General features: G+C 44.0%; 1 protein-coding gene across 1 annotated transcript; it reads left to right on the forward strand.

The window, feature by feature from the left end:
• The first annotated feature begins 22,030 nt into the window (after positions 1-22,030).
• On the forward strand, positions 22,031-54,992 carry Snx6 (sorting nexin 6). Its single transcript, XM_038336849.1, has 14 exons — positions 22,031-22,098; positions 22,245-22,292; positions 34,017-34,121; positions 34,653-34,763; positions 36,242-36,363; positions 38,627-38,750; positions 42,403-42,498; positions 44,209-44,314; positions 46,904-46,979; positions 48,509-48,548; positions 49,456-49,542; positions 50,869-51,028; positions 51,104-51,189; positions 53,323-54,992. The coding sequence occupies exons 1-14, from the start codon at positions 22,093-22,095 to the stop codon at positions 53,374-53,376; spliced, it is 1,221 nt and encodes a 406-aa protein (XP_038192777.1). The 5' UTR covers positions 22,031-22,092; the 3' UTR covers positions 53,377-54,992.
• The last annotated feature ends 660 nt before the right edge of the window (positions 54,993-55,652 follow it).

Raw genomic sequence — 55,652 nt, forward strand, 5'->3', positions numbered from 1 at the left:
CCTACCGCTCGGCGTAAAGTTCTCTGTGGAACTGGACTGAACGATGCCTGGCTTCTCTCTGCAGTTGCTTTTAGGTTGCTGCAGAGTACTAGACTCTGTCAGGTTTCAGGCACTATGCTGTGTTCTTCATCATTCTTCCTACATTTCGTCATCATCACCAGTAAAATAAGGGATGAGACCTTATTTTACCCAAAGCACAGAGGAGTAAACTGAGGCTTGGGCTGAGAGTTGACTCAGCAGTGTTGAGTGCTCACCACTCTGGCAGGGTAAATGAGTCCAGTTCCTGGCACCTACACTACGTGGTTCACGTCCACCTCGAACTCTAGCTATAGGGAGCTTGACACCGTGTTCTGATCTCCCCAGGCACTGAATTCACATGCATAAACCCACACAGACACAGACTAGCGAGAAAAAAAAAAAAAGCTTTCTTAAAATAAAAGAGAGTCCAGCATGTGGCGCACGCCTTTAATCCCAACACTTGGGAGGCAAAGGCAGAAAGAAAGAAAGAAAGACCAAAATCTACCATGAGTTCATTAAATTAAATTTAATCCCAATATAGCTGAATATATATACACACACACACACACACACACACACATACACACACACACAAATACACACACACACACATGTATATACACCCATGAGAATGCATGTAGAGTATGGAAGCAGCAACTCCTACTGCACTGTCCGATTCCCAGACTCCATTCCCTCCATCTTGTTCCAGTCTGAAGTCAGAATGCGGCTGTGGTTGGTGCGGACGCTGACACGCCTCCGTCCGTCTTCCTGGGGCACTGTCAGCATTTATTCAAACTGCAGACGAATCTGTGTCAAACGGCGCCTGTGTCCTTTTCCTTCTTGGCCACAGGGGGATATGATGACTCCAGCAATACACATGCTCCGTAAAGCGAGGCTCACATCCTGCTGCCTTCCAGGAACTTGCTGCCATTCTGCCCTGCGCGCACATTTACAGAAGCCATCTGCTGAGTTAAGCATTTTTTTTATTTTAAAAGCTAAAGTGTTTAGAGACACTAGCTTACATTTCACAGTGAGCAGCAATATCTCTGATGTGTCGAATCAAAGGCCATGTGTTTTCTTGGGGGGCGGGGGGAAAGTCACTTTTTCTTCATATAAAAACATATTCACTTGAGAGCGGTTGTCTCTGCCTTTGTACATGAAGCAGGGCAAGGCAATCCCAACTAATCCCAGTATTAGAATTCTAGACATTGAGGAGTACATTTTAGAATTAATTACCAAGATGAGATCTGCTGAAGATAAGCTGAATAGCTTGCGGTTCAGTAAAGACAAAGTTAAACTGCTCTATGAAAAGTGAACATGGGCCAGCAATATGGCTCAGCAGGCCCACACGCCACTAACCCTGAAGACCAGAGTTCAGTCCCTGGGACCCACGGGGTGGAAGAAGAGAAATGATACCTCACAAGATGTCCTCTAACCTCCACATGTATCTCGTGGCACACACATGCCCCCACACACACAAATGAATACATACATACATACATACATACATACATACATACAGTAAGAAAGTAGTAAAATATCTTTTATCATGGCTGTGGGGGCACACACCTTTAATCCCAGCACTCGGGAGGCAGAGGCGGGCGGATCTCTGTGAGTTTGAGGCCAGCCTGGTCTACAGAGCGAGTTTCAGGACAGGCTCCAAAGCTACAGAGAAACCCCGTCTCGAAAAACAAAAAAAAACAACAAAAAAAAAAAAAAACAAAGAAAAAAGAGACAACAATAAAACCCCCAATTAAGAATTAGGTAGTTCAGGCTGGCCTTTCATGATCCTCCTGCCTCCACCTCTTTCAGCAAATCCAACCCGCATGCGCCCCCACAATGGGTGAATTTGAGGGTTTAAAGACAAGAGGAGGTGGGGAACTTGCCTACTTTCTGTTCTCAAGCCTCCAGGTATGCAACCCCCTAACATTGTGGTGTCTTTTGTGCAGCAGGGACCCTTGAGAAGGACCCAGCACAACATCTAGAGGTTACAGCCTGAAAGGGGAGACAATACAACCTGTCTCCTCCTTAAGAGAGAATAGACCAATGTAGGCAGAGTTTTCCTGACCCAGAAGTGCTCCCAAATAACCGCTCAGACACATAATCTTTTTTAAAATATTTATTTATTTATTATGTATACAATATTCTGTCTGTGTGTATGTCTGCAGGCCAGAAGAGGGCACCAGACCTCATTATAGATGGTTGTGAGCCACCATGTGGTTGCCGGGAATTGAACTCAGGACCTTTGGAAAAGCAAGCAATGCTCTTACCCACTGAGCCATCTCTCCAGCCCCAGAAACATAATCTTAAGGGGGATGGAGCGATGACTCTGAAGTTAAGAGTACTGGCTGCTCTTCCAGAGGACCTGAGTTCAATTCCCAGCAACCATATGGTGGCTCACAGTCATCTGTAATGAAATCTGGTGCCCTCTTCTAGCATGCAGGCATACATGCAGGCAGAACACTGAATATATAATAAATCTGGTTTGTTTGTTTAAAATAATTTAATTTTACTTTATGTACATTGGTGTTTTGCCTGCATATAACTCCATGTGAGGGTGTTGGGTCCCCTGGAACTGGAGTTACAGACGGTTGTGAGCTGCCATGTGGATGCTGGGAATTGAATCTGGGTCCTCCAGAAGAGTAGTCAGCTCTCTTAATTGATGATCCCTCTCTCTAGCCCATAATAATTCTTTTAAAAAATGTAATATTAGTTGTAAATGCTGACCTATAGCTCAGGCTTATTACTAGCTAACTCTTACATTTAAATTAACCCATTTCTTATCTACCTTCTGCTACGTGGCTGGTGGCTTGTTACCTCATTTTCTACACATCCTGCTTCCTCTGTGTCTGCTTGCATATTCTCTGACTCTGCCCCTCTTTCTTCCCAGTTCTTAGTTTGATTGTCCCACCTATATTTCTTGCCTGGCCAATCAGGTTTTTTGGGTTTTTTATTTTTATTTTTTTTTATTTTGGGGGGTATTTTTGAGACAGGGTTTCTCTGTAGCTTTGGATCCTGTCCTGGAACTAGCTCTTGTAGATCAGGCTGGCCTTGAACTCACAGAGATCCATCTGCCTCTACCTCCCAGTGCTGGGATTACTACCAGCTTGTTTTTATTTTTGTTTTTTGTTTGTTTGTTTTTCAAGATAGGTTTTCTCTGTGTAACAGTCCTAACTGTCCTGGAACTAGTTCTGTAGACCAGGCTGGCCTTAAACTCACACAGATCCACCTGCCTCTGCCTCCCGAATGCTGAAATTAAAGGTATGCACCACCACTGCCTGGCTTCAATCAGTTTTTATTAATAATGAGAACAACATCTTTTTACCGAGTACAGGATTAGTCCACATAATTTCCCCCCTTTTCATCTAATTAAAAAGGAAGGCTTAACTCTAACATAGTAAAACTATATATAACAAAAACAGTTATCAAGTAAGAATTACAATTACAATATCCAGTTCATTTATTTGTATTTGACAAAATTAGAGAAAATATTCTATTATCTATTTTATCTTTGTGACTCTAAAGTTTTATACCTAATTTGTCTTTTATCATAGCTAAGGAAAAGTTTTACTATGACTATCTAGTCTTCAACTTCATCAAAGATCTCAAAAGAGTGAAACATTGCCTGAAATGGGGACACCTGGCTGCCTGGACAGTCATCCTAGATTCCTCTGTAACGCTGAGGGACACCTGGCTGCCTGGACAGTCACCCTAGATTCTTCTGTAACGTTGGGGCATCCAACTTTGGCCTACAGGCCTGATATATCTGACAGACTTTTCTGAGAAGCAGGGAATTTGACATACTGTCCTATCTTGTCTTGGCAAAGTTCAGCAATCACCTTTCTTGCATTTTGCTGGTCCAGTTTGGACAGTATACTGTCAGCGACTGAGGCAAGGGCAGTTTCTTTGTACAAATGGCCATTTTTTTTTTTGCCATAAAGAAAACCAATTCCATGAGGAGTTTCTTCAATGCCCATCATCTTCTCTGAAGTTGGTTAGTGCTGCCAGGAGCAGATGTCTCACTGTCATGAAAGGCCTTAGACTATTAAACATATTAAATGCCATATTCTGTAGGTTTTGAGGTGTTGGAAGACCATCAATCTACCTAAATATATCTACTTATGACCTTGAAAAGATACCTAATGTGACTATAGATAACAATTCTTTTCGAGACAGTGTTTCTCTGTAGCTTTGGAGCCTGTCCTGGAACTCACTTCATAGACCACCAAGTGCTGGGATTAAAGGTATGTGCCAGCACTGCCCAGCTTTATAGATGACTTTTAATTTATATTTCTTAATTATATATTACATTTTAGGCCAGGCGGTGGTGGCGCACGCCTTTAATCCCAGCACTTGGGAGGCAGATGCAGGCGGATCTCTGTGAGTTTGAAACCAGCCTGGTCTACAAGAGCTAGCTCCAGGACAGGCACCAAAAGCTACAGAGAAACCCTGTCTCAAAAATCCAAAAAAAAATATATACATTTTTAAATGAATTGCATAAACATAATAACCCAAACAAAAGTAGAAATAACAGAGGCAGAGGCAGGCAGGTATCTGTGAGTTCGAGGTCAGGCTGATCTATAGAGTGAGTTCCAGGACAACCAGGGCTACACAGAGAAACCCTGTCTCGAAACACACACACACACACACACACACACACACACACACACGTAGAAATATATATATACAATATAACAAAATTAACTAAATTTTTATCAATAAACCAAAATCAATACCAATGTAAAATATTTTGAAATTAGTTTTAAAGTATATTCAATGACCTACCCTTTTATCTTATCATTTCTTTTTTTTTTTTTTTTTGGTTTTTTGAGACAGGGTTTCCCTGTAGTTTCTAGAGCCTGTCCTGGAACTAGCTCTTGTAGACCAGGCTGGCCTCGAACTCAGAGATCCACCTGCCTCTGCCTCCCAAATGCTGGGATTAAAGGCGTGCGCCACCACTGCCCGGCATCATTTCTTTTTTTTAAATTTATTTATTATGTATATAGTGTTCCTGGCACCAGATCTCATTATAGATGGCTGTGAGCCATCATGTGGTGCTGGGAATTGAACTCAGGACCTCCAGAACAGCAGTCAGTGCTCTTAACCTCTGAGTCATCTCTCCAGACCTATCTTTTTTTTTATTTTATTGATATTTATTGAGCTCTACATTTTTCTCTGCTCCCCTCCCTGCCTCTTCCCTCCCCCAACCCCCATAATCCTCCCCCAAGGTCCCCATGCTCCCAATTTACTCAGGAGATCTTGTCTTTTTCTCCTTTCTACTTCCCATGTAGATTATATCCATGTATGTCTCTCTTAGTGTACTCATTGTTGTCTAAGTTCTCTGGGATTGTGGTTTGTAGGCTGGTTTTCTTTGCTTTATGTTTAAAAACCACCTATGAGTGAGTACATGTGATAATTGTCTTTCTGCATCTGGATTATCTCACTCAAAATAATGTTTTCTAGTTCCATCCATTTTCCTGCAAATTTCAAGCTGTCATTATTTTTTTCTGCTGTGTAGTACTCCGTTGTGTAAATGTACCACATCTTTCTTATCCATTCTTTGGTCGAGGGGCATTTAGGTTGTTTCCAGGTTCTGGCTATGACAAACAAAGCTGCTATGAACAAAGCTGCTATGAACATAGTTGAGCACATGACCTAGCTTATCACTTCCATATTTCCCCTTATCTTTTCAGAAAGAGATCCTTGAATCTAATCTCCTTTGTTTGGCTTTTTTTCCTGGCCACGACCATTACCAATCCTTAGTCTGGTCACCTGCCTGTACTTCCTGCCTGGCTACTGGCCAATCAGCTTTTCATTAACAATGAGAGCAACATACTTTCCAAGTGCACAAGAGTATTCCATGGCAGACCATGGGTTTGAAGTTCAGACTCATTACATTCTCATCTGGGTTCTCTGACCCCAGCTTTCTGTGATTCCCCGAATTTCTGCCTTCAATTGTATCTGCTCGTGTCTACTAGTGAAGAGTGGGTCTTCAGAGAGGACACAGGCTGTGTTACAGGGGTTTAGTCTGCTTTTCTCTGCTGCAATAACACCATGACCAGAAGCAACTTAGGAGGAAAGAGTTTGTTTTGAGAAAAAAAAAAAAACTCATCATGACCCCAGTTCCAGCGGATCCAACAGGCACATAAGTGGTAGACATATACACATGTAAGCAAACATTTGTATGCATAAAATAAAATAAATAAATGTTACTTTATATTGTAAGTATTTTCCTGCTTGTTTGTGTGTAACACATGTGTGCCTGGTTCCTTCAGAGGCCAAAAAGGGTGACATCAGGAACTGCAGTCACAGATGGTTGTGAGCCACCATTGAGGATACTGAGAGCCAAATCCAGATCCTCTCCAAGAACAGCACATGCTCTTAACTGCTGGGCCATCTGTCCTGGCTGGTTTATGTCAGCTTGACACACGCTAGAGCCGCCATCAGAGAGGAGGGAGCCTCGGTTGAGACACCGCCTCCATGAGATACAGCTGTGAAGCATCTTCTAAACTAGTGCTTGATAGAGGAGGGCCTGGCACATGTGGGTGGGTCTATCCTGGGCTGGTGGTCCTGGGTTTGTGGGTGGGTCCATCCTGGGCTGGTGGTCCTGGGTTTGTGGGTGGGTCCATCCTGGGCTGGTGGTCCTGGGTTTTATAAAAGAGATGAGCCGGGCAGTGGCACACCTTTAACCCCAGCACTCGGGAGGCAGAGACAGGCGAGTCTCTGTGGTTCGAGGCCAGCCTGGTCTATGAGAGCTAGTTCCAGAACAGCTAGAACTGTTATACAGAAAAACCTTGTCTCAATAGATAGATAGATAGATAGATAGATAGATAGATAGATAGATAGATAGATAGATAGATAGATAGAGCAAATCAGCAGTAAGATCAGCCCTCCATGGCCTCTGCATCAGTTCCTGCCTTCAGGTTCTGGCTCTGTTTGAGTTTCTGTCCTGACTTCCTTTAGTGATGAACTATGATGTGGAGGTGCAAGCCAAATAAACTCTTTCCTCCCCGGGTTGCTTTGTTCATTCATGGTGTTTCATCATAGCAGTAGAAACCCTAACTAAGTAAAGTAGGGCCGTTGGTGGCACATGACTTTAATCTCAGCACTCAGGGGGCAGAAGCAGGTGGATCTCTGAGTTTGAAGCCAGCCTGGTCTACAGAGTGAGTTCCAGGACAACCAGGGAGGGCTACATAGAGTAACCCTGCCTCCAAGAAACCAAACAAAAGAAACCCTAACTAAGACACCATCCCACTAGCCCCCAAAACTGAGCAAGGTTTTAAACTACTGTTTGAACTTCAAAGGATTTGGGAAGATCTATGAAGCTGCTTTGTGCCCTATACATTTGTAGATATGCTCTGAGATCATTGAGGAAGTTATATCTAGGAGGGAAACTAACTTGTTCAGGGAAAAAGTCCTGCCCTTGCTATTGGAATGTTGCTCTGACTTCTGCTTTCTGCAGGTTGAGTAACAGGAAGTAAATTTGCTACAGAGCTTTCATTTTTTTTTTAAAGGAAGAAAAAAGTTTTGAAGGAAGAGTTTAGATGTGACCTGCCAGTTGTCTTTGAAAGGTGGTAAAAGCTGGGGCCTCAGCCTCCAGAGGGCTGGAGTTAAAAATGTCGCCGCCACACCCAGCTGGCTTCAACTGTGAGAGGGAACACTGAGAAGAAGTAGGTAGAGTTCAGCAGATTTATTTTATTTCTCAAGATCTGAACATTTTTCTCTAATGAGGAGTACTGTTTAATGACAGGAATCTTGGCAAACTGAGTTGCGCAAGAGCGAAACCCAATTCAAAGTTGCTTCAGTGAAAAAGGGCAGCAGGGGGAATTTGAGCTCCACACAGTTTGGAGAAGCAGGCACATTACTTTCCTGCTGGGGTTGTGCCAAATCTCTCTAAACTTGGAACTGGGGGTGTTGCTCAGTCTGCCTTCCTAACAAGCCTGGCAGAGCCCTGGGGTGCTCTCTGGCTCTGCGTAGAGTGGAACTAGCCTGGAATCCCGGTACTGGAGATGCAGAAGCTGGAGGATCAAAAAGTCAAGGTCGTGCTCACCTATGTAGTGAGTCCCCAGGACGGCCTGGACCAACAGGACCCGGTTTTAAAACAAAACCAAGCATGGTGCGGTAGCACACACTTTTAATCCCAGCATAGGGAGAAAGAGGCAGATGGATCTCTGTGAGTTCAAGGCCAGCCTGCAGAGAAACGCTGTCTCAAAAAAAAAAAAAAATCAAAAAACAAAACAAAACTTCGAACAACACAAAAATAACTTGAGGTTGTAGATTGTCAGAGTACAATAGAAATGTCACTAAAATCAAGGTCTACAATCTGCAGACTTAATTGTCCTTTGGAGATTAGCACATGGGGAAAGGATCTATGCATTATCTTGCCTATTGTACCACACAAACTGTGGGCATAGACGTGTGCCTGCCACCTCTAGGGGACAGCAAGATGGCTCAGTGGGTAAAAGGTGATTGCCACCAGCCCTGAGTATGATCCTGGAACCTACGGACAGGATAGAGAGAAACAACTCCCAGCAGTTTGTCTTCCAACCTCCACACTCATGTGCCCCCCCAAACAAATAAGTAATGCACAAAGACGCAAGTGTGAGAAGTGCGTTGCTCTAACCGTATCTGGAAGAACCACAAGATGTGTTGGTCTCAGAGGCAGGCTCTAGGCCGCTTTACTGTAAAACAGCCCATCAGGGCCTTTGGATTGGCAGAAGACAGAAAGACAAGGCTTCATGGGAGCTTCCAGGCTTTTTCTTTTCTTTTCTTTTCTTTCTTTCTTTCTTTTTTTTTTTTTTTTTTTTTTTTCGAGACAGGGTTTCTTTGTATAGCATCCCTAGCTGTCCTGGAACTAGCTCTTGTAGACCAGGCTGGCCTTGAACTCAGAGAGCCTCCTGCCTCTGCCTCCCGGGTGCTGAGATTAAGAGCGTGCGCCACCCCTGCCAGGCATAGCCTTTTTCTTAGCAGCACGCAGAGTTTAGCTTTTTTGTTTGTTTTTGCTTTTTCCTCTATTTTTCTTTTATTAAAAATAGATTTTTTTTTTCAGCTGGGTGTGGTGGCACACACTTTTAATCCTAGCACTCAGGAGGCAGAAGCAGGGGGATCTCTGTGAGTTCAAGGCCAGCCTGATGTGAGTTCCAGGACAGCCAGAGCTACGCAGAGACACCTCGTGCTAAGAAAAAGTCGTAAAAGACTCCTAAAAACATCCTGCTGCAACTCCTACACCAGTGTCTGTCTCGGTCATCATCAGAGACGCTGCAGTAGAGGAAAAGGAAGACAGAGACCCAGTGCTGGACTGCGTGCAACATTCAGGTCTAAGCAGGATGGGGTCTCTACCAAATCCCTCCCCACAGAGCACAGGGAACTTTTTGGAAGAAAGGGAAGAAAGACTGTAAGAGCCAGAGGGATGGTGGGCACCAAGGAAACAAGGCCTTCTAAACGCAGCAGCTGCATCAGTCCTAGAAATCTTTTATGACTTTAGCAGAACATGAATTAATGGTATTTTGCTTTCCCCCTAGGTCCCTGGCCTATCTAGTCTCAGGTACTTGGTCACCCTGTTTGTTTTGGTTTGAGAAAGGGTCTTACTCCACGACGCTGTTCTAGAACTCACTATGTATACCAGGCTGGCCTTGAACTCATAGAGATACACCTGCTTCTACCTCCCAAGTGCTGGAACAATCACACTTGGCAGCAACACTCAAATTTTTGACCTGCTAAGATTGTATTCTGTTGTAAGGAAGGCCGCTTATTGGTTCCCGGCTGCTCAGCCCTGAAATAACCACACAGAAATTGTATTATTTAAATCACTGCTTCTCCCATTAGCTCTAGCTTTTTTTTTTTTTTCGAGACAGGGTTTCTCTGCATCTTTTTTAGAGCCTGTCCTGGAACTAGCTCTTGTAGACCAGGCTGGCCTTGAACTCACAGAGATCCGCCTGCCTCTGCCTCCCGAGTGCTGGGATTAAAGGCGTGCGCCACCACCGCCCGGCTTAGCTCTAGCTTTTTGTTGATGAACTCTTACATTTTTTTTTTTTTTTGGTTTTTTCGAGACAGGGTTTCTCTGTAGCTTTGGAGCCTGTCCTGGAACTAGCTCTTGTAGACCAGGCTGGTCTCGAACTCACAGAGATCCGCCTGCCTCTGCCTCCCGAGTGCTGGGATTAAAGGCGTGCGCCACCACCGCCCGGCGAACTCTTACATCTTAATTTAACCCATTTCTGTTCATCTGTGTATTGCCACGTGGCTGTGGCTTACCGGGTAAAGTTCTGTCCGGCGTCTGTCTCTAACAGGGCTACATGGCTTCTTCCTCACTCCGCCTCCTTCCTCCCAGCATTCAGTTTAATTTTCCCCACCTAGCTCTGTTTCTACCCTATCAGGACCAGCCAGGTTTCTTTCTTCATTAATGGTGATCACAGCATACAGAGGGGAGGGAATCCCACATCAGTTTTTTTTGTTTTGTTTTTGTTGTTTTGTTTTGTTTTGTTTTGTTTTTTTGAGAGAAGGTCTCTAGCCCAAGCTGTTGTCAAACTTCCTATGTAACTAAGTATGGCTTTGAATTCCTGGTCCTCAGTTCTCTACTTCCCAAGTGCTGGCCTTGGAAGCATGTTCCTCTGTGCCTAGGTTATTTACATGACCTCACTATAGTAACAGAAAAAAGAATACCCTGTGAATTTACCAAATACACCAGTGGGGGCATGAAGTATATGGGTTACAACGACGAGGACAGAATTCTGTAGGCTTCAGGGGCCACCAGATGACACTTTTAGCTTTAAGATTGGTGGAAACTACAGGTCAGCTAAGTTAATACAATCCAAAGATTTTACTTGAGAGTCGAGAGCAGCATTTCTCAACCTGTGGGTCTCAACCCCTTCGGGGTTCAAATGACTCTTTCACAGAGGGTTACATATCAGATATCCTGCATATCAGATATTTACATACTATCATAACAGTAGCAAAATTACAGGTATGAAGTAGCAATGAAATTATTTTATGGCTGGGGGTTACCACAACATGAGGAACCTTATTGAAGGGTCTCAGCGTTAGGAAGGTCGAGAGCTGCTGGTCTAAAGGATGCTAAGCAGACACGGGGATGGCAGTAACCCACTTCTAAGGAGAGGAGGATGCCCCAACCGGCTCTGGGTCTGTTGAGTCCAGCATCTACAACTGTCACATTCCATTAGTGTGTGGAATCGTCACACAGGTGATGCTTTTACAGGGAACTTCAGTTCGAAGGGCAGTCTGACAGCTGGAAACTCTCTCCGAAGTTATCTGATGTTTAACTTTCCAGTCTCAAGACCAGTCTACCCGGTCAGCACTGGCTCAGGTGCTTGTCATGTGGCAGGTCTTGCATTCCATCTCAAGCTCTGTCGTTACCTTTGGTTTGCTTATGTCTGGTGCGCTTGGCCTCCACTTCCTTCCACACAGGCACCTTCAATCTGTCAACTGAGGTCAACGGAGGACCAGCTGCTCCGTTAGATTCCCAGTCTCCACTCTGGCTACAATGTTCCTTTTCCCAGCATCCTTGCTCACTGACCTAACTCCTGTTTTTGTTTGTTTGTTTGGTTGGTTGGTTGGTTGGTTTTTCAAGACAGTGTTTCTCTGTTAGCTTTGGAACCTGTCCTGGTATTCACTCTGCAGACCAGGCCTTGAACTCACAGAGATTCGCCTGCCTCTGCCTCCCAAGTGCTGGAATTAAAGGTGTGTGCCAGCACCACCTGGCTCTAATCCTGTTTTATGGGACTCATATTTGTCAGTGTTAATCCCACTGGGTGAGAACAAGACTACTACCACAATTTTTGTTTTTTGTTTTTGTTTTGTTCTTTTTCTTTTTCTTTTTTTTTTTTTTGAGACAGGGATTTCTCTGTACCTTTGGCGCCAGTCCTGGGAATTCGCTCTCTAGACCAGCCTGGTCTTGAACTCACAGAGATCCCCCTGTTTTTGCTTCCCAAGTGCTAGGCTTAAAGGAGTACACCACCACTGCCTGGCCCACCACCACAATTTTAAGCCAAATCGGAAGCAAGCTTTAATTAAACACTGGCCAGGCTGACGGACTCTGGCCAAGTCCACTCCAGGGTTCCTAGGAAATGGCTATGGGTCTCGTTTTACTGAAGCTAATAAAGGCTGTGTATTTCTGATTAAGTCCAGTCAGGGACATATTTCCTGCCCATGTACCTCCCATTCACGCATGATCAAGCACATCCGGTGCAGAAGGACCAAACACAAATATAGGACAAAAAGGAACTTATTCTTAACTGACTTAACTGCAAACAGAGCCCTTAGCCTGCAAGGGATATTTTCCCTGCTTTGGGCTCATATCAGGCCTGTGGGAGCCCACAGAAGCAGGTCACCAAAGGTCAGAGAGTTCAAGTCTATTCCTGCTCCTTCAAGGATGTGACAGGAGGTTTGACCCAGGGAGTGGCTGCCTACAGGAGGCTTGGCCTAAGGTGTGGTCACTGCACCTCCTGCCTAAACAAGAGAATGTTTAATTCAGTATATAGTTGCTTTTGCTTCTGGTATTGAAGAAGTTAATTGCTCTGCTCTTTTATGTTAAAGCAGTCTTTTGCCTTCTCCCCCACCCCCACTTTCTCGACTGGGGTATATAAGCATATGGAAAATAAACATGGGTGAATTCAGAATCCACTGGTTTGCCGTCCTGGATCTATTCCATGTCTCTGTCTATTTCTTTTGTCAATGTGTTCTGTCTGCCTGGCCTTTCTAATCCTCATGCCCCTATCCTGGAACGTGTGGACCCTGTTGAGGCTGGACCCTGACACAGGTCCCGAAGAAACTCAGGACAAATGGCTGACTGTGGTGTCTGTTTAACATACCAGTGTGCATGCTGGTGCCTGGCTCTTTCAGTACCACAAGCACCTGTAATAGAGTCCTGGCTCCTCTCAGCACTTTTCATCCCTGCCCTCTCCCTTCTGAGGAACCTGCCAGACGCCTTTAGGTACGAGTCATTATGCTGTATTTTTAAAAATAAGTTTCTATTTACTGTGAGAGTCACGTAGCTGTTTCCTAGAACCTGACCTTCCCAAACCTGACTTCGATTTGTTTTTGAGAATACCCTGGCCCTCCCTTCCCTTCCCTGACCCTTCCCTGACTCCTCTTAATCATATGGTGAGTGATCACATGATGCACTACTCATGATTTTACTCCTTAAGAGAAGCCCAAGAGGTGGATTTGGGACCACATAACCCATCTTGGGTGTACCCCAATAAAAATCAAGCTTGTTTCAAATTCGGATCAAATTGTGGTAGTGGTTTTATTCTCGCCATTGGGATTAATGCTGTCTCCAGCCCTAAACTTTGCTTCCTTTCCCCCCACCTTCTGACTCCGATAAAAACCTTCCATTTCACACGCCTTTAATCCCAGCACTTGGGAGGCAGAGGCAGGCAAATCTCTGTGAGTTCAAGGCCAGCCTGATCTACAAGAGCTAGTTCCAGGACAGCTAGGACTGTTACACAGGGAAACCCTGCCTCGAAAAACAAAACAACAACAACAACAAAAAAACAAAAAAACAAAAAACCAAACCAAAATCTTCCCTTCCTTCCACTTCAGCCATAGTCTTCTTTGCCTTCCTGGTCCCCCTCTCTTGGCTCCTGCTCCCCACTCTCATTGTCCTCTCCCCTCTCATGGTCCAGTCCTTTCTGCTGGCCATGTCATGTTCAGTCTAGATTCTTCCAGATGTCTCTGGCTGTTCTCTCCTTCATATATACAATAAAAACCTTCTCCTCAGCAGGGCAGTGGAGACAGACACTTTTATTCCCAGCATTCAGAAGGCCAGCCTGGTTTACAGGGTGAGTTCCAGGATAACCAAGGATACAAAGTGGGAGAGAACCTGTCTCAAAAAAAAAGAAAGAAAGAAAGAAAGAAAGAAAGAAAGAAAGAAAGAAAGAAAGAGATAAAACCTCAGTCCTAGGGAGGTATACTAGCACCTGCATGTAGTCTCTGCACTTGGAAGACTGAGTCAGAAAGACCACCTTGGGTTCAAAGCCATCCTGGGCTATATGGTAAGACATTGTTTTAATAAAACAAAAAACAAATTTCAGTGGTTACGTCAGCCAATGCTTTCAAGTAAGCAACCGTCAACTTCATCGATTTCCAACCACTGTCATTCAGCCAGGCATGGTGGCTCACACCTGTAATCCTAGTGTTCAAGAGACTATGGCAGAATCGTCCCAGATTAGAGGCCACATAATGAGTTCCAGGCCAGCCTAGGATACAGAGTGAGCTCCTGTCTCAAACAAGCTGACAGCAGCTGGGTGGGTGTGGTGGTGATGCACAGCTGTTACTCCAGCACTGGAGAGTGAAGGCAGGAAGACTGGGAGTTCAAAGTCATCCTTGACCACCTAGTAAGTTTGAGGCCAGCCTGGACTAACGAGACCTTCCTCCTGTCACCCCAAAAAAGAACAGATTTGTGGGGTGCTGGGCCAGTGGAGTATGGCTGACCTTGACTGGGCTGAAGCTCAAGATGAGACAAAGGAGGCACAACAGTCTCGGCCCAGGAGCCCAATCATTGCTACTTGTGCTGTAAGCTTCCCATAGGGTTAAACAAAGAAGTTCTCTCCCAGGACTTAACTTCTGGCTTCTTGCCTGAGGAAGCTGCAGAGCAAGCCTCACTAATAATATGTTACTCTACCCTTCCCTCCAACCAACACTGTCCAGCCCTAGGCAGCAGGAAGCAGGACACTGTGGTGGGAGGCCAAAGAGCACAGAGCAAAAGCATCAGAAGGAATGGTAGACATGGGGTTAATAGGTTTATTATTGTAATGGTCTGCCCTGTCCCTTTAAGAGACAAGCCCCGCCCACTCCCCCTCCACCCAATGAGGCAGGCTGAGCCCCTTCCTTTCTGTCTCTCTCCAGAAGAGGCAGCTTCTTCCTCTCTCCCTTCTCCCCCTCTCTCTCTCTCTCTCTCTCTCTCTCTCTCTCTCTCTCTCTCTCTCTGCTCTTCTCTCTTCTCCCCCTTCCCCTCCATAACCCACTAAATAAATAAATACCCACTTTCTCTGCATGGCTTCCCTAATAGGTCTCTATCTCTCACTCCCTGCATGGCTCCCTGCCTGGACCTGCTAGCCCGCCGTGGTCTCATGGCCAGCTGCCCACTTTTACAATTACAATTATGATTTTAAAATCTGTATGTGTGCCTGTGTATGTGGAGAGCAGAGGACAGCTGTGTGGAGGGAGATAGCTGTCTCCTTCACCTTGCAGAGGGTTCAGGAGAGGAAGGGCTGGATTCTTGGACTTTATGCAGTAAGCATGTGGGTCCCAGAGTTCAAACCCAGATTGTTAGGGTTGGTGACAAGTGACAAGCGCCTTTAACTTCTGAACCAACTTCTGATCTCCCTTTAAAATGTATTTTGTCAGCCGGGTGGCAGTGGCACATGACTTTAATCCCAGCACTCGAGGCAGGTGGATCTCTGTGAGTTTGAGGCCAGCTGGTCTACAAGAGCTAGTTCCAGGACAGGCTCCAAAGCTACAGAGAAACCCTGTCTTGAAAAAAACAAAACAAGATGAAAAAGTATTTTGTTTGTGGGTTTTTTGTTTTGTTTTGCTTTTGAGACAGGTCTCAAAAGACCTATATGGTTGGCCTTATAATTCACAAAGCTCCACCTGCCTCTGCCTCAGCAGTGCTAAGATTAGAAGCCACCGCACCTAAATGTTTCTGAGGACCAAGCTGCCTCAAACTCAGCAGTCCCCTGCCTCAGCCTCTAAAGTGCTGGGGTATAAGCATGGACTGCCATGTCCAATTTCTGATTTCTTTTAGGTTCACAGAGTTAGGGAGCCCTGCAGACCTTTGCAAAAAGCAAGATTAATAAACAACCCTGGTGTTCACTCACGTGAGACCTGCACCTTCTTCTTTTGCAGAATTTGCATAATAGGCTCATCTAAGGTGCGAGGAGGTACTAGCTCAGCAGGTTAAGCATTTGCCTCGCATTTGCGAAGCCCTGGAATGGCTTCTCTAGTCCACAAAGAAACACAAGGAGGGGCAATCTGGTCAAAAGGAAGCCGGGTGCGATGGTGTAGTCCTGTAATCTTACCACCAGGAGACAAGCCTGGTTTGTAGTTCATCAGAAACAGGGGATGCCTGCCTGAGGAGTCGCTTCTCCTTAGGGGCTTCCATTCAGGTAAAGCCAGACCGTCGATCACGTCTCAGGGAAACAAGTTCTGGATGAGTCTGCGTGAAGCAGAGGTGAGTGTGAATTTATTAAGATAGGGAGACTGTGCACTGTGGCTGTCCATGGAGGTCTTAGAAAATGGAGAGTCACAGCAGGATGGGCGCAGGGTCTATGCATCCACCACAGATGGATGGTGGGTGGATGCGTATGTATCTACAGATAGATAGACAGGACAGATGGATGGATTGACAAACAGTTACATCTATCTATGTGTCTGTGTAAATTGTGACTTTTTTTTGGAGACAGGGTCTATGCGTATAAGCTGGCCTCAAAGTCAAGGATGAACCTGAACTTAGGATCCTCTTCCTGCCATGTTGCTGGGACTGTAGACATTTACTAGAACTGGACTCGTGGCTATTGAAGTTACAGTGTCCATAGGATATATTTACAACAGAGTATTAAGGTTAAGCAAAGCTTAAAAATACAAGTTATAATAATTAAGTAAAACATCGTTTACTTATTTCTTTTCTTTTAAAGAATTTCCCTTTGTAAACGAGGTTGAAGGGTGGTTTTATGAGGTTTAGATTGAAGGATCGCAGAGGAAAGGTAAAACAGTAAAACTTGGTGTTACTAACACGCTGGCCCTGACTAAGCAGAGTTTGTTGTTGTTTTAACAACCCCTGTTTGAAAAAACAGTTTGGAAAACACAGATTATCTCTGCAGGCAATCTAGGCATTATCAACTGTGTTGAGTCTCTTGACCTTTGGTCAGCAGGAAAGGTAAATCGGATCCCAGGGTGAGTGTCTTTCTCTTCCTTTGTCCCCAGTAACTAGGGTTCTTGTCTAGGGCTACAAGCTATATCCTGTCTCCAAAAATCAAGCAACAATTAACCAACATGGAAACAGAATAAACAACAAAAGGAGGGCCATGATTGGTCAAAAGGGGGCCAGCCATGGTGGTGACAATTGTAATCTCACACAGAAAGGACGCTGAGGCAGGAGGGTTTTGAGTTCGAGGCCCAGCCTTGGAAAAATACTGAAACCCTGTCTGGAAAACAAACAGGGCCCAGCAAGAAGGTTCATCAGATAAAGGAGATTGCCTCTAAGCCTGAGGTCCTGAGTTCCATCCCCAGAACCCACAGGAGGAAGGAGAAAAAGGACTCCTGAAAGTTGTCCTCTGAGCTCCTCGGTGCTTACTCCCCACTCCTATCCCCGCCCCCAATCAATACAGAAGTAAGTAAACGTAAACACTTTTGTTAAAAAAAAAAAAAAAGACCAGGCGGTGGTAGTCTCAGCACTCAGGAGGCAGAGGCAGGCAGATCTCTGTGAGTTCGAGGCCAGCCTGATGTACAAGAGCTAGTTCCAGGACAGGCTCCAAAGCTACAGAGAGAGAGAGAGAGAGAGAGAGAGAGAGAGAGAGAGAGAGAGAGAGAGAGAGAGAGAGAGAGAAGGGTTATTGGATGCAGAAGGCAGAAAAGGCAAGGGCATGCAGCTTCTGCAAGTCTCTAGAAGGATCCAGGTCTGCCAAGCCTGACTTTAGCCATGTGAGAAGGTTAGTCGGGTATAGACATGGTCCATTGACATCTCTTACACAGCTGCTCCTGTCTGCAGGAGTGAGGCCATGAACAATGACATCTGGAGAATGTTTGACCTGCCTCCCTGACAAATCTACTGACTCTTTTTGTTTTGTTTGCCAAGCCATGGTTTCTCTGTGTAGCTCTGGCTGTCCTGGAACTTGCTCTGTAGACCAGGCTAGCCTCGAACTCACAGAGATCCACCTGCCTCTGCCTCTCGAGTTTTGGGATTAAAGGCATACGCAACCACTGCCTGGCCCTTTGGAAGTTTTGAAGGCCTCCCATGCCACAGGTTAGGGAAGAAACCTGCTCTGTTAAGTGTAAGAGGAGGAAAGAAATAATCTGAACAATTTAGAATTCAGCATATGGTACCAATGTGCTATCTTGTTTGTTTTTGAGACAGGGTTTCTTTTTCTTCGTTTTTTTTTTACCCGACACAGGGTTTCTCTGTGTAGCCCTGGCTGTCTTGCTTCTGCCTCCCAAGTGTTGGGATTAAACGTGTGTGCCACCACTGCCCAGAGCCAGACCGCTTCTAAAGTGAGGGCACACACACTCTGTGGAAGCTGCCTTTAGAAACTGCAAGGCTAAGGGAATTATGTAAACAGCAAAGTCAGGGAAGTGACTGACTAATCTGGTTGTAGAATCTGAGAGTAAATTATTCATTTCTGGACTCTCAGGGCTGAACTGAGCCGCAGGAAGTCCTGGGTACTGACTCTAGGTTTCTCAGAAGGCCTGGACTAAATGCACCCTAGACGAGGTGAGGAGCAGGAACAGACAGAGGGTACAAACAGGAAGAAAGATGGTCTGAGCCAGCCATGGAAGCCATTATATTAGGGCCTAGGCTTTCTTTTCTTTTCTCTGCTCCCTCCCTCTCCCCCTTACTTTCTTCCCTCCCCCTCCTTTTTTTTCCCACTTTCTCCTTTTTCTGACTTTCCCTCCCCCTTCTTCTCCTATTTGGAACAGGTCTCAATATGTAACCTTGGCTGCCCTGAGACTTGTTATTAATATATAGGCCAGGTTGCCCTTAAACTGTGGCAATCCTCTTCCTCAGCCTCCCAAACCCAGGGTTCCAGGCCTGTGCCACCATGACTGGCTGTGGAGGGCTCCAGACTTTTGTCTGTGTCCTCCGAAGACTTCTTACAGATTGACCTCAGTCCTGCTTCATTGGGAGCCTCACACAGGAAGACCTGCTGCATAGACTCATCTGCCTCCTGAGTTTGAGGAAGGTCTCTCTCAGGTTGAGAAAGGAAGATTTGGAGTTTCCATCAGAGCACAGGGAAAGCCACACCTCCAGATGTCCCCTGCCTGACAGAGCTGCGGCCAAGCTGAAGAGTAAAGGAGCAGCCTGTCGGTACCTCACTGCACAATGTTCATATTGTTGTAATCATTGTGCAAAAACATCTGTCACAGTCATTCTGCTGTAAATATACTGCTTAAACAACGTATGTGTTTTTGGTTTTTGAGACAGGGTTTCTCTGAAGCTTTGGAGCCTGTTCTGGAACTAGCTCTTGTAGACAGTTCAGGTTGACCTCGAACTCACAGAGATCTGCCTGCCTCGGTCTCCCAAGTGCTGGATTAAAGACAAGCGCCAACACAGCCTGGTTGTTTTTGGGTTTTTTTTTTTTTTTTTTTTTTTTGCGACAGAGTCTCTCTGCTTAGCTCCAGCTGTCTTAGAATTCACTACGTGACTGACCTTGAACTTGAAGAGACCCGCCTGCCTCTGGCTCCCAGTGCTAAAATTAAAGGTGTGTGCCACCAAGCTCTGCTGATAATTACTTTTTATCGCTTCCAGAACATTGTTTGTGACCTTTGCTCTCGCAAAGGGAAGTTTCGGCATTAGCTAACAACTTTATTATTTCTTTTTTATCGATTCATTCTTTCTTTTTTTTTTTTTTTTTTTTCTTTTTTTGGTTTTTCGAGACAGGGTTTCTCTGCAGCTTTTTTAGAGCCTGTCCTGGAACTAGCTCTTGTAGACCAGGCTGGCCTCGAACTCACAGAGATCCGCCTGCCTCTGCCTCCCGAGTGCTGGGATTAAAGGCGTGCGCCACCACCGCCCGGCATCGATTCATTCTTTAATTTACCTTTTTCAACTTTATTATTTCAAGGACAAGTTCTCTATGCCGTGAGTTTTCTGCTCCGGATTACGGCTGCAGTTATCACCATGTCTTTGTTGGTCATTTTTATCGTGCTACTTGTATTTTCAATCCTGTCCTGTATGTTTTTCATAAGTAGGGATTTACCTCTTTGGCACTTAAGGCTTACAGTCTCTGGACCTCATTTAAGTGCTGACATTTAAGACTCTCGGATAATGACTGAGGCAGGGACGGTGAGATGACTCAGGTACTTCCATGCAGGCCTTGAACTCAAGTAGTCACAATGTGAGGACAACCTGGGCTGCACAGTCACCTGGGAAATCCTGGGGAAAGAATAATCTCAGCACTTGAAAGACTGAGAATTGCAATGGCCCCAGAAGAGACGTGAATGGTGACTACTGAGGAAGCAGAGAAAGAAGGACCAATTCAAAATTTACTACAGGAAGAAAGAAAAACAAACATAACAAAAAGAAGCCGGGTGTGGTAGCAGAATTTATAACCCTAGCATCTGGGGAAGCAGAAGCAGAAAGGTCTCTGAAAGTTAAAGGCCAGCCCTGTAGACAAACAGGTAGGCCAGCCAGAGTTACAGGTCTCAAAATCTACAAAGTGAGGACACGCCCATCCAAGGGATGGTTGAGGGGAAGGTTTTCATTGTAGATATGAGGGAGGGTGGAGCCTGAGACACCTGGAAGAGTCTAGAGCATGGAGAAAAAGTCATAGACTGAACATGGCCAGTAGACTGGGAGAGAGAGAGGGTAGAAAGAGTGAGAGAGGAAGGGAAGAGAGAGAACAAAGAGGAGAGAGAGCCGAAAGGGGCTGAGCAAGAGAGCACATGCCAGAATGGCAGGGTTATATAGGAAAGAGAAGCTGGGGAAGGGAAGCCCATGAGCTGGAGAAATTTAGGGCAGGGGGCAGGAAGGGAAGAGCTGAGAGGAGCCAGGATGCCGTCATGGACTCTGTAACAGGTACTTGCAATCCTGAGAGAGCTGGGAGGCCAGCAAGTACTTTGGTGTACTAATAGGGACCACAGTTAGCCATTGCTCTGCAATTTCTTGGATCTGACATTCCAGACTTTTTGTTGATGATAAAGGGTGATGTAATCTCTTCTGTAACTCCTTCTTAGCTGAAATTAGGGTGTTATTGTCAGGGTCCAGGAAGGCTGGGATGCTGGTAAAAGGAAAGAAAGAAGTAGGGGGAGGATGGATACGTACATGTGGTCAGGAGATAGATACATACATGTATATATGTATGTGTAGGAAGGGAGGTGGAGATAATGAATCAGTTGTAGACATAACAGTATTTGTTTGAATTTGCGGAGTGAGGAGTGAGAAAGATGGATTTGAATAGGATAGGATTCTGTCTGTCTTGAACATCTAAGGTGCTGATGTCATTAAATGAATGGAGTCATAGGATTGCAAGAGGGTTCCTTTGTAGAGGTGAAGCGCAGTAGGTTAAAATTTGTTTTTTTTTAAATTACATGTATTTATTGATCTCGTGTGTGTGTATGTTGTGTGTGTTTGTGTGTTAAAGAACAATGTGAAGTACCTTTCTATCTTGTGGATCAATCCTGGGATTGAACTCAAGTCATTAGGTCTAGTGGCAAGTACCTTTCCTCACGGCTAAGTCACGATGCTGGCCCCAGAAATTATTTTCTTGTTCTGAAGAGCGTGTGGGTACTGGTTTGGCGTTATCCATCTGGACAGTATTAAGTCTGGGGATTATTTCTTAGTATAAAGGCAAGGGATACTCCTGTAATGAGAACGGCTCTTTTTTTTTTATAGTGCTTAGTCATTAGCACCCCAAACTGAGGCAGTTATTACTTCCCCAGCAGTAAAAGCTTGATTATAGTCCCTGTCTGCTTACTGTGAGAAGGCTCTCAGCTCCTTAAACTTCCACAGGCAATGTGGTATTTATTAATGGTGATTAATCATCATATAGCTCCATACAAAGACAAGACTATTTACTGAGGGTGTTTGCACAGTTTTTCTGGGCCCTTGGGGCAAGAGAAGAGGACGACTTTCCCGGTGGCCCTGGAGCCTTCCCAAGCCTGAGCTAGCCAACAGCAAGCGGCTACCATGGCTTGGGGCTGCCCCTCCGTCCTGCCCAGCGGCGAAAACGATCCAGTGCCCTTTCTCCTTCAGGGACGCCCCCCACCCCTCCGCCTTCCTGAGGGCAGAGGGCGGGCCTGGAGGGGGCGGGCCTGGCATAGGCTCCGCCCCCGCCCCACCCGCGCGGCCGGCTCGTTCCTGGGCCTCGCTCGTGCGCCTGCGCGAGCCCTGGACTCGAAGCAGCCATGATGGTGGGTGTTCACGGCGGCGCCGAACCCGGGGCGCGCGGTGGGGGCGGCGGGCGCGGGGACGGCGCGGGCCGGGCGCTAATGTCTCTTTTTGTGTCTCCCTTTTCCCCTCCACCCTCTCCGGTGCGCCGGGTCGGCGGGCTCAACAGGAAGGCCTGGATGACGGCCCCGACTTCCTCTCGGAGGAAGACCGCGGAGTAAGTTGTGCTTTCCGTCGCGTAGGAGCCCCGCTCTCTTCCCCGCCGTGGCCTGAGGAGGGGTCCGGGCTGCTGCGCTGCTGCCCGGCAGCGCCCTCGCGACCCCGGCGGCGCGCGCCCCGCCCTTCTGCAGCCCTTCTTCCCCGGGGTCGTGCGCTTCTCGGCGCCGCTTGCTCGCCTTGGGCGGGCGATCCAACCCTGTGCTGAGCCTGCTCTTCCCAGGCCCCGCTGCAGGTGGGGTGGCCAAGGTGCAGGCCGGCTTGGAACGCCCCCATTCCCGGTGGTACCGTCAGAACCTCTCGGTGGCTTCCTGGAATCCCCGTTCCTCTTTTCTTTGCTGAATGGTATGGATTTAGTCTACATTTACCCTTTTGCAATTTTTTTTTTTTTTTTTTTTTTTGCGATCAGCAAATCTCAGCTGTGCCTTACCAGATTTTGCAGACAACCGGTAGCCCTCAGTATCTTTACTTTTTCTGGTAAACCCATCCTTTTCGGGATCTGGATATTGTTTTCTTTCTCTTTTTCTATTGAGGTGTGACTCACAAAATAATAATTTATATATTTAAAATGTACAGTGTCATATTTTGATGCACATAGAGGTTTTGAATGATTACCATTGTCAGTTAAGTAAGTGGTATACTCGTCCAGGCACCTTCAGTTTCTTTTTGAAACAGCATGGTCTACGATCATCAAAGTTTTCAAGGCATACATTATTATTATCACTGTGCTGTACAAATTAAGTATCCAGAACTTAAAACTAAAAGTTTGGATCCCTGTTGTTTCCGCAAATCCCTGCCCCTAATTAAAGCTCTGATATTGCTCCCTCCCAACTCCATCCCACACCATTGGCACCGTTTGCCTTTGAAGGGTAGCAATGCATGTAGTGCCTTGTGTGAGTGCTTGCTGTATTGAAAACTACTGATACTGATAAATGATCACTGTTACCATCTTACCATTTAACAGCTCACGCTTTATCTTTTAGACTCCCCTCCACCCCCCAACATGGTTTTTCCATAGTCCTGGCTGTTCTGGAACTCATCTATAGACCAAGCTGGCCTTGAGCTCACAGAAATGTCTACCTGCTTCTGCCTCCGGAGTGTTGTGATTATTTGTGCAGCCACTACCCGCTTTTGTTAAGACAACTTTCCATGTAGCCTTGTTTGGCCAGGACCTTAAGACGTTTTTCCTGCCTCTGCCTCCCAAGTGTGTATTCATAGGTAAATGCCACCCAACCTAGTTTTTACTTTCCTTTTCACATGCTACCGCCGATCCCTTTTCTTCGAATAGTCTCCTCTCTGCTTGTGTTGTATGTGTATCCATTACAGAGAACCCGGTAGAGTCAGCTCTCCCACCTTTCCCATGGGTTCTGGGCTTGAACTCAGGTTGTAAGGTTGCCTAGCGAGCACTTTACTCAATGAACCATTTTGCAGGCCAAGATGGGGTTTTATAAAGATATTTAATATAGGCCTAAGCATGAGGGTTGAGAAATAGACAGACACACCCAAGAGCATGGGGTGTGAGCTCTGAGGAGTCTCAAAAGGACTCTTAGTGAGTACAGACTCATCATGGGAGACTTGAGAGTAGCAGCCAGATGCTTTTGTAAATGATGAATCAACTCCCTCCGATCACGTATGAGCATTCTTAAAACTTAACTTCCAGATAACTCCAAGACAGTGTTTATATGTAATATATGTATATGCAATTCTTGGACAAGACAGAATTACTAATTGTATTTTGGGTTGTTTGATGTTTTGAGAAAGGATCTCACTTTGTAGCTCTGGCTGGCCTGAAACTTGGAGATATTTGCTTGTCTCTGCCTTCTCAGTAGTAAGATTGAAAGTGTGTGCCACTGCCTAGTGAATTTTGGATTTTAAGGTAGGAAAGGGACTAGGGTTATAAGTCAGTGGTGAGTGAGTGTACTTGCCTGGCAAGTGTGAGACCTTGGCCTCAATCCTTGGTACTGGAAAAGAAAGAAAATAGAAGGAACTAGCAGTTATTGATGAAATGAGATTAGTTTTAGTTCAGTTAAACTGATTTTCTGAAAGCATAGAGCTTTGTTTAGATTTAAAACTATCTTTTGTGGTCTTCCATATAAAAACAAACAGAAGTCGTTCATCAAAGTGTTAACTTTTTTCCCTCCCTTTGGTTTTCGAGACAGGGTTTCTCTAAGCTTTGGAGCATGTCATGGAACCTGCTCTGTAGACCAGGCTGGCCTTAAACAGAGATCCGCCTGTCTGCCTCTTGAGTGCTGAGATTAAAGGCATGCACCATCACCACCTGGCCCAAGTGTTAACTTTTTAAAAAATACTTTGTCAATGACATGAAAAATGGAATGTTTCCTAATGCATAATTTGTGTTGGTAGCTTTTCGCCTTTGCATAGTTTGTTTATAGAACTGAAAGTGCTTAAGTGATATTTATGTCCGAGAGTTTTTCACGTCATAAATTAGAGGGGGGGAAGCGAAGCGCAGCTGACCAGGGGTTTATTGTGGGAGGTTGGTTGTTTTTAGTAGAGCAAAGTCAATTTATTATGGAAAAGTAAGAAAGAGTCCAGAGAGTAAGAGGGGTCCACCCTAGGTGAAGATGTTAGTATGAAGGTAGAAAAAGAAACTCAAAGACAAACAGGCTGGACGTGTAGGTCAGTGTCCAGCACGGGGATGTGATTGGCTTTGAGCTCCCTCACCTAGGAAGAAAAGAACCGTCATGAGGTAGAAGTTTTGGACTGTAAGGTGGTTCGGTGGGTTAAGGCACTTTCTACCAGGGGTTTGAGGTCAGGCCCTCGCATCTGGTGATGGAGAAGAGGAAACCAGTTCTTACATGTTCCCACTCTTGCCCTTCATGCCCATCTATTCTACTACTATCCCACAGGCAAAAAAAAAGTAAAATGTTTAAAAAAAAGAAGACCTAAATCTCTAAAAAGAGGAAATGTTTTGGGATGTAGCGGTGGCGGTGAGCACCTGATTTTGCGCTGTGGAGCTGGTGAGTCAGCAGGAACAGCCGGACCCTGTGGTGGTGCTGGGCAAACTTGGTCAACATCTGAAGCCTCCTCTCTCTGTTTACATTTACTTATTTAGAGTCTGTGTGGCCCGGATGGTGGCGGCCACACCACCTTTTATCATCCCAGCACTTGGGAGGCATGAGCAGATAGATCTCTGTGAGTTCGAGTCCAGCCCGGTCTACATAGCAAATTCCAGGACAGCTAGGGCTACACAGAGAAACCCTGTCTCGAAAAAAAGAGGGAGTGTGGTATTGTTGTGGGGGCACATATGTCAATGGCATACGTATGGAGGGTCAGAGGACGATGTGGTCCCTGGGGATCAACCTAGTCACTGTGGCTTGTTGGCAAGCACATCTCCCTGCTGAGCCATCACATTGGGTCCCCTGTGAAACCTTTGTTCTTTATAGTTGAGAAATTTAAAACAGAAGAACTTTATTAGTATGGGGTCACATAACAGTATTCTTGAAATACTTTTGGATCAGGTTAATTGTGTTAGTGTATGCCTGTAATCCCAGCATTTGACAGAAGGATTGCTTTGAGTTCTAGGGTAGACTGTGGTACCTAGAAAGTACTGGGGTCAGCCTAGACTACAAATCAAGTCCTCGTCTCAACCCCTGCCCAAGGAAAGAAAGTACTCCAGGGTCACCTGGTGTCCTAGGTGTAGTAGTATCCTCTGGCCACAGGCAGGAGGAGGACCAGTTCACAGCCAGTCTACAAAGCAAGACCCTGTCTCAAAAACAAAAAAGGTTCACCCAGACGAGAATCACTTGGGGTATTTGAAAAGCAAAACAAAAAGTTTGGGGTCCTTGCCCTAACTAAATTGGGGTCTCTTGTTTGGAGAGGGCAACGATTTTTAAAGTTTATTTTAGAATTTATCTTACTGTTTATGCATGTGTCGGTTTGTGTGTGTGGGTTCTAGAGGTGGCCAAGAGAAAAGCTTACAATATTTGAAACTGGAGTGTAATAGGAATTGTGAACCGCCCAGTTTTGAGTGGTAGGAATCAAACTTGGATCCCTCTGGAAGAGCAACCAGCTCTCTTAAGCACTCAGCTATCCCTCCAGCCCAGTTTTTAAAGGTTTTTTTATCTTGTATTACATGTGCAGCGGTCTGAAGGCAAACCATCAGGAGTTGTTCTGCCCTGGACTGTTAGGGGCCCTGGTTGGACCCAAGCCTGTGCAGCACATGGTTACTTCCTTACGGAGCTGGCTGGCTGACTCCCAACACCACTTTTTAAATACTGGCACACTACAGCACACCAAGAAGTTTTCTTGTTCACTGAATTTTGATTGCTGTTGCACATTTAGTTTGCTGTTTGCCCACTTTAGGGAAAGAAATGTCTGGCCTGTGTAAGTGTCCATGTGTCCGTCTACCCTGGAGAAATAGATGCCAGGATTCAGGTTCTAAGGCACTACAGTTTTTCAGGCTTTAGCGGTTCTCAGCCTGTGGGTAGTGACACCTTTGGGAATCAAATGATCCTTTCATAGGGGGTTGCCTAAGACCTTTGGAAAATAGACATTTGTATTACGATTCATATCAGTAGCAAAGATATGGTTATGAAGTAACTACGATTTTTTTTTTTTTGAAATAGGGTATCTCTGTGTAGCTTTGGAGCCTGCCCTAGAACTCGCTCTGTAGACCAGGCTGGCCTTGAACTCACAGATCCGCCTGCCTCTGCCTCCCGAGGGCTGGGATTAAAGGCGTGTGCCACCACCACTGCCCTGGTGCTACAAAATAATTTTATGGTTGGGGTCACCACAGTATGAGGAACTGTATTAAAGGGTCGCAGCATTAGGGAAGTTGAGAACCACTGATCATTTTGCTCAGCCTTTTAAAAAGGGAATGCCTTTTTTTTTTCATACTTTGTTTTGTGTGTGGGATGCACGTGTGGGGGAAAGAACAGCCTTCTACCATGGGAATGCAGGTTTGGCTCCATTACCCACTGACCCACCGCAGGCCCCCCCCACCCCGTCTCTTTGTGTTGTCTTTCAGATAGGTCCCTATGTAGCCCCCCAAATCCTGGTTTTCTTGCTTCCTCCTCCCAAGTACTGGGACTACCTGTGAGCACCACAACATACAGCTTTTGAAGAGGAGTCTTAGAGAGAGGTCTAAAGTGAATGTTTGATCCTTGTTGCAAAAAGAGACATCAGAGATCCAGAAATAACACAGACATGCAGAGCAATAAGTAGGGGAAACTAAAGCCCTAGTTGTCAAAGAACTCACTATGTAGACCAGGCTGGATTCAAACTCATAGAAATCCATTTGTCTCTGTCTCTCGAGTGCTGGGATTAAAGGCATAGGCCTCTACTCGCAGCTCATTATGGTATTTTTATCAGGACAGGCTTTTATGACTTGAAGAAAATGTGTTATGGCAGCTAAAAAGAATAAAATAATATAAGCTGGATATGGTGATACACCTATAAGCCATGCTCTTGGGAGAACTGAGGCAGAAGGATGACCAACTTGAGGTCAGCCTGAGCTAGAGTGAGACCTTATCAGAGTGCTTCCATACCCCCAAAAAGTTAAAAAGCAAAACAAAGCTTTACAGTATTGGAAACTATTGGTTGACTTCGTGTCATCAGCCCTCCACCCCCGCTTCAGAAGCCACATGTGGAGAAGTGAGCAGTCACATAGTAATAGACAAACAAGCCGTTTGAACGGGATGCACGTTGTTTTTATGTGCAGTGCATGTCAGTGGTGGCCTACTTCTCTTAGCATGTGGTTTTAATTCTAAATGACTTTAGGTGGAGTGACTGTGTGTTCTGGACTCAGTTCTGCTCCTCCTCTGTGTTCCTTATCTTAGTGGAATCATTTTCCAGTTGTGCAAAGAACCTCTGAATCATACATATATTTCATCCTCATATCAGAATAGTCACTGAGGCTAACTTAATTTCACTTTGGAAATACTCGTAAAATTTTTTTTTGTTTTTTTGTTTTGTTTTTCGAGACAGGGTTTCTCTGTAGTTTCTAGAGACTGTCCTGGAACTGGTTCTTGTAGACCAGGCTGGCCTCGAACTCAGAGATCCGCCTGCCTCTGCCTCCCGAGTGCTGGGATTAAAGGTGTGCGCCACCACCGCCCAGCTACTCTTAAAATTTTTAAGACTTTTATTGTTACTGAAAGTGTGGAGGTCAGAGGACAACTTGGAAGTTGGCTCTTTTTCTACCTTTATGGGCTCCAGGAATAGGTCATCAGGCTCGCGTTATCTTGTGTGTACACACGTGTGTGACAACTTGCTGAAAGTCCTCCGTCCTCTATGTGGGTTCCAGGGACTTAAGTCATCAGACTGGACAACAAGCACCTCTATCCACTCAGCTATCTCAGCAACCTATGAGTGTCTTTTTGTCTGAGCAGTTAGAAGTGGAACATTAACCAGCCAGCAACTGGTCACCATCTTTTTTCTTTTCATGCTCTGGTGCTTTGAGGCAGGGTCACGCATAGCACAGGCTGGCCTGCCTTTCCTCTATAAAGGCAACCTTGATAAAGGACAACCTTGAGCTTCTGCTGTTAGGCTAGGACTCCACCTCCTAAGAACTGAGACTGTTGTGTGCACCACTACACTTGGCTTAAGGTCTTTAAATGATTATCATCATTAGTATTATAAACTTTATGTGTGTGTGCACACGGCACACTTGTTCAAGTGCCTGCAGTGCAGGTACCCTTGGAAGCCAACTCTGGAGCTGGAGTTATCACTGGTTGTGGGCCACCATGTGCTATAAGTCAGATTCCTGTTCTCAGTCCTCTAGAAGAGCAGTAGTTACTTTTAAGTGCCTGAGACATCGCTCCGATTTTTATTTATTTATTTGTATGCATTTTTTTTTGAGGCTGAGTGTGCTATGTGGACCAGGCTGGACTTCTCAAAGATTTGCCTGGCTCTGCCTCCAGTGCTTGAATTAAAGGTGTGTTCCACCCCCGCCTTTAAATTACTTTTAATCATACTATATTTTTGTTGCTTAATACACATTTTGTGTCCTTTCTTATGAACAACAACACAAAATATTTAACCTATTCAGTCTCTTTTTTAAAAAGTACAAAGTTTAAGCCGGGTGGTGGTGGCGCACGCCTTTTATCCCAGCACTCGGGAGGCAGAGGCAGGCGGATCTCTGAGTTCGAGACCAGCCTGGTCTACAAGAGCTAGATCCAGGACAGGCTCTAGAAACTACAGGGAAACCCTGTCTCGAAAAACCAAAAAAAAAAAAAAAAAAAAAAGTACAAAGTTTAATGGTCCAAATAAAGATTAAACCAGTTAAAGTCTAATTAGGAAGTTCTTTAAACTGAACTCACTAATGCAAAAGTTTAATTAAATGTTGATGATCACAGGTTGTCTGCATTAAGTCTTTCCCTTAATAAAACCTTAGTTCCCCCTGCCCCAGGAATGGAAAAAGAGTACCTGAGAAGTCTGTATAATTTTATGTAATTAACATTAAATTTACAGTAGACTGCTTTATGCAGTCTAACTGAAGGTGACTGAAAATTTTTTTCAGTGTAACACAAAAAAATGTAGTTAAAATGTAGTTTTGTCATTAACCGAAAGACCTATTTTAGTATGTTAAATTATAAAAATATGCACTGAAGCTGGGCAGTGGTGACACACGGAGTCAGGGCAGGTGGATCTCTGAGTTCGAGGCCAGCCAGGTTTATAGAGAGAGTTCCAGGACAGGTCTAAAAGCTACAGAGAAACCCTGTCTCAAGATCTCCTGAGTAAATTGGGAGCATGGGGACCTTGGGAGAGGGTAGAAGGGGAGGGGAGAGGAAAGGAGTGGGGTGAAGAAAAATTATAGCTCAATAAAAACAATTTTTAAAAAAGAAACCCTGTTTCAAACAAACAAAAAATGCACTGAATACCAGGTGGTGGTGGTGCATGTCTTTAATTCCAGCACTTGTGAGGCAGAGACTGAGTTGCCAGCATGGTCTACAGAGTGAGTTCCAGAACAGCCAGGGCTGCACAGAGAAACCCAGTCTCAAAAAACAGGGTAAAAAAATGCATTGAAGCAATTTAGCAAACTGACTTTCAGTGAAACTTTATACTGATGTGGGAGGTATTTCACTTTATAATAGATTGCCACCTGAAGTAAGGAAGCAGGGAATTTCATTGTAGAGACTGGCTTTTATGTTGTTTATTGAAAAAAGAAACAAGTCTTGCTGGGCAGTGGTGGCGCACGCCTTTAATCCCAGCACTTAGGAGGCAGAAGCAGGTGAATCTCTTGAGTTTGAGGCCAGCCTGGTCTGCAAGAACTAGTTCCAAAATAGGCTCCAAAGCTACAGAGAAACCCTGTCTCGAAAAACCAAGAGAAAAAGAAAAAAATCTTATGTATGTGAAGTGCAACTTACTGTCAAGCAAAATAATTCTTTATGTCTGCTTTCCTGTGTGCTCAGGAACTGGGAAGTCATTATTGAGGTGTAGGTGAATGTAGAAACTAATTTAGGAAGAATTAGAAGGAACACTGTGGCTGATAGTTTGTATTGCTGATGAAATATACATGAAAGAAGTCAGGGGGTTCTCTTTTGTCATGAAGAGCTGAAAACAGTTTCAGCACTGGAGATTGCTTTGTACTCCACCTGCCCCCACCCCCAGCCCTTAGTTTTTCAAGTCTGGGTTTCTCTATGTAGCCCTGGACCAGGCTGGCCTTGAACTCAGTCAGATTCATCTGCCTCTGCCTTCCAAGTCCTGGGATCAAAGGCACGCACCACCACCCAGCTGGTATGTACTCTCTAAGATCAGCTCTAGAACTAGGTTTTATTTTTGGAATGGGTAATGAACTCCACTTTTAAAAGAGTGAAAAAGACATGGTAGATTGAATTAATAACTGTTAAGGCATTAGTAAAATATATAATGCTTTAATAAGTTATGAAAGAAAGAAGTAACAGAAACGTTAGAAAGTCAAGAACTAGGGCTGGGGATGCCCCACCGTGTGAGGTGTCGGCTGCACAAGCATGAGGATCTCAGTTCAGATCTTCAGAGCCTGCTGAAAAAACACGTTTGACATGGCAGTATATGTTTGTGACTAAGTACCGGGTAGCTGGACACAAGCGGATCCCACGAGGTGGTTGACCATCCAGGCTAGCTGAAACTGCCAGCTTCAGGTTTGGTGAGAGATCTATTTCAAAAATGAGCTGGGCATAGTGTCATACTCCTTTAATCCTAACTCTTGGGAGGAAGAGGCCAGCCTGATCTGGATTGCAAGTTCCAGTGTGTTCAGGGTTATACAGTGATACTTCATCTCAAGCAAAACAAAATACAGCAAAGAGTGACTTCAAGCATAAGCCACACATGAGAACTAAAGCAGAAAAGTTAAGTTTGTTAAAGAGACACAAAGGGACTCTCTGGGAGTAATAGAAATGTTCATTATCTCAGTCTGACATTTTGCAATATGTTGTTTGTTAAGACTTCAAATTATTTTTTAATAGATTTATTTATTTACTATGTATACAGTGTTCTGCCTGCATACCAGGAAAGGGTACCAGATCTCATTACAGGTGGTTATGAGCCACTATGTGGTTGCTGGGAATTGAACTCAGGACCTCTGGAAGAATAGCCAGTGCTCTTAACCTCTGAGCCATCTCTAGCCCCTCAAATTAATTTTAAGACTTACAAATTGTATGTAAACTCCATCTAAAAATTTGAATCATAGACTATTCAGTACTTCAATCTGTGGGTTGAGACCCCTTTGGGGGTTGAACAATCCTTTCACAGGTCGCCTGAGACCATCAGAAAACACAGATATTTACATTATGATTTATAACAGCAGCAAAGAAATAATTTTATGGTTGGGGGTCACCACAGCATGAAGAACTGTATTAAAGAGTTACAGCATTAGGAAGACTGGGAATCACTGGACTATATAAAACTGTTCATTGTGTGAGAGGGAAAGGGTATTGTATTAAGTATAGAAAGGAGAAGTGAAAGAAAAAATTAATAATCCGGAGTAATCTTTTCTGGGACAGGGTCCTGTATTGGCACTCAGGCTGGCCCATTGCTCAGTGTGTAACCTAAGCTGGCCTTAAACTCCCTGCTGTTGTACCTTTGTCTGTGGGATTACAGGTGTTTTCCTCCACACCTGGTGTCAGTTTGGTTTTTATCAGTTGTGTTTGGGACCCGCTAATCTAGGCAATGAAGACAGGACAGATGAGGAAATGTGAGCTGGGGATGTAGCTCAGTAATGGAGCCCTTGCTTACCATGTGCTGGGATCAACCCTGACACCTATCCCACCCCACCCCACTCACCCACAGTTTGTGCTTGCGTGTGTGTGCGCGCGCGCGCGCCCGCAGGTTTAAAAAAAAAAGTAAAATAGAGAAATATAAAGTTATTCCAAAAACTATATGATTGAAATACTAGTTTGCTCTCGGTGTTGTAACAAATTACCACAAATGGATTAAACAACAGTTTATTTTCATAATTCTGGAAGTTAGAAATCAGCATTAGGGACTGGAGGGATGGCTCAGTGGTTAATAGCCCTGGCTGCTCTTCAGAGGACCTGAGTTCAATTCCCAGCATCCACGTGGTGGCTCACAACCATCTGTGGTGCCCTCTTCTGGTCTGCAGGTAAACATGCAGAGCACTCATAGATAAAATATAAACAAATAAAATAAATAAATCAGCATTAACCCAAGTATCGTCCCCTTCAGAGCCCTGTAGGGTCTTTTCCATTTCAACATGGAAGTAGCAGCCAGCAGTCCTTGCTGGTGGCTGCAATGCTCTGTTCTTTGCAGTCACGCTGCCTTCTCTCAGTTGAACTGGTTGGTCCTGTTTACAATATCTCAAAACTGTATAGCCATTGTGGCTTGAAACTTGATTTGTAAATCAGCCTGTCTCTAACTTACAGAGCTCCACCCGCTTCTGCCTCGAGTGCTGGGCCTACCACGTTGGGTTGTTGTCCTTATAGATTTAAGGTATACCTAGATGAGCCAAGATAACCTCATCTCAGAACTCTCAGTTGAATCAGATCTGCAAAGGCCTCTTGGCCACATACGGCCCATTCAGAGATTGAAGGTTTGGATAGAGATACTTTCAGGAGCCATTAGCCAACCTGATACAGTAGTTATTTTAAAAGCAGCTTGGACATGAGTTAAAAAACAAGCCCAAAAGTAGAAAGGTTCCTTACATTTTTGATGGTGGAGGTTAAGATGGGATCTAGCTATGTAATCCATACTGGTCTTGTATTTATGATTCTGCCTCAGCATCCTTGTGTGGCGACTACAGGAGAGCTCATGGCCTGATTTTTCTGTTTTGGCCTTGTGTTATTTTATTGTGGAAGAAAAATGAAATTACATTAAGAGTATACAGAGCCAGGTTTGGTGATGCATACCTTTAATTCCAGCCCTCAGAAGGAGAAGACAGAAGGATCACAAGTTTGAGGCCAATGTGTCTGTCTTTTAAAAAAGAGAAAATGGGACTGGAAAGACAGCTCATCGGTTAAGACCACTTACTGCTCTTGTACAGGACCCTCGTTCACTTCCAAGGGGATTCTCCATCCTCTTCTGACCCTTGTGGACTCCTTCATGCACGTGATGCACATGTACGCTCAGGCACATCCACATAAAATAGAGACAGATTTTTCTTCTTTCTTTTGCATTTTATTTATTTGGTTTTCAAAGACAGGGTTTCTCTGTAGCTTTGGGGGCCTGTCCTGGAACTAGCTCTGTAGACCAGCTGGCCTTGAACTCACAGAGATGCTCCACCACCACCCGGCTTGAGGACAAAGTTCTTTACGATGTGCTTTCTCTGTTTTAGCTTAAAGCAATAAATGTTGATCTCCAAAGTGATGCTGCTCTGCAAGTGGACATTTCGGATGCTCTTAGTGAAAGGGATAAGGTCAAGTTTACTGTTCACACGAAGGTAAAGTGGGAGTGCTTTGTGTTCCTTTAGAAATGCTGCTTCTTGTGGAATATATTGGTTGGAACTTAAATTTTGACTTAAATTGAGTGCTGTTTTAGCAAACAAACTTAGGGAAGTTACTTTCTTTTTTCTTTTCTTTCTTTTTTTTTTTTTTTATTTTTTTTGAGATATTTAGTTCTGCCTCTGGAAACTGGCTGTGCAGACCAGGCTGGAGAAGTTACTTATGATTTTAGGAATTAACACAGAACCTAGATATAAATGTAATTTCTAGGTTTGTGTGTATGTGTGTGTGTCTGTTGGTCTGTCTGCCTGCCTGCCTATCCATCCATCTCACTATGTAACTCTGGCTGGCTTGGAACTCCCTGCGTAGACCAAGCTGGCCTCAGCTCCCAGAGATCTGTCTGCCTCTGCTTTTTGTCTTCTGGGTGAGTGCCACCACACCCAGCTGATAGTATAACTTTTAAGTGATGATAACAGCACAAGATCCAAGGATAATTTTACTTTTATTCAAGAAAATTGTTGTCTTTGCAGAGCTCATTGCCAAATTTTAAACAAAATGAATTTTCGGTCGTTCGACAACATGAGGAATTTATCTGGCTTCATGATTCCTTCGTTGAAAACGAAGACTATGCAGGTTACATTGTGAGTATTTGGTTTCATTTTCTTAAGATTTTTCTTTCTTTTTTAATGTGCATGCATATAGGTGTGGGGAGGGGGGTCCACACAGGCCAGAAGAGACACTGTGAAGTTGGAGTTAGACGAAATTGATGAGCTGCCTAACATGGGTACTAGGAACCAAGCTAGGGTCCTGTGGAAGAGCACCAAACTGCTGAGCCATCTCTCCAGCCCTTTTTAAAATTATGTATATGTGTGTCTGTGTGCAAGTCAGCACAGGTGCCTGTGGAGGCCAGAGGCATCAGATGCCCTTGGAGCTGGAGTTAGAGGTGGTTGTGAGCCACCCACCAGTATTAGGGCCTGATCTTGGCTCCTCTGCAAGAACTCTGTGTCTTTACTGCTAGCCATCTCTTCAGTCCAAGCTTTCATTTTCTAAGAACATTTTAGAAACTCATGTGGTTTTGTTTAGCATTTTTAGTAACTGATGTGATTTGTAAAAATGTCAGTTATTGGGCTGGAGAGATGGCTCAGTGGTTAAGAGCATTGCCTGCTCTTCCAAAGGTCCTGAGTTCAATTCCCAGCAACCACATGGTGGCTCATAACCATCTGTAATGAGGTCTGGTGCCCTCTTCTGGCCTGCAGGCATATACACAAAAACAGAATATTGTATACATAATAAATAAATAAATATTTTAAAAAGTCAGTTGCTAGGCACTGGCTACCACCTTTTATCCTGAACTGTCTTGTCTTACTTTGAAAACGTGTTTTTTATATATGTGTGTGTGTGTGTGTGTGTGTTAAATATATATATGTTAAGTATATATGTATGTGTGTGTGTAACCTTGCTTAACCTTGGATTCTTTTTGTTTATTCAAATTAGAGTCTTGCCCTGTTGTCTATGCTCTTGCTGGTCTGGAACTTACCACATTCTCTAGGCTGACCTTGCTACAGTCTTGATTCTGTCTCAAGTGTTAGGGTTATAGGAATGAGCCCTTCTAAACAGGATAATTAGTATTGGAATAGGTAATTAATTGAGGAATGTTACTGTACTTGTTTTTGGATGCTTAAGTGGACAGAAACTTAGAGGTTGGAAGGCTCCTTAAGATGTAATCAGACCACCAGGCGGTGGTGGCGCATACCTTTAATCCCAGCACTCTGGGAGGCAGAGGCAGGCGGATCTCTGTGAGTTCGAGGCCAGCCTGGTCTACAAGAGAACTATTTCCAGAAAAGGCACCAAAGCTACAGAGAAACCCTGTCTCAAAAAACCAAAAAAAAAAAAAAAAAAAAAAAAGACTAGTCTGGTCTACAGAGAGCATTCCAGGACAGGCCCCAAAACTACACATAAAAACCCTGTCTTGAAAAAAAAAAATGTTGTAATCAAGAGTAAGTGGCTGTTCTTCCTCAGCTGTTGGGCACATTCAGTCCTGAAATTTATGATTTTCCCTGGGGCTATCATGGGCTGCCTGTGTCTCTGTCCTTACAGGTAACTTTTTGGTTTATTATAGATCCCACCAGCACCACCTAGACCTGACTTCGATGCTTCACGGGAAAAACTGCAGAAGCTTGGAGAAGGGGAAGGGTCGATGACAAAGGAAGAGTTCACCAAGATGAAGCAGGAGCTGGAAGCGTATGTGACGGGGTTTTGTTAGTCTCGTTAGCTTTGCTTTAATGCCTTCTCTGAGCTCTCTGATATCCGTTCTTTTAACCATTTCACTGTACTGACTGAAATGTCCAGGTAACGTCATAACAGCCTGTGTTAAAGGATAGACAGTTGTCTCCTGTCATTGTCAGAATTTTAAATTATTTAAATAGACTTTGTAAATTGAAAAAAAATGAGGGATCTGAAACCTTAACTAAAATAACTTTCTTTTTTGGTTTTTTAAAGACAGAGTCTCTGTGTGACAACTCTGACTGTCTGTCTTGGAACTTGCTGTGTAGATCAGGCTGGCCTCAACTCAGAGATAGGCCTGCCTCTGCCTCCCAAGTGCTGAATTTAAAGGTATGTGCCATCACCGCCTGGCTTGCCTTCTCTTTTATTAAACTTTGGAACTTTCTACTTTTGGGAGGTATGAAAATTATTTTAATTCTTTTTTTGTTAAGATTTATTTATTTATTATGTACACGGTGTTCAGCCTCCATGTATGCCTGTAGGCCAGAAGAGGGCACCAGATCTCATTACAGATGGTTGTGAGCCACCATGTGGTTGCTGGGAATTGAACTCAGGACCTCTGGGAGAGCAGGCAGTGCTCTTAACCCGTGAGCCATCTCTCCAGCCCCCAATTATTTTAATTCTTATGATGGTTAGCATCAATCTGATATGTGATCTCAGAGCACCCACCCAGCTGCTTGCAACAAAGATACCTGTTAGGTTTCTGTATCTTTTTTGGTTTTTAATTTTACTTTTTCAAAGTAGCAAGAAAACTTCATTCATAAAGAAAGGGAAAGTAGACAGGCAGTGGTGGTGTAGGAGGCAGAGGCAAGTAAATCTCTTGAGTTCAAGGTCAGTCTGGTCTACAGAGTGAGTTCCAGGACAACCAGGACTTCACAGAGAAACCCTTTCTCAAAAAACAAGCAAAAACCGGAAGAGGACATAGCTATAGATCAGAGATACACTGTGACACTGCTGGGAATGGGGTGGCAGCAGGCAGAGCACTTGAGTCCCCAGAGCTCACACAGGGCGGAAAGAGAGGACTGACTCTTCCCGTTGTCCTCCGACCCCACACGGTGCGTGTGTGCACAGTTAAAGAGGAAGAAGTGATGGTGGCCACGTAAGGGAAAGAATACCCAAGACCTCATCAGTGTCTGAGCGTTGTCCCAGGGAGTGAGTTTTCTTGTGTTGTCACCTCCATTTCTCTTTTGCGGGCCATTTTTCCCTTGTGCATTTTCTTTACTCTTTTTGTTTTATTTTTTCAAGCATCTATTCACATGCTACTAAATTCCTTTTCAAAATGCTAAGAAGTTATTGTGAAAAGATAAATGCATAAGCTAGGTCTTTGTTAAAGTGTAAAATGACATGTTAAATTCAGTCAGTTCGGGTACAGCAGTAGTCTCATAGACTGATGTAATGAATGCTTAGAAGACTGAGCACTGGAGATTGGCAGAGCACATTATTCTGAAGGCCCTGTTTTCACTGGCCCTGACCGCGGTTCTTTTGTGGTCTGGTTAGGGGTTGGATAACAGAGAGCCTTGGGTTTGTCCCACTGCCACCTCCATCCTCTGCACCCTTCTCTTTTGTCTTCTGAATGGCTACCCTCACAGAGATCAAACTGCTCCCAACACTGAGCCTGCTGGTGTGCTGGTATGTAAAACTTACGCTTCATGTGCGAAGTTGAAGCAAGAATATCAGGGTTTTTCCTTGTTGGTTCCCCCACACGCCCACATACACATACAACTGTTGTGTGCTGCTATATGGTTGCTGGGATTCATTGATAATATATCTTAAACACATTTCTTCAGTATAAATTGTTGCTCTGTGGTTGGTCTTTCTCACATACTTAGGTTAAAATATGGAAATATTAACACTGAAAATATGATTGAGATTTTGTCTTAAGGCGATAATTATATAAAATTCGAGTTATTGAGGTTGTATCGAATAATTTTTCTAGAGCTAAAAAACAAATACCCCAGTAGTGACCTAACATCAACTTGCATAATAGAAAAGTTTGTAAGACTTGATATTAACATTTAGATACAATAAATACTAAAATAGCATGAGGCTGTTTCAGATACGATTTTTCATTTTTACTAAACTGTTCAACTAAAAGCACTGTTGATATGAATTATGTCTTTGCCTTCCTGGTTTACATTTAGAATGCTCCAGAGAATAATTGCTGGAATGACTGACTTCTCGTTGATGCCATTGTTCACTTTTAATTTTATGTTGTTTCTAGTGAATATCTGGCAATTTTCAAGAAGACGGTTGCAATGCATGAGGTGTTCCTGTGTCGTGTGGCAGCACATCCTATTTTGAGAAAAGATTTAAATTTCCACGTCTTCTTGGAATATAATCAAGATGTAAGTGTCAGATTAATGAAAGCAGTGATGGCAGTCGTTGTCTGTTTATTATTTTTTATGGAGTTTGAAAGGGCAGAAGAGGTAGCACTAGCTAACATGAGCACGGCCTCGGGTCTGACAGCCTGCACCAAGTTTCATAAGCCTAGAAAGGGCAGAGCCATCTCACAGGTCCGAAGGCTTTGATTTTTCAAGTGTCACATTTTTAGTGGTGAAGCAGAGAGCTTGAGTGGATCAGTTAAATCAAGTTATAAATTAAACTTCCATAATCCAAAAGCCCGAAATTAACTTTTGTGTGTTTCTGTGAGACCGAGGCCCAAGTATCCTAGATTGGCTTCAAACTCTGTGCAACCCTGGATGACAGAACTTTTGATCCTCATGAGTGCTGTGATCATAGGCATGTGCTGCTGTGCACAGGTCTTACATGTGCAGGGTAGAACTTAGAGATTTATTTTGCCTCCGTGAACTGAGCTACATCCCTGGGCCAAAAACGTTGTGTTTTCTTGTTGTTGTAGTTGTTGTTGTTGCTGTTTTCTTCCATTTTTTTAGGCTGTAGTTCAGGCTAGCCTCAAACTCTCAATACTCCCTCTGCTATCTTAAGATCACGGGCATACACCATTTATTCTTTTTAAACTTTCTCATTCTTAATACGTTTCAGGGACTGAGATGGCTCTGAGAGGAAAGACACCTGACATGAGTTTTGTCCCCTAAGTCCGTATAACTTTTCTCTTAGCTGGCGGGGCCTGGGCCAGATTGTGTGATATTCAGTTCAGGTCCTTTAAATTTTAGTTCTATCAATTGATGTAAATCCAAGTGCTTATTTTTATAGTGTAAGAAGTTTCTTTTGTGTAGTCAGGGGATGGAAAAACTAATTATGATATTCAATTTTCGTGGCCTAAGTGTATTGTTTATTTTTAAGTAAAGGATATAAATATATAAAAAAAGAAAGAGAAAAGGCCATGCATCATATCTGACTCCAGCACATTTTTTTATTTTGTTTTTTTTTTTGAGTCAGTTTCTTTGCGTAACATTTCTGGCTGTCCTGGGACTTGCTCTGTAGACCAGGCTGGCCCTGAACTCACAGAGATCTGTCTGCCTCTGCCTCCTGAGTGCTGGGGAAAGGCGTGTGCGACCTTTTTTAAGAATTTTTAATTGCATTTTTATTGTATGTGGTTGCACTTGTGGGGGTCACAGGATAACTTGTGAAAGTCCTTTTCCTTCCACCTTACGGAATCCTAGGGATTGAAGGCAGGTTGCTAGGCTCAGTGATAAGTTCCTTAGCCATCTTCCTAGTTTGGTAATGTGGGTTATGTTCTTTATTTAATTTAATTTTCATGTCTTTCCATTTTGATTACTATTTGAAACAACTGTTGGTAGCTGTTGAGTTGTCAGAGAAAGTTACACACTTCTAAGAGTTTTTAATAGAGCCAGTGTGGTGTACACAGGGCTGAGAGGCAGAGGCAGGTGGCTCTCTGAGTTCAAGGCCAGCCTGTGCAACTTAAAGAGACCCTGTCTCAAATAAAGTCTTTGATAAGGAGATTAGAGTTTTATTTTATTTTGACCTTTTGAAGTAGGGTCACTTCTCTTTAGGCTTGCAGACCCTGCTGCCTTGTGTTCCCAGGGTTGGGATTATAGACATGTGTCACCACACCTCGCTGGAGATCGTGTTACAAATAGCACCGTACTGACCATGCAGTGTGCCTTCATGGTGGTCATGAGAGACTGTGTCAAGACAGTTTACACAGCTCTTCGGTTTGTTCCAGACAGGGTCTCCTAAAGTAACCCTGGCTATCCTGGAACTTGCTCTGTAGAGCAGGCAAATCTTCTTACCTCTGCCTCCCAGAGCATCATGCCTGGCTGTAGTTCAGTTTTTTTCCTTTTTTGAGATAGCCTTGCCATGCAGACTGTCTGTCTACAGTTCTGACTGTTCTAGAACTCATTATATAGACCAAAATGGCCTTGAACTCACAAGAGACCTGGCCAGTGTTAGGATTAAAGGTACGTGCTACCACACCTGTCTGAGTTCTGGGCTTATTGTGAGCCTGCTAAGCCCCTCTAGCCCATTTTTTAAAAGAATTAGTTGATTTTTTTTTTTTTTTTTTTTTTTTTTTTTTTTGAGACAGGGTTTCTCTGTGTAGTTCTGGCTGTCCTGGAACTCGCTTTGTAGACTGGCCCTGTTTTTTGGAAGTGCATGCTGTCTTTAGCTGTCTTTAGCATGCTCCCACCTCTTGGGGGGATAGGATATAACCAAGAGCAGCCGCAATAGACTGTATGTTTTGGGAATCTCTTGGACAGCCCTGGCCAACAACTCAAAAGAGGGCGTCTCATGTTTGATAGTGGGAATTCTGTTAGTTTCCTCCTGGTAATCATTCATGCTGTTCCAAGTTATCTTTTATTTCCCTTGTACTTTTAAGTTGCTGACCCGCAACATAAGACTAAAGATCCTGTTCAGAGTAAGGGGGAGTAAGGCATTTGCCTTGTGTATTTTAGAGCTATTACAGAATCATGATAATGTGTTGTACTTACTCCGCTACATTTCTTAGGTTTGAAGGTATTAAGCTTACACATTTTTAATTATGGACTAAAGTTTTACTTATTTATTTTGTTTGGGTTATTTTCTGTGGGAATTTTATTGTTGCTGTTTTGAGATAGGGTTTCTCTGTGTAGTTTTGGCTGTCCTGGAATTCTCTATGTTAACCAGGCTGGCCTTGAACTCACAGACAGCTAACTGCTGCTTCCACCTCCTGAGTGCTGGGATATGTGCAGAGATGTACACCACCACGCCCAGCTCTGAATTAAATATTTAATATATAAGTGTCTGGCAGGAAGGTGAGAGCTGTTTGCAACTGGATTATCAGATGGTTTTGTAAGGTTAAGTTGGCCTTTTCCATCTGAGTCCTGGAGAGTGACACTTAAACATTTTATTTCTATCAATTTCCTCTTTTATTTACTTTAAAATTTAAATTTAAAAGAAAAGCAGTCTTGTGTAATCCAGGCTGCACTCAAACTTGCTGTGACCAGCTATGTGCCACCATGGTTGACACTCCTACAGATACACACAGAGATTGCTACTTTTCCAGGCATGGTAGTGCATGCCTTAATGCTAGCACTCAAGTAGGCAGGGGTCTCTGAGTTCAAGGTCAACCTGGTCTGCAGAGCAAGTTCCCCAACAGCCAAGGCTACCCAGAGAAACCCTGTCTCAAGAAAACCCAAAGGGAGCCGGGCGGTGGTGGCGCACGCCTTTAATCCCAGCACTCGGGAGGCAGAGGCAGGCGGATCTCTGTGAGTTCGAAACCAGCCTGGTCTACAAACCAGCCTGTCTCGAAAAACCAAAAAAAAAAAAAAAAAAAAAAAAAAAAAAAAAACCCAAAGGGTTTAGAAATTGACGTCTTTAAGATTTCTATTTAACTGGGTGGTGGTGGCACATGCCTTTAATCTCAGCACTCAGGAGGCAGAGGCAGGTGGATCTCTGTAAATTTGAGGCCAGCCTGGGCTACAAGACCTAGTTCCAGGACAGGCTCCAAAGCTACAGAGAAACCCTGTCTCGAAAAAAAATTCTATTTTATTTAAATGTCTAAGAATAAAAGAGGTATTGCTGTTTGAAGCTTCCAGAAATGCTAACTTCAATTCTCCCTCTTTTTTTTTTTTTTTCCAGTTAAGTGTTCGAGGAAAAAATAAAAAAGAGAAGCTTGAGGATTTCTTTAAAAACATGGTTAAGTCAGCGGACGGAGTCATTGTTTCAGGAGTAAAGGTGAAATTTAGCAGCGCTAGTTGGAAGTACATACTTTTGTTTTGGTTTACTGTGTGGCCCTGATTGGCCCAGAACTCATAGAGAGGCACCTGCCTGTGCTTCTCAAATTCTAGGATTAAAGATGTGTGCTCCACACCTGGCTGCCCGGTGTGTTTTACAGCTGGGCAGAGGAGAGGGCTGCGGGGTAGGGCAGTGTCTGTAGGGTGGCCTGTTGAACCACAGGTGTGTGGGGCCTTCTGCTGTGGGTGGGCTGCCTCTGAGCACTTGCTCTTGCTTGCAAATGTTTGGGCAGACTTGGGATTGGCTTTAGTCAGATCTCAGCTGAGGTTTTGGTAGTGTTTTCAGGCATGTTCTTGAGTAAAACTGTTTTTCCATCTTCAAAATGAAGTAATATCACTTGGTTCACAGGATTGTGGGAAAGATGGAATAAGATAATGTGAAAATATTTTAATAGATACGAAGTAGTAACTCTTTTTCCTTGATTTATTTTAAATGGTATGAGAATTTACTTTACCTTTTTTCAGTAAACATTATAATATCAGCAAATATTAAGAAAGGCGAGTGACTAGTGCTCCTGTTTCATTGTTACTGCCTGCTCTCATACCTGCAGGAAGGCTTGTGTGCACTGTCTGACTTACACTCTGAGCTGTGTTGACAGTCCAGGTGCCATGTGCTCTCCAGTGACAACTCAAGTCCTCCTCTCCAATAGTTAACGTTTTCTTAGCTAGTAAATGTAAGCCACAGTTAGTTCTGATTTTCGTCATCAACGGACATTTTTAGCATGTGTAATTTTGATTACAGTCTGCATTAGATATATATGTTCCTAATTTTTATGGTTAAAAAACAGACACATTTGAATGATGGTTAAATACACTTTTTTAGTGCCGATTCTGCTGCTCAGAATCCATGCTATAAATTCTAAATTATGCCTCGCTCGAACTTACAGAGATCCGCCTGCCTCTGCCTCCCAAGTACTAGGATTAAAGGCGTGCGGCAACATCACTTGGCTGTCAGTAACATTTTTAAAGAACAGTTCCTAGAAAGCACTATTAGCAAATTTTTAAAAATTTAAAATGTATTTCTAGCTTAATTTCAAGAGATTGAGGGTTGGAGAAGTGGTTCGTTCACTGACAGCTCTTCCAGAGGACCTGGGTTTGATCCCCAGTGTCCATGTGGTCAGTTCCAGGGAATCAAACGCCCTTCTTCTGTTCTATGGGCTCTAGGTACTCAGGTAGTATGTAGACATACATGCAAGTAAAACATTAATACATATAAAATAAAAATAAATAAATGTTTAAAATAAAAAAGATTGAAATGGTGTTTAATTATATCATTGCTCCCAAATGGCTCATTTGGCTGAGTTCATCTAAGCAGTTAGTTAGGCCAGGTGGCCCCTGAAATACATAATAGACCAGGAAGAGTAGGTTTTTTGTTTCTGCATGCCAGAATGTTTCTCCCTTTTCCTCAGAAGCCGTTTGCTCGCTCCTGGCAGTGTCTGTGCCTGTTTCAGGACAAGCACACAGGACGCTCTAGCCTTCAGCTGTAGACCACAGGCTTGTCTGTTAGTCTTCCTATGTAGATGAGGTCGGTGGAAGGCCTGGGTGCTGGAGATCACTGTACCTTTCCTGACGAGGTTTCTGTAGTGATGACAAGGCATCCTGTTCCGTTAGCGTGTGTGTGTGTAAAGCTAGCTCTTTCCTCATCCTGCAGGACGTAGACGACTTCTTTGAGCATGAACGAACATTCCTTTTAGAATATCATAACCGAGTTAAGGATGCGTCTGCCAAATCTGACAGGATGACAAGATCTCACAAAAGTAAGACTCTGTGGTAAAACTTTTTTTAAAGATTTGTTTGTTTTGTTGAACATGGTGGCACATGTCTTTAATCCCAGCGCTCTGAAGACAGGGCAGGCAGATCCTCAGAGTTGGAGTACAGCCTGGTCTACAGAGTGAGTTCCAGGACAGCCAGAGCTTTATAGAGATAGCCTGTCTTGAAAAAGCAAACAAATGAAAAGATTTGTTTTATGTGTATTTGTGTGTGTGCCTCGGCATCTGTGTGTGCACTATGGAGACCAGAAAGATGGCATCAGATCCTCTGGAGCTGGAGTTACAGGTGGTTGTGAGCCACCGTGTGGGTGCTGGGAACCAAACCCAGGTCCTCTACAAACAACAGATGCTCTTATCCACCTAGTAAAGTTCCTCAGTTAACCACTGAGTAACCATCCTCATCCACACACACTTACGTTTTAGTGGAGATAATTGTAAAGCAGACATGATACAGTTTTTGTTTTGTCTTTTCAAAACAGGATTTCTCTGTATAACAGTCCTGGCTGTCCTAGAACTCGTTTTGTAAAAAAAAAACCAGGCTGACCTTGAACTCACAGAAATCCACTTGCCTCTGCTTCCCAAGTGCTGGGATTAAAGAATCGGTATTTCTTACAGTTTTTAAAAATCTGTATTTGGAATAGTGGTTCTTAAATTGTGGTCTGTGACACTCAGCAAACTCATACTTTGTGGATACTAAGCTAACACACACCCAGTTAAGCTACAATCCTGGCCCCCCAACACATGCTTTGATTCAGTCTGGTCTTGAACTTGTAAGCCTCCTACCTCAGCTGCCCCCAAGACCCTTTTATGATGTGTCTTCTGGTTTTGCTGGTATATACTTGTAATTCCATTTCAAGAGAGATAGACTAGCTCAGTGAGTAAAGAAAGATGCTTGTTGTACAAGCATGATGACTTCCGTTGGGTCCTAGAATTCCCGTGAGGAAAAAAGAGAATTGACTCCACAAAGGTGCCCTCTAGCCTGCACACTTGTGCTCTAGCTTGCCTGTACCATACTCAGACACACACATCACATACATTCAAATAATAGTAAAGCTTATAAGTTTTTAAAGAGAAACCTTGTCTTGGAAAAAAGAAAACCCAGAAGAGAGAGAGAGAGAGAGGGAGGGAGGGAGGGAGGGAGGGACGGACGGACGGACGGACGGACGTACGTTTCCAGACGAGTATCTTAGAGTGCATGTGGTAACTACTTTGTACTGTGTTCTTATATAGCGTGTAATTTATAGTCCAGATACTTTGCAATATTTAATAACTCATTTAATCCACATAAATTATGATGTGGGTATTATCCATTTCTACAACAGGCTGCTAAGACAAGTGACATAGCCAAGATGCACATTGCACTCTGTTCCTTCCATTCTGGACTAAAGAAGTACTTACTGTAGTCCTCCCTCAGTGAGTGCCTGGGGGGGATCCTGAGACTTTGCCCAGTAGGGTGTTGTGTGGTGTTTTACTTTTTTGACTCTTTGGGGGCCCCGCTACCCAGTTCCCAAATAAATCACATATGGAGTCTTATTCTTAGTTATAAACATTCGGCCTTATTTTGGCTTGTTTCTAAGACTGCTTTTCTTAGAGTATCCCATCTACCTTTTACCTCTGTACTTTCCCATTCTCTTACTTCTGTAAATCTTACTGGTGGATTGCTGTGTAGCTGGGTAGCTAGCCCCGAATGTCCCCCTTCTCTGGCTACTTCACCAGACCCCTCCTCTCAGTTTTCTCCTTACATATATTCTCTCTCTGCCTGCCAGCTCTGCCTACCTATCCTTGCTCCTGTCTCTCTGTTGACCGTTCAGATGTTTGAGACAGGCAAATAATCACAGCGTCACAGAGTAAAACAAATGCAACATAAATAAAAGTCCCACAACTTAAATAAATAACATTCCCAACAGAGGGGCTGTCGTTTGTGTCCCTGTGTATAGCAAGTCTGTTCATAATTCACATCTGTCGGACCTCCTCAGTGACCCACAGCTTTGCCAGTATCTGTGACCAGATTCTTGTAGCAGTTTCTTGGTTTTCACTGTGCCTTTTCTGCCTTTCTGCTTTTAGACTGTAGGTAGCAGATTTGGGGGTGGGGGGAGGTAAGGAGCTCTAAAATCCTTTTTAGGTTGATTTTGCCATCTATTCCAGAAACCCAAACTCTTTTGGTTTGCAAGACCTTGACTTCCAAAACATTTCCAGTTTTTGTCTTCACTTCATCTACTCACCTTTGTCTCTAACGGTACTGAGTCCACCTGCTCTGGCTGAGCATGCTGTTCCCCTTGTGCCTGTGACCTTCCCAGACACCTGTGTGCTCGCTCTTCACCTGGCAAAGGTCTGTTCATCCTGATCACTTCGGCTCATTCTTTGTTTCCATAGTCTTTCCCCCCCCAGGCAGCACTACACCCTTCTAAAGCAGTTCTTACCTGTCTGTTTATCCACCACACTGCATTACAGCTGTTGTATTATTTTCTTTACTAGGTATCTTGTATTACTTTTGCAGATAATCAATAAGTATTTTTAAATCAACAAGTTAATATATTATTAAAACTTGATTGTTAATTCTTAAAACTTTCTCCATAGGTGCTGCTGATGATTACAATAGAATTGGGTCTTCATTATATGCTTTAGGAACTCAGGACTCTACAGATATATGCAAGTAAGGACTATAGTTAAAACATGAATACAAGTAAAGCAGAGGAAGAAGGAAATAGTGCTGTAATTTACACACATTTTAGGATATTTTTATCGACCCATTTGTGATAAACTGGGTTTTTTATTATAATAAATGGTTGATTTCTTTTTTGCCTTCTCATTCTCTAATTATTATTATAAAATCATTCAACACTTCAGGCTGGGCGTGGTAGTGCATGCCTTTAATCCCAGCACCTAGGAAGCAAAGGCAGGCAGATAGATGTGAGTTTGAGGCTAGCCTGATATACATAATTAGTTCAGCCATGACTACATAGTGAAACCTTGTCTATAAATAAATATTGAACATTTCACAAATTTGCTATATATTTCATTGGAAGTCAAATTAAACTTTTTCTCAATTAAAGTATCTACCACTGAGCCAGTTGTTCCCTCAAGCCGCCCCCACCCCCCACTTTGTCACAAGGTCAAACAGGCTACAAACTTGCTGTGCAGCCAAGAATGACAGTGGTCTCTGGATTCTCCTGCCTCTGCTACCTGAATGTTGGCTGTTGGAATTTACAGGCACACATCGCCATTCCTAACATTCCAATTGACTATTAAGCAACAACAAAAATTTCTATTGTGTGTGTGTGTGTGTGTGTGTGTGTGTGTGCGCATGCACTAGGGATGTATATCAGAGCAGATCATGTAATTGAGGCTAAAATTAGTCTGGTCTACATGACACTTTGTCTCAAAAAAAAAAACCACACAGGGCAGATGTGATGCACTTCTCATCCCAGGGCCTAGGAGGCTAAGGCAGAACAGTTTTGAGTTTAGGCCAGCCTAGACTACATAGTAAGACCCTGTCTCATAAAAACAAAAGAGAAGGAAGAAAATTAATCTTGGAACCGGAGAAATGGCTCAGTTTGGCTCCTAGCACAACCACCTACCTGTCTTTCGAGTTCCAGAAGATCCCACACCCTTTCCTGCACATATGTGACGTACTCCACAATTTTAATGCCAAAAATAAATAACCAATAGTATTATCAGACTAATCTAAGAACTGTTCCATCTTAAGTGTTTTCCTTTAACTGCTCTTAAAAAAATAACATTAAACTGTGTTTGTGTCTGTGTCTGTATCTCATTGTATCTCTGGGTAATTGTCTTTGTAGACCAGGCTGGAATGGAACTCACAGAGATCCACCTGCCTCTGTCTCCTGAGTGTTGGGATTAAAGGTGTGCATCCAGGCCTGGCTATTTATTTATTTATTTGGCATGGGGCACACATGTAACAGTGCGAGTGTAGAGATCAGAGAACAGCTTGTGGGAGTCTGTTCTCTCCTGACACCATATAGATTCTGGGGAATCAAAATAGTAATATTCTGGGGATTTTAAATAAGCAGTTTAAAACTTGATGTCTTTGGTTAACAAGATTATTGGGTGCCTTCTATGATGAAACAGGAATGTCCTTCATTAATATGATTTGGGGTTATTGTTATTAAGGTGGAAAATTTATCAGATGCTACTTCTGATGACAATATTTTTCCCTTGCAGGTTTTTCCTCAAAGTTTCAGAACTATTTGATAAAACCAGAGTAAGTACTGAGCTTGAGGACTACTGCACAGACTTGGGCTTGTGTTGGCAGGATTGTATTGTTCCCTGGAGTGGTGCCACACACAAGGTGCTTCCACACATGCCTCATGACACAGATAAAATGACATTATGTCAGCAGCGGATTGTCACACCAGTATCCTAGCACTCAGAAAGCTGAAGCAGGAGGATTTTGATTTCTTTTTTTTTTTTTTTTTTAATTTATTATGCATACAATATTCTGTCTGCGTGTATGTCTGTAGGCCAGAAGAGGGCACCAGACCTCATTACAGATGGTTGTGAGCCACCATGTGGTTGCCGGGAATTGAACTCAGGACCTTTGGAAGAGCAGGCAATGCTCTTAACCACTGAGCCATCTCTCCAGCCCAAGGATTTTGATTTCAAGACAAGACTAAATCTACATAGTATGACCTTTCTGCCCCCCCCCCCCCCAATTTTTTTTTTTTTTAATTAGAAGCAGTGAAGTGGCTCAGGGGTTAAAGGCCTTTGCTGTCATGACCTGAGTTTGATCCTTAGAACCCACATGGTAGAAGAAGAGAACCAACTTCTAAAGGCTGACCTCTGACCTTTAGCATTAGCACTGTGGCACAATTAATTCCCCATTTTGCTCCCACTAGAATGAACAGGAACATTCAGGTTGAATTCCTTTGACTGTTGGTGAGCACCTGTCAGTTGACATTGCAGTATATATGTATATGTGTGTATATATATGTATATATGTATATATGTATATATATATATAGAATTTTTTCATAAATTCATGATTTTTCTGTTCATTTAAACAGATAAAGCAGAGTGGGTTCTATAGTTCCTCAACATCTCTATGCATTAAAAATATTTTTTATTTAGAGCAGAATGTAACATGATTTAATGCTATTTCCCCTTTTTAGAAAATAGAGGCCCGGGTGTCTGCTGACGAGGACCTCAAGCTGTCTGACCTGCTGAAGTACTACTTACGGGAGTCTCAAGCAGCTAAGGTAGCTGGTTCGTTTGCAGAGGCTATTGGATGTAAGGTTGTGAGAGCGGATTCTGGGATTAGTAGATTTTCAAGATGTGTGTGGTGCTGTGTGCTGGCTGAGATCCCAGGCAGGAGAAATGAGGTGAGGCTAGCTTGGGCTGTGCCGTGAGACCTTGTCTCAAAAACAAAGAAATGGTACAGGGAATTCCTTTTCTCAGAGCCAGGCTCGGTGTAAGGAGACAGGTGGATCTCTGAGTTCGAGGCCAGTCTGGTCTATAGGGCTCATTCCAGGACAGCTAAGGCTACACAGGCAAACCCTGTCTCAGGAAAGAAAGAAAAAGAAAGATGTGCACCACCACCACAGGCTCCATGAACCTGGTTCTTGCATTTGTTCTACAACTTAGCTGCATCTCCAGCCCAATTATTTGCTTCTGGAGGCTTTATTATAAAATGTGGTTGAAATAAATATCTTTTCAGCGCATATATTAAAATTGAAATAGTCAGGATTAGCATGACCCCTATATAAGGACGACTTCAAATTTGTGAATCCTTCCTCTGGGGGTGTTGAGATGTAGTGACAGGCTCTAACTGGATTGCCACAACTGCCTCCGACTCCCAGACATCTGTCTTCCTTGACCTCCCCAGTGCTTGGATCAAAGGCATGCACCAGCACACCCAGCTCAATATTTTTTAAGTCCATCTTGGAGATCAGCATTTACCCTTTAATAAATATGGAATTTTAATATTTCTTGTTTTTGTTTTGTTTTTGTTTCCTTCAAAAGAAGGAAGAAATCCGCTGAGTATGGTAGCCCTCAACTTTAATCCCAGCTGAGGTTAAGTCTGGGAGGGCAGAGCAGGTATATCTCTGAGTGCCAGGACATCTAGGGCACGAAAAGAAGGGCGGTGGGGTGGGGGTGTGAGTCAGGCCTATTGTGGTGCATGCTACTAATCCTGGCCTTGGAACGTGGAGACGGAGGATCAGGAGTTCAAACTCATCTTGAGCCTTGTAATAAGTTTGAAGCCATCCTGACTTTTTGAGACCCGGTCCAGATAGGCAAGTGCGTGGAGGTGGAAAGCTGAGCGGGAGTTTCCGTGTTGAGCTGTGGATGGTGTCTAAGTGGATCAGGCTTATACAGCTGTGCACATAGCACAAGCCCTGGGTTGTTTATTTTAAATGTGTGAGTTGTAAAGTGTGTGAATTCTGCTTTAATTAAGCTATTTATTTTAAAAAAGCAATTAGGGGCTAGGTGCATAATTAATGGTGAAGCTTGGGGCCCTGGCTCATGCCCAAGAACAGTTGGAAGTTCCCACTGGTTTCATCTGACTGCAGTGTTGTGCTCTGCAGGACCTCCTCTACAGAAGGTCGAGGTCCCTGGTGGACTACGAAAATGCCAACAAAGCACTGGACAAGGCAAGAGCGAAAAACAAAGATGTCCTACAGGCTGAAACGTCCCAACAGTTGTGCTGTCAGAAGTTTGAAAAAATATCTGAATCTGCAAAACAAGGTACTGTTGACGCACATTTCGTGCAAGCCACGCATTGTGATGGTGTCGTGCTGATTCTCGTGTTTCCGTTCACAGAACTGATAGATTTTAAGACAAGAAGAGTTGCTGCGTTCAGAAAAAACTTAGTGGAGCTTGCAGAACTAGAACTAAAGCATGCAAAGGTAATGTCTTTAAATATTTAATCTTTTAAATTTTAAACTGAGTCAGTTATAAAATAGATGCTCATACTTTGATCAACCTCCTACGGGAGACACAACTGTCCTTGGTTTACTTGGATGTTTTTTTCTACAGTGTGTGTGTGTGAGAGAGAGACAGAGACCTGTAGAGGTCAGAGCAGAGGACACCCACCTTTGGGATTTTGCTTCTCCCCTTGTATAAGTTTTCAGAGTGAACTCGGGGCTGCTGCTCATGCAGTAACTGCTCTTACTTGATTGGCCCTCTTACTGGTTTTTTGGGGGGTTTTGTTATTTTGAGTACTAGATTGTGTGTGGGGTTCTGTGTGTGCTTCCCAGAGCTCTGTCACTAAGCTACATTCCCATCGTGACAGAATGGGAATTAGGTTGGTTGTTGGCTGTTGATGAGGCAGCTTCTTACTCTTCATACTGGGCCAAGCTCATTAAGTAGATGAGGCTGACCTTGAACTCAGTGACCTTCCTGCTTCATCTTGGGAGGTTGTTCTGTGACCTCCACACATATTCAAGACATACACGAATACCCATGCATAGATACACAGGATAATGTAAAACAAAACAAAACACGACCTGTAGGAGGATGCACTGAAGAAGCTGAGATGGGGTCACAAGTTCAAGGCCAGCTGACACCTGTGGATCTCGGGGGCTGACACAGCTGTTAAGATCACTTGCTGCCCTTCTGAGACTGGAGTTTGGTTCTCATCAGCTAGCTCATGATCATCCCAACTCCTCATCCAAAAGATACGACGTCCTTTTTGGGTGTGTGTAGTGTACACCGCCCCCAACATACACACATAAAAAACATCTTTTTGTTTGTTTGTTTCAGGTTTTTTTTTTTTTTTTTTTTTTTTTTTTTGTGGAGGTGGTGGTTTATGTTTTTGACTTTTTGAGCCTGGGTTTCTTTGTGTGGCCTTGGCTGACCTGGAACTAGTTCTTGTAGACCAGGCCAGCCTTGAACTCACAGAGATGTGCCTGCCTCTGCCTCCCAAGTGCTGAATTAAAGTTGTGCACTACCACCACCACCCTGCTTTGAAAGGTTTCTTAGTTGGTGTTCTATTGCTATGAAGAGATCTGTGACTACAGCAGCACTTGTACAGGAAAACATGTAATTGGGGCTGGTGTATAGAGGTTTCTTTTTTTTTTGTTTGTTTGTTTTTTTGTTTTTCGAGACAGGGTTTCCCTGTGTATAGAGGTTTCTTTAGTCCATTGTCACCACAGCATAACCCATGGCTTTGGGCAGTTGGACATGGTGCTGAGTTCTGTATCTGCATCTGAGGCAGCAGAGAGAGCCATTGGACCTGGCTTGGGCATTTGAAACTCCTAATGCCACTCCCTGTTTAAATATGAGTCCATGGGAGTTATTCTTCCTCAAACCACTGCAGTTAGGTGTGGGGGAGTTGTGGCAGGGTCTCTATGGAGTCCAGGCTAAGCACCCCCCCTTTTTTTTTTCAATTCAGATTATGTAAACCATTAATACTGGTCTAGGTAGAGATTTATTTGGTGAAAAAGCTGGTACTTTGTGTCTTTAAACTGTCATAGAGTGTTTCTAGCCGGGCTGTGGCGCACGCCTTTAATCCCAGCACTGGGAAGGTAGAGGCAGGCGGATCTCTTTGAGTTCAAGACCAACCTGATCTACAAGAGCAAGTTCCAGGAACAGTTCCAAAACTACACAGAGAAACCCTGTCTAGAACAACAAACAAACAAGAAAAGTATTTCTAGAATTCTGACACCAGAATACAGTTTCTTTTCTCTTTTCTTTTTTGGTTGCTCAGAGATGCCTCTGACGGCAGCGGGTAAACCCGTGGTGCCAGACATACGTGCAGGCAGAACACCCATACATATCACAACTATAAAAAGTATTTACGGCTGGGCGGTGGTGGCGCACACCTTTAATCCTAGCACTCAGGAGGCAGAGGCAGGCGGATCTCTGTGAGTTCGAGACCAGCCTGGTCTACAAGAGCTAGTTCCAGGACAGGCTCCAAAGCCACAGAGAAACCCTGTCTCGAAAAATCAAAAAAAAAAAAAAAAAGAGTATTTACGATGACTCTTTCAAGTTACTGGGTCTAAAGAAATTGATGGTTAATTTTATTTCCTCCCTTCTAGGGCAACCTCCAATTACTGCAGAACTGCCTTGCAGTTTTAAATGGAGACACATAGGCCACACTCCGCCTTCTGCTGAAAAGGGCTGCCTTCAATCTCCTTTGATTTCTTGATGACGTCTGGCATCTAAGCTCACTGGGAACAACAGGAACAGCTGGCGAGGTGCATCAGCTCTTCTTCTGAGAGACAGTGGAGCAGCGGGGCTCACTGGCCTCAAGGCAGTGGCCTGCCACCCCGCACTTGACCTTCCAAGAAGCCCAAAGTTCAACTCTTTTTTTCTTTACGTTGCCTGTCTTAACTGTGTTTGCTTCCTCCGTACCTTTGAATCACTTGTCCAGTTTTAACATTCTCTAGAGTCCCTTCCTTGATCACACAAGATAAAGGTTGCCTTCTGGGGTTTTTTGTTTGTTTGTTTGTTTTGTTTTGTTTTAAGAATCCTGTGCCCTGAGTTCTTTCATGTATCTATGTAAAACATCTTAATGAGACTTACTTTGAATTAATGAACGTAGACATTTTGGGTCAGTTTCTGTGAGCTTTATAAGTATGATTGATCTCTGAAGAAAAGCAGATGTGCTAGTATGTTTGCCTTAAATTTGTGGACTAAACCAATATTGTGAAACGCCCCGCGATACCAGTGGCATTTTAACTCCGTGCTCCTTGTATCGCTCTGGAACTTGGGGTAGCGATAATAAATCTACTCCAGTATTATGCTTTACAGTGCAGGGTTTTTGTTTTCCTCACATTTCTTTTGAAATGGCCAACTGAACCACGTTCACCGAATGCTTTACCATAGGGCGACCTGGTCTTCTGGGTGTACTAAACAGAAGGGGCAGCTGGACAGAGGCAGACAATTGGCATTTCCTAAATGCAGGAGCATCATAGTTCACTGGATCCCGTCCCTACCTCAGCCGTTTGGCTGAGAGACATCTGTCAACTAAGCCCCTCGGCAGTTTACCATGGTAGCCTATCCTGGCACAGAGGGAAAGCATTCTGCTAGTGGAAATAGCTCTATAGTGTAGAGGGAGAGTGGATTCCCTGGGACAAAAGTTGGTATGCAGCTGGGATACCGAGTGCTAGTAGACCCGTGTCAGGCGTGCCCGGTCTTTTCCATGGGGGCAGACGTGATCCTCGTTCCCAGCGTAAAGTTAGGGCAAATGGACTTCCTGTCTTTTTCCAAGTCCTACCCTATTTGGGAAGCCACGAGGATTTGAGCTGGTCACCCCTGGAACGGGTTCCTAGTTTGTTTACAATTTTCCAAATCCTCCTGAAGGTTGCAGGTCCCCTCGCAGGCGGTCGCCCTGACCCCCACCCACCCAACCAGCCTTTCTCGGTGCATGTTCTCTCGCCTCCTCGTGCGCTGGTCCGTGTGTCCTCTCCGACTGACACTTCCCCGTCCTGTTTAGAGTCGGTTTTCCTGTTGTTGGCCGAGAGATCCTTTCCGTCCTTCCTGTATGTGACCTTCGATGGTAGAAATACACCCACGCGATGTCTGCCGGTGGGTGAGTGCAAGCACAGGAGGCCCTGCTTCTGGACTTGGTCCGGCCCTCCCCAGCTGCCCTTGTGGCCGCAGTCTGGTTTGACTTCTGCCCCCATTCTCTGCTATAAAGGACATGCTGACCTACCTCACAGGGGTGTTGTGAGGGTTAATAAATGTTGGTCCCGTGCTTTGGAAATGTGAAGGTGCTGTGTGAATAGAGGGGCGGCAGAGGGCTGTATTGTCCGATGGTCCTCTTCCCCATTGCTTATTGTGTTTTATCAAAGCCGTCTCTTTGAGGGGAGAGAAGCAGAGTGCACCCCTTAGCCTCTGGTGTGGGTTTTCGAGACCGGGTTTCTCTATAGCTTTGGAGGCTGTCCTGGAACTAGCTCTGTAGACCTAGATGGCCTCGAGCTCACAGAGATCCCCCTGCCTCTGCCTCCCAAGTGCTGGGATTAAAGGTGTGCGCCACCACCCGACCTGTCTTTTTATATTTTGGAAAGAAATTTTAGATTTTATATTTACTACTTAGGGATGCTTTTCTGTGACCACTGTCTGTGTCCCACATGTGTGCAGTACAGTACCAGAGAAGGGGTGGGTTGGGGGAGAAGAGGGCATGGGGTCCCTTGAAGTGGAGCCTCGTGGGTACTGAAAGGGAAGGGAGGTCTAAGGGAAGAACGAGTCGGCGCTCAGTCACCAAAACATCTCTCCAGCAGATGATAGATAGATAGATAGATAGATAGGTAGGTAGATAGGTAGGTAAGTAGGTAGGTAGGTAGGTAGATAAGACAGCTAGCTAGCTGTCTTGACTTTTTGAGACACGGTTCTGTGTAGCATTGTCTATCCTGCAACTCACACT

Source organism: Arvicola amphibius, chromosome 7 (assembly GCF_903992535.2).
Source record: "Arvicola amphibius chromosome 7, mArvAmp1.2, whole genome shotgun sequence".
Classification (NCBI taxonomy): Eukaryota; Metazoa; Chordata; class Mammalia; order Rodentia; family Cricetidae; genus Arvicola; species Arvicola amphibius.

What these genes read in the sequence shown, in the direction of transcription:
- Snx6 (XM_038336849.1), top strand. An exon ending in AGTTTACTGTTCACACGAAG is followed by an intron (nt 34,122 to 34,652) that starts GTAAAGTGGGAG and finishes TTGTCTTTGCAG; the next exon opens with AGCTCATTGCCAAATTTTAA. An exon ending in GGGAGTCTCAAGCAGCTAAG is followed by an intron (nt 49,543 to 50,868) that starts GTAGCTGGTTCG and finishes TGTGCTCTGCAG; the next exon opens with GACCTCCTCTACAGAAGGTC.